This window comes from Motacilla alba, chromosome 6 (assembly GCF_015832195.1).
Source record: "Motacilla alba alba isolate MOTALB_02 chromosome 6, Motacilla_alba_V1.0_pri, whole genome shotgun sequence".
In the NCBI taxonomy this organism is placed as follows: Eukaryota; Metazoa; Chordata; class Aves; order Passeriformes; family Motacillidae; genus Motacilla; species Motacilla alba.
The window spans coordinates 11,265,558-11,337,646 of NC_052021.1; the positions used below are offsets into that span (position 1 = coordinate 11,265,558).

General features: G+C 39.1%; 1 long non-coding RNA gene across 3 annotated transcripts; it reads right to left on the bottom strand.

Annotated features, from left to right (window-relative positions):
* Nucleotides 1-10,189: 10,189 nt before the first annotated feature.
* On the bottom strand, nt 10,190-33,962 carry LOC119702506. Of its 3 annotated transcripts, none has more exons than XR_005257373.1 (6): nt 33,829-33,962; nt 33,041-33,206; nt 25,787-25,896; nt 13,698-13,771; nt 10,610-10,710; nt 10,190-10,323 (listed from the first exon to the last, which is right to left on the bottom strand). It is a non-coding gene; the product is annotated as an uncharacterized LOC119702506 (long non-coding RNA). The 3 variants fall into 3 exon arrangements; XR_005257372.1 differs by lacking the exon at nt 33,829-33,962 and adding an exon at nt 33,344-33,752; XR_005257371.1 differs by lacking the exon at nt 33,829-33,962 and having other exon boundaries at nt 33,041-33,752.
* Nucleotides 33,963-72,089: the final 38,127 nt, after the last annotated feature.

The following is a 72,089-nucleotide window of genomic DNA, read 5'->3' on the forward strand; positions in this document are numbered from 1 at the left end:
CAGGTTTTGGAAAGTTACCTGATGGAAAAGAGGTAAAATAGTGAAAATGCTTCAGTGCTATGCAGTTGATTTCTTCTTTCATCACAGGATAATATACACAGAAATCAATTTTCCACATGCACCAAACAACTGACCAAGCACTGACCTAGATATACTAGAAATAAATAAATTGTCATTTCAGAAGAAAATTCAGTCTCTCTTCTGAAATAAAATCAACCCCAAATACTGCATTTATTAAGGGTGTTTCTGTGGCAAATAGCAGCTGCTATATGCCACTATTTGGAATCACAGATTTTATTACCTTATTTCAGAATGTACGGAGTTTATTGGAAAATGTGAAGTGATGATATTCTATTTATAGCTGTGCCATGATGATGAAGTGGCATTACTGTAAGGTATAATTATGGTGAGTTACTACTGGCCTTGTTAGAAGCAAGTCTTGACTTTAGTCTCTATTACTAGCTAATCTGGGAGGCTCCTCTGACTGGAAAATTGCTGTTTTATCTTGGTCTGCCTATCTTTATTATCCCCCTCACCATTTCTGCTGTTCTCAAGAATTCTGCAAAGTGCAAACATTTATCTCCTTTTTCCTTATATTTGCATAGAATGGCATTAGATGGTTTTGCCAGTGACATTTTTAAAGAGAAATGCAAGGTAAAAAAAAAAAAAAAATTACTGAAACACCTGTCTTGAGAGAATAATGGCAGAATTAAGAACTGGGTGCAAGTGTGGAATATTTGAGAGGCATTTCCTCCATCCTCCTCAGGCTGCTGACAAGGAAACCACAAGTTCTGATGTGAAGCCACACTGAGGTATGTGAAGTCATAACTGAGGTAGAATATGCAGTTATGAAAGGCTTTTGGGAAGGGCTGATGCAGTGACTGATTTGAGAGGCAGAAGGGCAAACTTGCCTCCTCTTCTGCCACTGAAGCTGCAGTGGTGCTGCATGAGGCTACTTGTCTGTGGCCAGATATTGTGGCTGCCTCATCTTTCCCGTGGCCCCCTTCAGCTGCCTGCCAGCATGGATGAACAGATGTGCCACCATCAGTGTCCAAAGCTGAGGCAGGGGTGGCAAGTCTTGCTTGCTTGAATCAGAAAGGTTTAAATTTTTCTGCCTAATTAGCATCAGTGGAGCTGTAAAGCACAGTGCCTCAAGGTTTGCTTTGAAGGCACTATTCTTCTAGCCTTCCTTCAGGCAGAGAGATGGATTATGTGACTTTTCATAACCCTTAGTAACCCTCTCTTCTACACTTTTTTCCCCACTGGTTTAATGCCTTAATCGTACTTTCTTGCCAGCAGCTTCATTCCATGAGTACTCAATCTCTTATGACACATACATTTGCATTAGAGCTCTATTTTTTCCTCAACTTGGTAGTGGGAAATTTTCAGACCTCTGAAGTTAAATTTCTATCTTCTAGCCCTCTAGAAACATCAGATTTGTGCAGAATTTAACAGGAGCCAGAATAATGTTTTTTATGGGTCCATAAAGATGTAATTGACTGAGTAGCTTCTTTTAGTTTTAACACAAGCATTTCTAATTACCTTAATCATGAGCAGAAGTCCTTTAACTGTAGGTCATTTTGAGCATTCTTGGTAAGGATGTTGCCTGGGCATTCCCAGATAGCTAATGAATTGTTACTTACAATTTAGACTAAGAAAACATCCTGAAGTCTATAGAATTTCTCCTCTTTTGGCCTTTAATTTCCTTCTGGCTTGTATACTAGCTAAAAAAAAAAAAAAGAATTGAAATGTTTATAGAGTCTTCCCACCTTAATGTAAAATATTGAACTAGGCTATTTATCTTACAGCACCATGCTTGCCTTTTAGAAAAAGGTATGAAGGATTCATGAAAAACCTTCTGAGAAAACAACACTACTAACAGATTTAATTCACTAGCAGACCAGAGCCCATTTAATCATGGTAATCTGGAACTGAAAGAACCATAGAAGAATAATTACCTGCGGAATATTCCCCCCTCATTTTACATGCTGCCCTCATGTTAATCTGGTCTTTTACCATAGAATTGCATGAAATCAGATTTTATAAACTGCAGATCAGCAATGGTCACAAACATTCTTTCCATGCTTGGCCGGTTGAGGACTGTACTAAACATCATTTCAATGGAGAATAGCTGAACATAGTTACCAGTGAGACAAATTGTAGGAAAGCCACTTTGCTGTACCTGGATCCATTTTGAACCCCATTTCCTTTCTATTTCTGCTGTCTTTGCCTGGAGTTGCATTCTGAGCAGGGCCACAGCCTGGAACATGTTTGCAGTGCTAGAGATGCCACTTGTCCCTGGGACTGAAGTGCTCAACACTGGCTCAATCTGGCCTGCAAGGGTTAATGACCAAATTATTGTAAGAGCTGATGGCTCTCTCGAGCTGCCCATGCTCCATAAGGTAACTATATTACATCCAAGTGGGTTGATCACCTCTTTTTATTCTGAATTTCTGCCTTTTAATACATAAAATGAGTGCTCCTGGGCAGCTCTTAAACAACACCTTTAAAAAGGAGCCTTTAAAACAGGCATTAATTGTAAACATTGACTAAAATGGAAGTAGTAAGCTAAGGCTCCATCACATGACACTGAGAGCCCTGGTATCAAAGTAACTCCCAGATTGTTTGCCCCTTGCTCAGAGTTAAGGGTTTGTCATGTCCCCTGAAAACAGGACAACTTCAGAGATGGGGCAGATGTCCAACATGCTTGGGAGCCTTTATTCATTGAGTGATGAACTTTTGTGGTCTTTAACTGAAAATTTTGGGATTATTTCTGCTAAGCCACTGAAGTTCCTGTGAAAGCAAAATTCAGCCCTTATAATCCTGTCTCAACACCCTTTTTGCTGTTTTACTCATTAGCTATAGGTAATGCCCAATTCCTCACAGTTGAGCTCACAGTTGCTCTGGGTTCACTGAGTGTGTTCAAATAGAACTGCACTAAAATCCAATTTCTTAGCTCATGATTTTGTAATTAGCAGCCCAAACCCATACAGACTGGATCTCTCGAATGCAGATTCATTTTCCTGACTGTGAAAAGAGGTAGATCTGCACAGGTAAGCTGCTTTGTGTGAATGACTCCAATGTATGTCAAGAACAGAATTTTAAAATTTCAATAATAAGATGGTGAGTATTAACATACCCTCTGTAAATCAGGAACCCAGAAATATGAGTTACTTCAGATATGCTTAATGGGTGCCACCTATTCTGTTAAATTTAAGATTATTACATTAGGTATGCCATCAGAATTTCATCTATACAAATACAGATTCTGAATTTTAAAGAAAACTTTTTTGAATGCAGCTCCATCAAAAGAAGACAAAATGGAAATCAGAGCAGAGAGTGCACTCAGTTATTTACCCCATGATTTTTGTTGCTTTGAGAAGTTTCAAGCAGAAATAATTTTGGAGTTCAACCTCCCATTAGCCACTAAGCAATTAGTAGAATGATCTCAAATTCCTCCCCCATGCCACTTTATTGTATGTACATTTACCTAATTAATCTAAACAAATAATCTAATTTTTTCATGGTAAATAAACATATTGTGCAAACAAAGGAACAGCAGCAGATAACTAATTAACTGATATGTCTAATTCATGGCATAATAGAGACCAAATGTATATCATAATCAGGCTTCTGGAGTATTTGATAATACCAGCAACAATGCTTGTGAAAATTCTGCCCACACAAAAATATAATGAAAGCAAGGAAAATCAAAAATATCAAAATATTAATGAAAAAATTATATATCAAAAATATAAATCAAAAATATAAATCAAAAATATTTCTGTGGAATGCAAGAACTCTGGCTCATGCCTCTGTCAGAGTCAATTTGCATGATGCTGAACTTAGCAGCAAATACAAAATACAAATACAAACAGAAAAGATTTTTCTTTTGCAATATATTTTCCTCAAGCTCATGGTCTTCAGATCCCATCTGGATTTCCCAGCATTTTTTACCCACTCCCAGCTGTCATTTTATCATCTGTTGTTTAAAGCAGATATTTAATTATGGGCTGCCATGGAAGACATTCAACAGAGATATCCCTACCTACAGCAGAGCAGTGACAGAATTAATGATGCTTCTTTTCAGTTTCATACACCATTTTTCCCTGATCAAAATATCAGTTTTTGTGATTTCACTAATGGATAGCCCAGTACTCAGAAATATCAGAACTGAGTAATCAAAATATTATTAGGGCTTTATAAAGCTGTCTACCACAACTAGTCATTAGAGGACTTCAGCTGTATCTTCCAACTATTTCCACATATATCTAAATTGCAGTGATTTAGTCCTTAAGCCTTGATTAACAAAAGCAGGGTGTGCCAAGTAACTAACTCAGTTTCAGTAATTATGAGGCCTAAGAGAAAGGTTTTGAAAAATTACAGAGAAGCTGATTTTTCTTAACCCAGTTTAAAAGGAATAAAGATCTTAGCAGTATATGAAGCTAGAACTACTCAAGCACCAAAAAATCTGATTTTTATACTGCTTATCAGGGGAGAATATTGACCCTAAGTCATTCCCGTGGCCTCAGGGGAGACAGTGCTTTACAGGTTGCCCTCCTGTATCTGGTTACAGAAAGTCTGAACACAAGTTTCTACCCCCTAAAATCTGACAGAAATGACAAGCCTGAATTTATTTTTAACATGTTTGTTAGTATTAGGTGTAGATTAGATCTTAACCTCTTTCTATTTCTTCCTTATATTAGTCTCATGTCTGATTTAGGGTTAAAAGCATATTCTCATCAGGCATCATATTTTCAGGGAAACCTGGAGTGTTTCTAATTTTGCTTTAACATGTTCAAAGACCTTGCAAGAGTAGGTTAGCATTCTAATAAAAATGGCTCTGGGTTTCCCTCCTCTGTTATGCCATTGTAAAGTCACCAACTTTAAAGAAGCACTATGGAAACTCTAGTTTAAAGAAATATACTTTGGCCTCTAAGCAGCTACAACAGCACCACGATGACAAGGCTGAACTTTAGTACTTGAGTTTTTTAGCAGGTTAGAAGACACTGCAGTTTGGGCAGCCAGCTTTACTTTAGTCAGAAATGGTTCTCAAATAAAAATCTGCGAAGGGTGTTCATGATGGGACCAGAAATATGCCAGCAACGTATTTTTATATTTATGTATTCTTGAATAAAAGATTTAAACAGATTTATAGCACTACATAATTTAAGTAGCAATCGTTTGGATCCACTTAAGAAATTGGAGCCATGAATAAACATAAAATAAATAATTGCATAACCAAACATATCTTTTCTCCTTTAAAGCAACGATGTCTTCATTAGTACACAAACACTGGGCTGCTTGAAAGTCTGAGGAGGATTAGGGCTGGCGGTTTTCCTTCATGGACTGCACCAGGACAGGGGGATGTGAAGCTGGTGGTAGCAGTATCATTCAGCTGCTGCTTGCAGTCGGGTAGCTGGATGCAACATCAGGCACATGCATGTTTCAAAATGCCCAAGGGCAAGCTGAACATCCACACTAGGAATCATTGCATTGCGTGCACACATACAAACAGAACTTTCACCACTCTTACAGCTTTTAGTCTTTGCTCTTTCAGACAGGTCCTGTTAAATTTTAAATGCTTGAACACTTCCTCAGATTTGGACATTGTCACTTTATGTCTGTAGAAAGAGCCACTTTGTTGAATTTGCCCTCTAAATAATTTATAATTTGTACTAAAATGGGGGAACATTTTTAACACTGGTACATCCTTCTCCTGTCCTGCCATTTCCATGGTACAGAGCTATTTGTACAAGCACAGTCTTTAGGTAGGCAGTTATGTTTAAGAAAATTAATTGCTGTATTTGTAGCCTCGTGCTACACAATTTAAAACCAAGATTTTTTGCAATATTTATTCTTGGCAGTCACAATTGCATGCTTGTCCAATGCAAAATTTTATATCAGCTCTAACGGTCATTTATGTCTCAGGTTTTCTATTAATAGCACAAATACAGGAAAGGAGAAGAATTAAAAACCAGTGCTAGTGTTCAGAACAAGCTATGAGCACATACTACAATGGCTGCATAAAAATAGTTCCATAATCAATATCTAAAATAGAAATGTTGTAAGTAACAAAACTTTGGCAAATTATGTACTGCTTTATCTTTAAAAAACTTAATTGAGAGATAAAATAAGTAATTTTTAAATTTTGTAATAAAATTACAGAATGAACCCTTCCCTTAGAATCAGGCACGTGTGTGTGCACACGCACACCCATGGATGAATTAACAGGAGCTGTGATGTCTTAGCTGTGCCAGTCTACAGGAAGCAGGAACGGCACTTTCCATATGAGAAGTTATGACAAGAGAGACCAAAATTAATGTAAAGCTTAAAGTTGACACAGGAAGGAAGGAAAAAGCACCCTGCATTGATTGCTGCTTCAGGCGCTGCAGGTTGTTCTGTATGTCACCTGCCTGTTCAACAATGAGGAGCAATTATTTACAAAGGTCACAGAATCTCCTGAAAATTCTCCTCAAAGTACAATGTACTTTAATTGGTGTGGGCCTGCTACTCTCATTGAAATTAGTTCTTTTTTTACTACCCTCTTTCTGGATAAAACACAGGCTAGGCTGGGGTAGAATAGGGCCATCCCTTGCCTGTCCCCCCACCTTCCCTTCACACTCTGCTCTAAAGATGCACAAAGATTAAAAAAAAGAAAAATTATGGAGATATATATAAATGCATATAGACATTAAAGTAAGTTGCTAGAAGGCTTTGACAGAATCTCATTACCCTGGGATTTCACAAGGGCTGACCCTTAAGAACAGACTTTAACACTGCTCTTGTCAAACGTTTCCCACTGGAACTGTTTCTTTATTTTTCAGCCTCTGACAGCCTTTAAGAAACCTCAATTCTATAACTTTCCAGATAACAAACCAGGCTACAACCTGACCTCACTAAGAGTAGTAATTAGGAAGTGAGAAAGCTGAGTTTATGGTAACAGGAATGTTTTTAGGAGAAACCCAGGAGGACAAACACTAGTACCAAGAGATAATCTTGTCAGTCCAGCACCTTTCCTTAAACTCAAAGGGAAAGACACCCTTATTTCTATTTCCAGTTACCAATAGATTTCAAACAGAGATTACAGGATTGTTGCTACCTGTTCCGTAGAAAGGACACTGCTTTTCAATTCTTTATTTTCCCTTACAGCAGCGACCGGCAAAAGTGAAAAGATCACATAGGGCAACTAAAATAGTGCTTTTTCTTCCAGGCAGAGAATGAGAAAGAAAGAGAGAGATATCTGTGCAGGACAGTTTATAAGACTGAAATACCTCAGCAATGTTGGCCCTCTGAGCTATATTGAGGCCAAGACCTTTTGAGCAGGGCCCATAATCCTTGGGTCATTGACCAGCTTTACCTCCCACAGCTTATAAACACTCTCTTGATCCCCCCTCTCCAATCAAGGTCTCAGACTCAGTAAAATCCTTTCCATCAAATCTTTTCCACTGTTTCTTTTCTCTCCCCTGCATTTGCCCAAAATTCCCCCTTACCCTATACAGCCTGTACAGAGTTGGTACATTGCAGTATTTTGTTCAACCTTTTTTAAGTAATGCATATGATATTGCTGACCTAAATCAAAATTACATGTACTGCTCAGTTATTCAATGAGGTCATGCTTCCTACAGGTATTTTGGTACTCAGCAAAACATTTGTTATGATTCAGTCCATTCTACTCTCAGGCTTTTACTCACAGGATAGACAGCATTTCACTCAGTATTCCTATAATACTCTATCAGATTAATCCTTTTATCTTAAAAAAACCCCAAAAACAAACAAGCAAACAAACAAACAAACAAACAAACAAAACCAAACCAGAATGAATATTTTGATCTTAACATGTCATTTCTTTTTCCTATGGCTGCAAGTTAAGGAAAGTCCTAGCAGACTTGGATGGACCATTAACTATAAAAAGTCACCACCAGGGCTCTATTTCAAGCCAAAACTGAAAGATCAAGTGGATAAAATCATCCCCCAGGTGAAACACTTCAATACAAATGAGGAGAAGCAGGGTATTCTGCTGCTCAAACATCTGATGACTGTAACTTCCATCTGTGCCTAGCTGAATTCTGGCAGTGGGCTGGATTGCTCAGTCTATTATTGCTCAGCCAGCAGGATGACTTTGTTATGGCAGGGGATGTGGGACAGCTTCCTCCAATAAAGGCAGGTATCAGAGCAAAATTGGTAACTGAAGAAACAGAACTTGAATGAGTTTATGACCTGCTTGTCTATAGGCAGACAATGCATCAAATAGGGATTGGAGTAATGTGTTCTGTAGGATATTTAGATTTTTATTCAGCACATATCACTGCCTGGTGAATCATCTGTGGTTTCTTACCTTGACATACTGGGAAAATGAAGCCTTTTCTGTCTAATAAGAAAGAAAGGTATTTTTAATGGCATATAAAAATAGTAGAGATGAATTAAACATTACACCTTAAATAAAGTGTATTCCAGACAAGGCATACTGTACAACATTCATCCTTAGGTGGTATGTCATGAATCAGCAGCTTTAAATCCTTCCTTTGAAAATATTTGCTGGTACTTTGTTTCTTTGAGTGAAATATGCTTTTAGATGCAATTTAATGGTTGAAGATTGTACACGTCTCTTCAGTATAAGCAAGCCAGAATTTTATTATTTAACTATGTCCTTTAATTATAGGATTAATCTTCAAAGCATTGTGAAGTACATTTGCAAAGTCACAGAGAGAATAAAAAGCTTATAGAGGATAAAAACCTCACAGAGCATAAGAGGTATGGTGATAATGAAAAGATACGCATATGCTCCAGTTATGCTTACTCACTAAGATTACAAGGCATATGAATGAAGGATCTGTGATGCTTTTGTCCCTTTACACTGGCAAAGCCTACTGTGGCAGCTGTCTTACAAGGCTACTGGAACATTTTACAATCTGCTCTTTCCCAGAACTGCTTGCTGTGCCTCAGCTGCGTGGGGTCATCCTCACTGGGGGAGCTGTGATGTATCACAAACCTTCTCCAGTACAGCTCTTTTTCAATAGACTCAGGAGGCAGGAACTGATTTACTGTGTGATTTACTGTAGTGGACCCCACAATTATTTCACACTATTAAGTTAAATCTCATAATTTTCCTTTGCTTTTCAATGAGACATCCCAGATGACACTTGGTCACCCTGGACCCTCTGATTCCTCCATTATTTCAGCCATCTAGATAACAAAGACATCATCTATTACTTCATACATTGTATTTAATACAAGCCATTAGTTAAACTAAAAAACTCACAAACTGAAAACTCATAAAACTGAGGGGAAGAATATCTGAATGCCATGGCATCCAAAATTGGATATGCACATGTGCTAACATACTCTATCAAAGTACTGTGGATGACTTCAGTCTGGAAAAAATATGCTTGCTTTGATCTGTTCTCTTAATCATCCTTGATTTTTCACCAGGAACACTCTGTATAGTTTCAAAAGACAACTAAGGAATAAAAATATTCTGTTTAAAAAGAGCGGGGTAATAGTACAGTATGACATTAATCCAAAATAACTTAATTTTCTTGCTTCTATAGACAATTACCCAAAATTCTCTGGAAACTATTTCTCCCTTTATTTGTGTTCAGTGCAATGTGTGTATGTACAAACATAAATTCACGTGGTGTAGACAGAAAATCAGAGCGCTGGTGAAAGTGAGAGAGGATCTGCTATAGCTCAGAAGGAATCTCTCATCTGCTCGCCTAGAATCACCTCCATCAGTTTCATCAGAGCTCCTGAACAGCACTAGAGGGAGACATTCATGGCCTGGCAGTGGCTTTGTGGCTTCCTCCTTACCTAATATACCGTTTTTCTATACAATTTGTCTGTATGGTGTTTCTGTAGTTTCTAACTGGTTTGCAGAGATGTTCATGGGCAGAAGAAACAACAAGATAGCATTTCGTGTCTTGGAGACAAGGGTATTTAAAGTACTAGCTCCAGGTCACTGCGGAAAGGGAAGGAGAAAATTTAATCCATAAAACAAATGTAAGTTATTATATTGATGCAAAAGTCATTTACAAGTAGTCACTAAAGTTCATGTCAAAACTGAATAAATGATCAGAAAAATATGGAAAACTTAAAATATCTACAAATGTAGTATTCAAAACATCAGTTGCTGACAAATTTAATTTAATTTAAAACACCTAAACATTTTTAGTGTTTTTCTTTGACTTGCCTTTATTTTCCACTGTTTCTTCACATATACTGTCTTCAGGTATGGCCCATAGTCTTCTGTAATTTTCCCCTCTCTATCTTCCCATAGGCTTTTGCAGGATGCCATGCTTTCCTGGTATGCCTTTAATTCCTGGCCTTTAATATGAAACACAAAAATTACACATCTATCGCTTTTCCCCCTTTAAATCAAATTATCTTAAAGTTTCCCGTTGACAACCAAAAGTACAGACAGGAATACATACTAATAGGAATTAACAGGAATTAATTAACAGGAATTTCTGATATGCTAGCTTATGAGGCGTTTTTGTTTTGTTTTACCCAAAAATATCTAATTGCCCTTTGAATTTGAATATATAGCTAAATAATGTACAAAGTAACGACTACTTGATCAGATTAAGGTTTTGACAGCAAACTTTTTTACCACACTTCTCACAACGCTCTTGGATTCGCTGCACTTTTTACATGCTTCCAAAATCCAACGCGGTAATGGTCTGAAATTTCTTCTGTGTGCCTGTTAAGGTGCTGGAAGAACAGATTAACACAGATGTGATCAAAACCGATCAATGTCGTCAAAACACTTAGCAGACATCCTAAAGTACGAGTCTACAGTGGTGGAAGATGAGGGGGAAAGGGAAGTACAGCTGATCTGCTGGGCTGAAGCTGGAGCATCCCCAGAACGTGACCGGGCGATAATTGAGCTCTTCAGAGCGTTTATTCAGCCCTCTGGTTAGGGCGAGGTTCTGCATTTGAGCTGCGCTAAGCACCGGCTGGATTTCCTCCGTGCCTCCTGCTGCTGCCGTCAGGCAGGGCCGGGGGAAAGCGGGCTGGGAGAGAAGCTGTGCTGTTCCTTGGGGAGAAGGAGGCGCACGGAGGGCGGGCTGTCCCGGAGCGGGGCCGGCGGGGTCGCGGCCGCGAGGGGGAGCGCAGAGCAGCGGCTCGGGAGCGGCTCGGGGAGCGCAGAGCGGCGGCTCGGGAGCGGCTCGGGGAGCGCAGAGCGGCGGCTCGGGGAGCGCAGAGCGGCGGCTCCGCAGCCCCCGGTGCCGCAGCCCGCTCTGCCATCCGCCACCCCGGGCACCGCAGCCCGCTCTGCCATCCGCCACCCCGGGCACCGCAGCCCGCTCTGCCATCCGCCACCCCGGGCACCGCAATCCCCTCCCGGAGCTGGAAGCCGCGCCCTGGCGGCTCCCGCAGGCTGCTGGTGTAGGGGGCTGGGCGATGCCAGGGCCGCTCCCGGCTGGAAGAGCCGCTGTGCTGACAGCGGGAGAAACCAGCGGTACGCACCTGCCCGGGCAGCAGCAACGGGGCTGACAAGGCATTAATGTCTGTGCGACCTGCTTCTCTGCCATGAGTATGTTAAATTTAATATCATTACTACCAGGTTTGGTGACAGAGTGAGAAAAAACTGGGATTTCTCCCTTGCTTGCTAATACTTTGATTTCTCACGTCCACATCACACCGTGCTTTCTAACCTCAACAATACAGGCAATTCACGAAACAGCCACACTTGCTGTCCTGCCCTCACCGATGTTCCCTCAAACGCAGTCATACTGCTGCTGCAAGGAAATTTATTCCAGATCCACTTTGGCAGTTGAGTGTCAAAGCACGTTGCTGGGGACAGTGCAAAGCTTGTCTTCATCAGCACATCCCTGCTCTGTGGCTAGAGCACATAGCAGTCTCCAGCACTGCTGTTTTGATTAAATGTACTCCTGGTACATTTCAAATAGATTTTTACACAGAACATTGTGGTCTCTCTGAAAGACTGTTTGACATCTGAGTTGCTCATCTGAATGTGGCACACATTCTGTCATTTCCATTTCATTTTGGGAGTCAAATTTCACTAGGTTCCATACAAGTATTGCACATTGAATTTTCAACTCGAGCAGTGCAGAGTCATGAAACTGTAACTAAAGATGGTGCTCCTCATGGCAACAAAGTGCGAGGGTATCAGATGACTCAGAGCCTTTCCTTCTCTTATGCTGTCTTTATGTCATACTTAGTTGTTAATTAATTAGAAGATATGAATTGAAATGTCTTCCCTCTCCTAGCAATACTTCTGTATGAATTTTAATCATTATGCAGCACAGAGCTCCAAACTGTGCCTGACATACAGCCGAACAAGGGTTATGTTGTTACATTTCAGTCCTAATCCTTTTCTTCTTAAGTACAGACAGATGTGTTTAATCTGTTTAAATTTGCCTTAATTGTTTGAGTCTATAGAAAGCTGACTGTACTTTCTGCTTTAATTTGGGCGATTCCAAGAAATTAATATGCACTAAGCTGTTTCCCTAGATATTGCAGACTTCTGCTAGCGGCTCCAGTGACTAAGCAGATACAAAGTACATTCCCTGGTGATGTAAAGATGCCCCACGGTGTTTGCCACTGCCTGTTTTTACCTTGATATCCAGAGACAGATGAGGCTCTCTCATGGTCTCAGGATGCAAGCAGCCATCTAACTCCTCTATTCCCCTATGCCACTTGTTCCCACCGACATCAGTCCCTTCTCAAGTGTGGCATCGACCTCAAGCTGCCTGTACCTGATTTTAGCCTGGACACCACGTGAGGAAAACTGGTTGCCCTTCCTTACACAGTTGCAGTGAATAAAGTAATGACATTTGTCATGTGTCACCTGGACATTTCCCCCTTCACATGCAACACTAAGCTCAGCAAAAGGACTTTATTCTGTGTTAAAAATAAAGGTAATGAAATTAAATGAACGAAAATGCAAAATTGCCTACAAGATAGCCAGATGGGCAGCCTACTTTAATGTTCTCATTTGATCCTGCACATGAAAGAATTTTTATTTATGTCCTCTTGTATTTCCTTTAAACCAGAACTTTAACAATTATTTTTGGCCCTATTGTGTATGACAAATAACTCCCAAGATAATTCTTTTTCCATCAAAGAGTTAGTTTCTCACTGTGACTATACCCAGATTAAAATTTAAACACCAAAGTCTGATATTGTTTCTGTTACCTAATTAAGTGTGAAATATTTTAAATGGAACACTAATGGAATAACATCCTTAAGTGTTTTCTGTAAATCTTCTGGGATTCAAAGACTTCATCACAAATACATAAAGCCTACTAAAAAACTCTCATATATTAAGTGCTCAAGACAAGCCACTGTGGTGGACAAGACAAAACACAGAGGTGTCACTTCTGCCATATTTGCAAAAAAATTTTCCTTGTATTGATGTGTTTTATTCAAGTAATATTGTTCCTGGAACTGTAGCCAGTTTTGGAAGTTGACACAAATTAGAAAGCTAAAGGCTACTGAACACATAAAAAGCTCTGAGTGCATAGCTCTGCTCCTCTCACCTCATGAAATCAACTTTTCTTGTTCTCCAGTGCCAGAGAACTGTCACGTTGAAATAAACAGATGAGAAGCTACTATTTTTCACTCTCGCTGGCTACTGCGCTTGTGTACAGTATCCTGCAATTCAGTACATTTCCTTAGGCTGGAACACAGCAAAGACTTCCCAGCCTGATTGCCATGAGGCAAATCCTTACCTGGCAGTGTAGGGCAATGTCAGACTCCTCGGAAATGGAATAGAATGCACGACTTCCCCTGTCATCCTTAGTCACTAGAAAAAAAAGAACAGATTTGGGTCTTTCTAAGCAATTGATAATGTTTCCTGAACATTTATTTACATTATTTTTTGATTGTCACGAGCATTTTCTCTCCCCTTTTGACTGTCTCCCTGGTTCATGGAGTTTTGTTTTCAGGAGGAAAATGTAGAATTGAGGGAAGAGTAAAAATCTAAGTTCTATATAAAGTCCAGGTTTGGTCTTATTTTCCTGATCTGTCAAACTGTCTCTTCTGTTTTGTCAGGCATTCATGTGTATGACCCTGGTCTCAGTGCCATGAATTAAATCTTTAACAATGTTACCTAATGGAAATATCCAAGTATGTACAAAGGTGCAAATAAAGTCAGAATCTGACCTAGAGCTCATACTTTACCAGGTATTTGTATCTATCTCATTTCAGTTCCAGACTTGGGTTTTATTTCTTCCTTCCCTACAACACTCCAAATAGAATTTTTTGGAATAGAAACATCCCCAGTTTGAATGAATGGGTTTTTTTTAAGTGAGAAAAATCCATTTGGCTGTATTCCAGCTCTATAACTAAAATCTTTACTGACATTAAATTGTTTTACGTATGTATTTCCTTTCACAGGTGTCACAGAGATTGCTTTTATTCATGAAATTTATCATGCAAAGAATATATGCTTAAACTCAAACATTGCGACACAATTAAAAATTTTGTATGCAAAAAATAGTTTTGCTTACATGCATTTAGAGAAGAATATATTCCAAATTGAGGAAAAATAATAACCATCTCAAGAAGTAAAAAAAGCAAAACACATTTTTATTTTATGATCCCTCTGCCCCACCCTATATTTGGGGATATGCCTGGAAATGGGGAAAAATTGTTGCTTTTTTCTCAGATGTCTTTTAAAGGAGTGTTTCTAGTATTGGGTGATTTTTATCCATTTTACTGGGAATAGGATCAGGTCTAAATTGTATTTTGCTTCCTTGATGTCTGATGTTTATAAATATTCATCAGTCAACACCTGGGGTTGGCTATTTTCTAAAATCTGTATAACTGTTATTGCAGTTTCATCTGTGGACTGTGACGTCTCATTTGAATTCATGAGACCTGTTATAAATTTTAAATATATATGAATGATATTAAAGTCTGATGAAGAACAAGAGTCCCACCTGCTACCTGCAATTTACTACTACCTGCATAAGAGGGAAATAGGAATCATAGCAGTGAAGATGGAAACTGGATTGTTTATTAAAACTTCAGATTTGTTTTGATCATTCCTTCTAATCCCTGTTGATAAAAATCATGTTCCAAAATGGCTCCTTTCCAGATTTCTGTAGAGATCTTGGAGCTTTAAGCCACTAAAAGTTTGGCAGAGCATCTAACTGCCATTTTTTTGTTAAAGAAGAAAACTCCTTAAATTCCCTGAGAGGCGTCTGTTTTATAGGCAACTTTGCTCACGTATCAGACTCTCTTGTATGCTCTCTTATTTCTGGGATCTGCAAAACAAATTTTATTTACAATTTTCAGCTTAGTTTTGTGTCATGAGAATTACAAACCAATTTACTTGCACATTCATACCACCAAAAAGATGGAAGGTATTTGTCATGGTACCGAGCAATACATTTATTCTCACTTTTAAATACTTTTCAGAACTGCTTTTCCACCAAATTCCATCAAGAGTTATTTGTGAGCTCAGACAGAGAGGGAGATTCAGCTCTCCAAAAGTGACCACAGAGAGGTTGTGAGTATCAGGGGATTTAGAACATGATGGAGTCCTTGGCAGGATCCTGGTGTCCCCTGCCTAGGGATAATAGGACATCACAAGATACTTTTACAGTGTATTTTTAATTGCTCTTTAAGATTAGATTTGTGGTGAAGGGAGGGCGGTTCACCACTGATAGCAGCAAGGCTGGTGCTTCACAGTGTGGCATCCAGCCTAAAGAGAACTGAACAAACAGAAGCATTTTCTTTGTGTGTGTTTAACCCCAAATCTATCTGAAATCTGCTATCAGCTCTCTGTATGAGAACAAACTCATTAATGGGCTGTGACTGCAACAGTTCATAATCATCACCATGTTCCCTGGAAAAGCATGAAAACACAGGGCTCAAGTCTGGTCCTTGGCTATTATCACTGTTCTCACACAACCATTTCCCATGTTTTTAACCAAAGGAAAAAGAAGAAAGTACTGAAAGATTTATTTCCTTTTTTCTTTCTCTGATGAGTGGAGGAAGAAAACAAGCAGAAATCGGTAGTAAGATTACAGAGTAGTGCAGAAAAGCTGGGGTAACGGGGAGTCAGACACAGATAATAGAAGATAATTTTTTTTTTAATTCAGATTGAAAACAGAATATCGTAATGAGCCAAAAATGTTCCATTTTCCCCAGGTGCATCAATCTCCTTTACTAAAGATACTTCTAAACTGTCAGTGCTGGCCCCTTGTTCCAGCCTCCATCATGCACCATAATTAAAGAACTTCTGTCTCCGTATCACTGAAAAATCTGCAATCAGCTCCAGTATTTCCCTTGGCATTTAAGTGCTCCAGTGGTGTCACACACTGACTTCTACACCTGACTTTCTCCCTGCAGCCACAGGAAGGATACACCTCTCCAGAGGTGGGAAGAAGAGGCAGCAGCAAAGCTGACTTGTTACAGCTCCTGCCACTTGCACAGAAGAAAAAGTTCTGCTGTGCTAAAGGAAATCTGAGTGTTTTACAAATGGCACAACAGATGCTGTGCACTGATGAAAACAATATAGACAGCGATGCTGCAAAAACTCTCCAGGCAGAAACATCGTGTCCTGAACATCTCACATATGAATTGCCACAGCAATGATTTTGGGAATGTTTGGCCATGCCCTAAGCTAAGCTCCCGCACTGTCTGAAGTATTCCTTGGGGTTTTCATTTCCAGATGGAGAAACAATAGCTCCGAGTTCATCGTGTCATGTTCAGGATGACATCTTCCTCAGTGAAACACCCCCTGTCACCAAAAGACAGTGCCAAGCGTTGGGTGTGAGCCTAGTACATGAGGTGGAAATGGAAACCACAGCCTTCTGCTGCTGAGACAGCAGCCAAGAGTTGAGTCATCCCAAGACCTTCCCACAAATCCTTGTACACTGCTTTTTACATTAGAAAATTGATACTGATACAAATATGTGCTGTCAGGATGAGGGTGGCAAGATGGGAGTAAGGAGAACAAGCACAGAAATAAGCATTCAGATAATTCTCTGGATTATGAGTGCTGTATTCTGGATTATGAGTGCTCTTTGAGCATTCCTGGAAGTTTACAAGACCATCACAAATCTTAATTAAAACTGAATAAAAAAATAATATTCAGAATTAGAAATAAAGATCAATACTACCTGAAAGATAAATCAGGACCTTTCTTTGGCAAATAGGTTGCCAGAGGAATGACTGGCCGAGAATTCGTTCAAAGCTAATCTGTGCTAGACATACTGTTTAGCTGTATTATCTGATGCTACCTCTTCTTCTGATTCAAGGTCTGCCTCATTTGTCAGGTCCTGTCCTTTAATCTCCAAACACAATGGCAAAGTGATTGCCAGTGATTTTATGCTTTTCTGTGCCCAGGACAATGGGACTGTTCAGCTGTCTGAAAGAGCTAATATATACTTTATGATGAGAAAGGAACAGCCAGAGCCAGCAAGGAAAGGTGGGATTCTTTTCATCATTCTATAGCATCTTCAGCAGCAAATAGCATTTTTAATACCATAGCTTTAAAGTGCCTGAGGTTTTCTTAAAGTAGAAAAGTGTGGCACATTGAGACAAAAAGTTTCTCAGACATTTAATCCAGTTAAAATATTCAAGATTCATTCTGAATTGTATTAGTCCACTGTGATTCAAAATGTTAAATGCTTCATCGAACACTATCAGACAGAATGATTTCAGTAGCCATCTGTGACAATGGAAGTGAAGTAATTGCACAGTGGGCTTCTACAACAGCATATAATCTCCTGAAGTCTTAAAGAGGAACCAGTTCAACCCTTGCCTGACCTTTTGCAGGCAGCCTCTGATACGGTGATGCCTTTCAGACTCATTAGAAACTATATAATAGCTCACTATAGTTAAAGGAAAGCCTTCTTACTGCAACAAGCTTCGAAAAGAAAAGAGGACATTTGCAGAAAAAGAAATTAACTTGGAAAAAATGAAAATGAAACTATTGGCAGACAGCACTAAAGACTGAGGCACAAATCTGCAGTGCACCTGCATCCACCATCCTTCCAAGAGATACCTACTGGTCAATCATGCCTGAGAGACAGCTTTAGCAAAAAAATTAAGTAAAATTTTTAGTCTTTGTCTTTTTTTCTGATTTCAAAAGCTGTAAAATGTAAGTGGTGAAATGCACTGCCATTAAAGCCAAAAGAACACCTCCTGCTTATTTCAAATTAAGCAACCTTGCATTTTCTTGGCTGGAAAGCAAATCACTTCTGCTCTGGGAGGAGCTCACATAGTTTGCTGGTGATATTGAAGGTCATGCTCAGCCCACTCAGAGGCTGCAAGACTTCATGGACGTGGTCAGCGTTTGACCCTCGTAGCGGAATGGCCTGCACAGTCCTTGGACTGGCAATCCTGCGAAAGGCAGAAATGAAATAACTGAGTGACCCCTGCAAGGGCAGCAGGCCAGGCCAAGATCAGCATGCACAGACCATTGTTACCCCTTGTGTGAGCACAGCCACTTGTACAGCTCTGCTTCGGCCCCTGAGTGCGGCACCTCACTGCTTCACTCCAGAAAGAAAAGAGTCTGCTACCAAACCATCACCAACCTGCAGTACCTGCAGCAGAAACTCTAAAAGAGTTAAACTTTAGTAGGAAAATCTTAGAAAAATGTGGTAATGGCACACAGACACGTAGCTATAGGCTCTATTTATAATTTATGGTTTACAGATTTATAGTGTGAAACTGCAGTATTATGCAGTATGATTTACTGTGTGAAACTGCTGTTCATACTGTCAAGTATGAAAAAAGCAAGTTTCTAGGTTTTTTTTTTTATTAAACAATAAAGTTACATAAATGTGAACAGCATCTTCTAAAGTGAAACTAACATTTTCACTTTGAAAATGGGAGTATTTAATAAGAGATAAATATACTCACTGTAAGTTAATGAGCTGTTCAGTCATATTCTGCTCCTAAAATATCAGCTTGAACCCCAGCCCTACTGGGATCAAATCCCACTTCGGAAAAAATAAAATAGGGAGAAAAGATAAGCAAAGAGCATCCAGATTTAAAAAAAACCCAAAAACTTAAAAAAATAAATTGAGAGACTAAAGAATGAGGGGAAAAAAAGAGGATGGAGACACAGCATTTTACTGGAAAATACAATGTTTGCTCAAGCTGAAATCTGTTAGAGCTGATGCAAAGTCTCTTTTGTTGTACACAGCATTTGCAGTGAGCCCTGTAAAAATGTAGAGAGCGAATTTAAATGAGTATTTTAGGATCCATCTTCCCCAGTACATATCTGGAATATATGACTTTAAAATGTACTTTGCATTGGCAGGGGAACAAAAAAGAAAAAAAAGAGAAGAGAAAGAGGGAGGAAGAATAATCACAACAGAAAATAAGAAAAGAGAGTCAAGAGCTTCAGAGAGGTTTGCAAGTAATTCACAAAAACTCAGTTACACAGTAGAGATTACATCTGAGCACAAGTGTCTCTAGAATGGTTTTAAGAATTTCTAGGATCACAGTAAGATAGGTGTTCTTCCTTTTGTAGGAAGGGAAATCTGAAATCTTCAGGGAAATCTGAAGCTAAAATATTCAATTATTCAATCACAGTTACCTCACTGTTTGTGCCAAGGCAAAAGGAAGTCAACTGAGACTCCAATATGTTTGTCTTCAAAATTCTGGTAAATTACTTGAAAGTGTGCTGGCCTTCATGAGTGGCTGAACACAGTCAGCCCCAATTCACAAAAGAGAAAGTGACATTAAAAAAACTCTTACAATTAAAACTTATAATTAAAGAAATGTTTCATGTGATCACTTTTGTTGTGATCCTGCTGTTCTAAGAGCACAACTGAGAGTCCACAGAAAGGCCTTCCATATCAACAACTATTATTTCCATTTGCAAATAGCATTGAAAGCACATGGATTTTAAACCATAAATCACTATAAATCAAATACCTCATGTTCAAAGTGGGCATCATTCACTTCTCTTCCAATGAACTATCTGTTTTCCCAAGTATCTGTTTTTCCTGCTGTTCCTTCTACTGCTCTGTGATTGTAGGTATAGGTTTAATCAGACTTGATGTAGTGCCAAATTTTAGGCAAACAGATCCAATAATGCTCGATAAGAGAGTCTGGCCCTGTAAGTGCACAATGGGGGTGATCTCACATGGCTCAGTGATGGTGACATTTAGAATAGTGTCTAGAGGCTGTAAACACAGTGGTAGATATTTTTCCTCAAAAATCACAAAAGAAACAAAACTACATGGAACTCTAGAATATCTGGAAGAAAGAGAGTAAATGTTTCACGGGGAGATATCACATTTGCAAGATCATGCTGTGGACAAACTCACTTCCAGCGGCATTCACGGAAATGTTGTTCTTGGCTTAACCTTAATCTGCACAGTGTGTTCATCTTTCTGCTCAGCCTAACACCAGACACACAGCCAAGACACACCAATCATCTCACACAGCAGATGCTGAGATCACATTGTCTACAGTATTCTGAGGCTCAGATCACAAATACTGTCACCTCAGTGTGGCCCTGGATTTACAGATTCTGAGCATTTGAGCAAACACATCCCGGTTTTGGATAACTTGGAGTTCATGAAGGAAGGGGCCTTAACGAGGAGCTCTTAGCAAAGAGCAATTGCAGCTGGGGAAGAGGGGAGGGAGCCAGCCCCTCCTGCCTCCAGCAGCCCATCACACCCTGGCCACAGATCCTTTGCTGGCCTTACTGGGTGCTAATTCCTCAATTAGGGCTTCACGTTTCTCACATTAGAGCTCCTCCATGGCTGGGTGAGGAATGCAGTGCAGCCACATAGGAATTTTGATTTTCTGAGCAGCTGCCTTTTTTCTGCTTAGTCATTCCACACTGCCAGCTCTTGGTCTGCTTGCATGGGCTGTTCCCAAGGCAGGAATAAAATGAAGAGTGAGGCTCACAGCTCTTGGCATCCTGTATCTCAAGATATCTGATATCTTCCTCCCACAGGCAGACTTTCCATGGTCTAACTAGGCCAAGTTTGTTTAAACTTCAGAGGCAGGCTAAAAAGAGTAGGGAAAAGTCTCTTTATCCCAGGTATAATGTGTTTCGCAGGACATAAACAGTCTCTGCCTTCCTAAGCAACTCACGTAGTGGGTCTTAGTTTAGTCATCCCCTGACGGGAAGGCTCTCTGCACAAGCCCTTGCAGAATAACTGCCCTGGGTCCCAGCCCCAGGCTGCAAGGTGGAGCAGGAGCTGCTGCTGCTGCTGCAGGTGAGGCTCAGCATCTGGCAGGCTGTGAAAACAGCCAGGCCAGGGCCAGAAGCAGCAATGATCCCCTCCCTGCCTACTTCACTCTCCAGTCACTAATGGCAGCACTGAATAGAACACAATTTCTTTTATCCACTGAAAAATAAAACCACTGCACCTACCAATCCCTGTGTACTGCTTGTGAGAGAATGATAAAATGCAGCCATGATCTATGTTCCACAAATAAAGCTCCATGAGAACAGTTTACTTCCTCCCCTTCCAAAATCTACCGAGCAATCGGCATTTCACATGTGTTTCCAACTATTGTGCGGATCAGCGAACACACAGATCTGAAGGAGATGAATTGCAACAATATAATAAACAGTTCACAGCAATGGATACAAACATCAGCTTTGTAGCTCTCCTGTGAATTGAATGGATTCCTGTAAGCTTTTATTTAACAAACAAGTAGCATGAGTGGAGTGAGAAACTATACAAGCCTTAAATGATTTAACATACTCTGAAATACTTACACTACTCCAAATGCTTCCTTTTCCCAACTGCTTTTCCTTCGTGAGCAGATTTCAATCGGCTGGATTACCTGGTTTAGCTGCGATTCTATTTCAAGCTGTTGTCAGCAAGAAAAGCAGAAAACGCCCAGGATGACATTATTGCACCAAAGAGGTGCCGAGACTGTAATGCCCTCTCCTTGTAATGGCCCATTAGTGCCGAAACATTACCCACTTCTGATGGCAATCAGCCCGTACCTGCTAATTGCAGCACATACGAGTGTCATGTGGGCTTTTGCTACTTGATTTGGTTAGATACCTACGTAGGGCCACGAAGGGATCCTTAGAGGAAAACAGCAAAGGAGGAAATAAGACAGTTTGTAAATATTATCATTCTTTTCTGTTATAGCTCATTGGCATCACACAATTCTTGTATGTGAGATGTATATCAGAGGTGTCAAATGGGAGAGGAACAAAATTAAAAGCAAAGAATGGCTTAATGCATTAAAAAAGGAGGAAAAAATGACAGGAATGAGAAATAGCTTTAGTTTCATTGTATCATGTCAATTGTGCAAGCTTTCTTCCCTTCCCAGGGTATCATTCATAGCTGGAAAAGTCTTTGGTGAATAGTCCTATATTTACATCACAGAGAACCCGTAAGACACAGCAACCCTGCCTCAATTTCACACGTTTCCTGAATCATCAGATGAAAAGAACAAAACACTAAAAAATGTGTGAATCCTACCACCATAAGAAAATATCACAGGACCTCTGGCACTAGAATTATTGCAGCTGCAACACTTGCTGCTGTCTGTTTACATTTGCAACAGAAAAGGACAGTAAAAAGGAAGTTTTATATGGTTTAGGTGCTGTTTAGATTTAGGCATGAAGGCTTTTCAGCTGTCATCTCTTTAGAAATGGCATGTCCTAAGGACTGACACATTTCATTGGAATACAAGGCAGGCCAAGGCTACTTATGCTTCCAAGGTGCCACAATACCATGCTGAAAGTAAAGCCATGCAGAAACACTAACATTAAATACAGCTTACTGCAAATGCAGGAAATATTTTTGGGTTTTATTATCATCTATACCTCTGAGGTACCAGAAATCTACTGCTAGGAAAAGAGAAAAAACTTGCTGATATATCACAGCATTAGAATTGTGTTAGTTTGTGGAATGTGTTTGGTAACCATGGGTACTAAACAATTTCAGAAGGATTTCACATAATCTAGCAACTATAAATAGACTTGGAAACAAAGTAGGAGCTTAATGCAATATCCACAGGTTGGGAGGCAAAATATTCTTTGTAACATAATTTATTTCTATGTGTTCCAACGAGCATTTTTAAGGCATTTCTGGCAATACCATAATTTCTTTTTTTGTGCATATCTTCCTTTCTCGCTTATCCTGCCCATCACTTGTGGTTTGATCAAGCCCAGCCTGGGTGATAATGAATCAGGGAGTAATAATAAAGCCTCAAACAATTTATTTAATTTTTAGAGGAATGTATGCAGAGTAATGTGTATTAGCCAATGCTAAGGAAATTTAACCAGGTGAAAGATACATGGCATAGGGTATTTGTTCCATAAGGGTTTTAACTCTTTTCACACTTCTCTAAAATATAACTGAATTTCTCATGAAGACAAACTGACAAACATAGTAGGCAGTTCACTACCCAAATTTTGGATGAGTCAATATGAAGACAACTCAGTTAATCAAATAATTAAACTCATTATCTAAAGCATTTTACAACAAAGCTAACAATAAATTAGTCTTTGCATTGCAGCTCCTGAAGAGAGCTTCGAAATCTATGGTAATACAGAGAACTCTGTTTAACAGAATAGTGGCTGCTATAATTATACTTCTATTCATATTTTAGCATTCTCCTTCATCACCTTCACCTCTCCTTTCTGTGTGTGTGCTTTGAGAAGAAAAAGCACTCGTAGATTTTTGGGGAGATTTTTCTAGTGTCAACAGGAAAAAGTAAGGCAGCATCTTGTTTCAGGGTTACTCTGACACCCCATAATGAAAGAGCTTCTGCCTCAAGCTGAATCTGTTTCAGCTTTGTGAACATTTTTGATGAGCTGCTTACTCACATCTTTATTCAGCTTTCTTTCATTGCAGTATAGCAAAGGCTGTACACATCTATATTTTCTATGAAGAAACTCCCATGCAATCATAGATGCCTCAGACTTAATTTTAACATGGGCTTCCAGCCCAGCCAAGCCAACCTAATGGGGTCTGTGGCATGATATTCAGGCTCAGCTGAGACTCCAAGTACTAATGCAGTGGGACTTCAACCACAAGCCACAGCTCAAGTTCTCATAATTCATCAGCTGTTAATCAAATCACTCGGGGCTCCAAGGCTGTGGCTAGGCTGGGTGAAATAGCTGGCAGCAACACTTGCAGTGAAGACAAAGGCTTGGAACACACAGAGCCAAATCCAAGCAAATGCTCCAGCAGTTCTTCCCTGTCAAGCTAATTCATGTGTGCTCAGATTTTAATGAGAAATTCTTGATGAATTTAACACAAATGGCTGTTTTCTAAAGGCTAACTAGCACATGGATTTATACTTGTAAAGCTGGAGCTAATTATAGATTTTTTTCATGTTTTTTGGCTAAACTTGTATTTAAAGTGGAAAAATATGCACAATACAACATGAAGGCAAAGAAGTGTTTTTCTCATCTTAGCAAGAAGTTTCAGTTATTAAATTTCTTACATTAAAATAAAAGTCACCAGCAATCTTTTCTAGCACTGGCTGGCCACCGTCTTCCGCATAGCATTTTAATTGTCTAAAGAGGATTTTCATAACTTACCTGTTAGTATTTTAAAAGTTTATCTTTTCTAGGGTTTACTTGGACTGTGCACACAGAGCCAGCCCAGTGGATGCCCCAGGGGTTCCAGGATGCACACTGGAGCTCTCCAACCTCGGCATGGCAGCAGCCAGCCCAGCTGGCAGGGCTGCAGGGACCTGCCAACCTGTCCCAAGAAATCCACTCCTGCTGGGCAAGCCTCTGCTGAGGGACAGTGGGACTTTGCAAGGAGAGACACAGAGTGAAACCTGAGATGCAGGAGAAGGCCAGGAACACCACTGCCATCCCACTCCAGAGGTGAGCAGGTCATTTCCCAGCAGCCTTAGTGCTTCCCCAGATGTGCCTGGCAATGCATTTTGGACCACTAGCCAGAAATTACTTTTTCATGCAACAACATCTTTGTGACCATGAAAAGAAAACTTATGAGAAAAAAAGGCGTTTAAACAAAACTTGGCATTTCCTTATTTTATTCCAAAGTTGTACTTGGCTTTGTATTCATTAGTAAGCATCCTCATCAAGGGTCAAGCTTGTTTTTCAAGGTATTATTGTAGTCTAGTTGCAGGACTCAAGTCCAGGGCATAGAGGGCTAAAAAGAATTTTTCCTAATTTTTCTGTCCCTCCACCACCCTGATACTGCCCAAAGGAATTATTGCAAAGGATAGGAGAAAGAGTATTCTCTCATTGTAGATCTTGCCACTGACAGCCTCTTGGGCTTGACAGGCTATGCCACTACTCCACACTTCAGAAAACCATTCCTTATACATCAACAAAAGTGCAGATTTTAAGGCTGACTTCAAAGTGTGAATTACTATGAAATCCAAGCATTGTTTAAAAGGAAACACATAAATAGCACAGCTTCCAGTACAGTATCATGAAAATCTGCATTTCACAGAGCTAAGCTAACAAACTGCAGAACGGAAGGAAAGAGATTACTCTCTCAGTTCTTCCTTGGAAAGCCATTTGACCAGGTACATACAAGACAGTGACTATGGGGAAACTTAGGGTTCTCTATTAAAACTTGGGTTTCTATTAAAATTCAAACTCAGAGTTTTGTCTTCCACGTTATCATCCTTGGGGTCCGTTTTTTCTTTTCCAAAGGACAAGCAAAAATTTCACCACTGCTCTACTGAATTCCTATTGCAAGGATGAATAACTCACAAGGCTGAATTTGCCTACTGTTACTGTGGTTACCAAAGTTTCCTTCCCACTGAATCTGAATCTCAGTTCTGTTCCAGGCTGCATATTTCAAGCTTCTGTTGCTGATACATGTTTTTTTTTCTTTTCTATCTGCTGTAATGCAAACAACAAAGTTGTGTTTACCTTTAAAGCAGTCTTTGACTTCCATCCTCTGTGCAGTGTCCCAGGCTGCTCCTGCTTCTCACCAGTTATTCATTTTGGGTGTTTCCATTGATTCCATCCAACTCCAAACCCTACAGAAAAAAAAAAACCAACAAAAACAACCCAACATTTCTTGCAGTGGAAGTAAGTTAGTTACACCAAGCAGAGGACATGGAACAAGTTACAACCGCACATCTCCAAGGATGTCAACTGTGCACCCTTGCAGGAAAGACACAGCAGAGAAGTCTGATCTACTGAGCACATTAATTGTGCAAAACTTGTAGGGCTCGTGCTTTAAAGGAGCACCAGATATTCTAAGTGCAGATAATGAACTCTGAAAAGGGCACACTTTTTCTTCCTCCTTCTAAAAATCCTTTTGGTGGACACCAACAGCAGCAGCAGGATGACACTGCTCCTCTGCACTGTTTTGGTAACAAAACTGGACATTGTTCCATAGAATTCAAATTGGCAGCTTTAATCCGGGGGGGGAATGTGTGGTTGGACCAAGGTACAAAAGTTATTGATGCAAAACCATATCATAAGGTCATTCCTAGATTCCATTTCTCCACAGATGATAGCAAAACCAGTAGAGCAAGATTTTGATGATATCAAATAGCATCTTTGATACTGTATATGCTTTACAATTCTTCGCTATTGAACAATGCACTGCCAGTCCCACTGGGAAACACGCACAAATTTTCATCTAATATACAAGTGCAACAGCTTGAAGACATACAATGTTTGAACAGCAGTTCCTTGCCTGCATTCCCCCTTGTAGTTTTTTCTCTGTAGGGCATATACACTATCTGATGCACTTTCTTTGGTTCCTTTAAGATTAGCAACAATGGTCTGGAGCCTTTAAAGCAAAGAAAACTCTTGAATCTTGTCAGGGTTTAATCAAAAGTCATCTTACTTAATTTTAAAATACTGGTTTTTAATTTTCCTTTTAAATTTAAGGTTTTAAGCCCACAGGATTTTGTTTAAATATTTTGAATAAATTAATTCAAAGGGAAATTGCTTGACCTTGGGTTTTTTAATTTGGCAGAGATGAAATAATTTTAACTGTCTTAATGTAAAACCTAGATAGATTAACTTTAGTACAATATGCAGAGCTCAGCAAAATGCATTTCTGACGTTGGAAACACAGATAAACCCTCTCCCCCACCCACAAAAAACACAAACCAAAACAAAACAACCCCAAAAAGAAGCCCCCCAAAAAGGAATGTATTTTCACCACAAAATTAGAGGTCATTAAGCACAGAACAGAACAGAAGCAAGCCAAAGAACTGCTGTTTCCAGCACAGCTGCTACAATAGAGAATGAACCTAGCTGATAAACTCCCAGGAAACTATAATGGATGAATTAGAGCCTTCAAGGTTGACATTATATATAAATTAATGAGGTCTATATATTGTGATGAAAGATTGGCCTCTGTTTGCCTTCTGGTGACTGACAGTGCTGACTGTTTCCAGAAGCCATCGAGAAACAGCACATCTGTGGTTTTAGGAGCATATCACAGGACATCCTGGAGCTTCAGGGTCCCTGCCAGGACATCAAAGGAAGCCATTCTCAAGCAGAGAGGAATGTGAGACCCCTTCAGTGACAGTGCTGCTGCCCATGTGCCCACTGACAATCAGATCTATTTATTACATCACAGCGCAGGCCCCCCAAACCACTGGGGCTTCTGCAAAGCTTGGCCTGGTGAATTCCTGTGAGCCTGTCCTTTCACATGATGCACTGTCAGATTTTTGGTGTAAAGCTGGAACAACATTGTCATTTCCCTCAAATGAATAACTGATACTCCAGATACCAAAGTGATGGGCAAAAGACACAAGGGCTGGTCCCAGGCAGTGAAAGCAGCTGAGTGGGACAACTACAAAGAGCTACTGAATAGCAATGGTCCAAACACAAAAGGGTGTTTGAGGATGTCTAAACTGCAGAGGCAATGAAACACAAGATGAAGGGAGGTCTGATTTGGAAAATTGTGCTGCTGTCATTATGCTGCAAGGTAAGTCCGTGAGATGCTCCTTCCACCTACCTCCCAGCCCTCTGGAATATATAAACCTCTATAAATTTTAAAAAATATGTGGAGGAATTAGCAAGAGTCAATAGTTATACAATGAACAGAACAGACCAAGCCCACTTTCCCAAATTTTCCTAATTATGCCTTGATTAGGTGTTCACTGTATTCAAAGATCAACTCTCTACTGAAAACTAATGATTTTTTATGTCATATCTGCCACTGTGTGTTATTTCACTGCTGATAAACCAATGCATTTAAGGTGGCATTAACAGAAGATTTATTTTTAATTTCTGTTTCAAAGAAAAATATGCAATTTTAATTCCATTTATTTTTGCAGTGCCTTTTTAGCTCAGCTCTGACAGAAAGGAAATCAGACATTTCGAAAAATGAGCTAGGTTGATTGAATATTGATAAGCCAATTTTTAATTTATCAAGGTTATCTAGAGGAGCTAACATGACGCTGCATACTAACAAGAAATATCAACACACTAAGTGGTGTGCACAGTGAAATATTTCTTTGGGGAAAGAGCTCTGGAAGGACTGGGATTATTAAAATTAGAACCATACAATGGGGATAGGAAGGGACTTCCTAGGAGGAAATTAAAAGCAGGTGACAAATGTGACAAAGAGGCTGAGATGAATAGATGGCGATTTTTGTATTTTGCACTGGCTACAACACAAAACCCACAACAAATCAGTCGGGATAAGAGAGACATCCTCTGAGATGACATCCTCTGAGCTAAAATAATGCTAATGTTTAACTCCTCCAAAATTTCACAGCAAGCCAGGTAATTGTTACAGACCTTACAATACACACTCCACATTGTCAAAAACCTGCAAGGCTTGGCAGCCCCCTACCAAAGCCAATGCCCAACCAGCTGAGAAGAAGCAAGTGAGCATTATTTCTTAGTCTAGAGATGCAAAAATGAGCAAAGTGTACTGCAACAAGAATAGTGCCAGAAGAATATGTAAGATTTTGGAAAAAGTGCACTGATTACTCTCTTGACTTATAATACCAATTTAATAAAATTACATTTTATAGCAGTACTGGACCAATAGCAGATGTTTGCACTTGTTTATTGGAGATAAATAATTAGAATCCTTCATTTCATAGATTTATCAATAATTTAAAACCTATGTGAGACTCAAGTGAACATCAGTGTGGGCAGGAAGTGCTAGAAATAAAGCTTTTTACAGGGTTTCTCTCTCTCATGAAGCTAAAAGCACTGAAGCCTTACTTAAGAGCTTTGTGTTTTATCTTCTGCTCGCTCCCTGTGTCAGCAGCAAGCAGTGGAACTGTGGCACCTGCCCCTGCCTGACCCCAGCCAGGACAGTCCCAGCCAAGGTGTCTCCACCATGGCTGCTGGGAGCACGGAGTGGGAATTCTCTACCACAGCTGCATTAAGATCTGATTTCACAGATGACTTCCCTTACTGCTGTCCTGCACAAAAGAGTGTCTGATGTAAACTGCCTTTGTTAATACTCATTTTTACATCTTTTCCAGCCCTGCAAGACCTTACTTTCCACAATCTTTCATCTGTAGCCATAAAAACACATGGCAGTTGGATATAGATAGCATCTTCCAGACATGGACCTTACAATTTACTGTTTTCAAAAATTCCTATGAAACTCTCAGTTTTATAGTTTCCAGCAGATTAATGCTGTAGCTGAGTTATGCTTCAGAGACAGGTGCAAAAAATGTGGTTCTTAAAATTTTCCCCCACATGGGAACATTATTAGGCAGACTCAAGAGAATCTCTGGACCTCCCAGTTCCAGTCATGTGCTGTTCATATTTTCCCTATTCCTTGTGCTCCTGTCAGAGCTACTTCCCTGTCTGATGTAAATGCTTCATTCACTGTTTGTTTGATTCTTCAGTGATCTAAAATAACGTCTCCATCCTTTGTTCACCTGGTTTGTCTCTCATTAGGGATATCCCATTCGCCTTCCAGGAGCAAATTCTTTTACATCTTGTCTGTCCATTTGTCTTTGGCAAGTTTGGAATTGAGTTCTTTCATCCACAACTTCACAACTGGTCACAATTCAGCATAAGTGACACTTACCTACTCATATTTGTCCTCCTTTTAGGAGGACTTATCACCACCATAATTTGTAATATCTGCTCTTTTACTCCCCTCTCCCTCACATTTAGGGGACCCATCCAGTAGGACACAGTCTGATATCAGAGCAGGCCATTGAAAAGCTAATTGTTGATTCTGTCTTAGCACCTAGTCACTATTTCCAAAACAAGTGACAATAGAGTTATAAATCTGCTACTATTTTTAAAAACCTACCTTTATATTTGCATACAGAAAAATTGCATTTCTTATTTTTTCTGAAAACACTGATATTTCAGAGGGTTACAAAGAAATAATCTGGTGTGTTTACCACAGAAAGCCTGAGTCCACCCCAACATTCCAAATCAAATATTTGGAATCAAATTCTCACATTCCAGCAAAGAATTATCAAACAGGTTATTAATGTAGAGGGTCTAAAGCTACAAATTTGAGACAGATTATAATTTGTTGCACTCCATGGATTATGAATATACCCAAAATCATGATAAAGGAAAAATACACAATTGTACTTTAATAACAGGAAAAAAGGTCAAGAAGTTGTTTAAAATTTTTTCTAGATTCTGTAAACTATTTTATACTGGCATTATTTTGTGCTTGCATAGGATATATGTTTTTAACTTTTCAGCTGTGAGACTTCACTGATATAAGTTTGCATTAGAGAGAATGCAATGAGCATAATGAAGCTGGAGCTGACAGAGAAATAATCTGCATTTGATCTCTTCTGAATGACCCATAGCTCTGCTGTGGTTCAATTCCTCTTATCTCTTAGACCATATTAATTGGAAACAGAAATCTGAAATATTAAATTGATAACGGACAGCTTTTAATTTCCTTCAGACATTATCATCCTGCATCAATGTGCACAGCTCTGAGGATCTGAGAATCTCTGTGTGAATTAATGATGCATCTCCATATCTGCATGATAAAGATGGACGGCTCTGACAACATTTACATCTGATACTATTAGAGCCTCTCCAATGATAACCATTAACAAGTCCATTAATGAGAGCATATTTCCCTGAGGCCCTATGGCCATTCGACATTGTAATCTAAATCTATACTCTCCAGAAACTCTATTAGAAAGCAATGAAGTAAGTCCCTGAACTATACAAAGGTTATCAGCCACATTATCTCATTGAGCAAAAAAGATGAGGGAGACTTCCTTCAGTCCTGGCTGTAGAGAAGATTAAAATGTACAATAGTGTTTTCTCTTAACAAGTAACTATATTGCAAATACACTGGCTGAAAGCCACATTCCAGTGGCTTCAAGCAACTCATACTCAAACCCTTAACTTTCAGAAGATTGTATTCAACTGGAATAACACAGTCCAGAAATGCATCGTACTGATAAATATAATAATCTAATAATGATGTTAAAACCCCACTCCTGTTGGCTTGAAGTCTGTATCCCAACTTACACAGAATTGATTGAAATAAGAGCTACTGCAATATGCAATTCCTTAGTCGCCAGTAGATAAAACTGTCGTTCAAGAAACAGAAGAATTACTTTCATTTCAAAATTATTCTATTATAAAAATATACTCATCAATCTATTTTTCTGTGAAACTGCTTTCACCTCAGGCCTAACAGTGATAATTATTCACCATACAAAAGGCATCTGAGGTGGCAGCTTCAGAACAGCAAATATTGCTGACAAAAACAGACAGTTGTTCTCAAGTCCTAATTCTTATGACAAGAATTAAATGACAGGGCACCATTGCTCCTATCTCTTTCTGATCTAATCCAGGAGTAAGCACAATTTCAGGCTTCTGGGCCGTGTACTAGGTATCCTTCATCTGTGTTAAATCAAAAGTTTGCTGGAATCAACAAAAAAGGAAGTCCTAATGTAAATGTGCTTTTGAGGAGGAGTATTCTATTTCTTAAACTGCCATAAGCCCACAGTTAACTATTCATTATTATCATTTAAAGGTTCTTCATGAAGGCAAAATTTCCCAGAATGTCAGCATTATGTAAAGCAAAATAAATTTTATCCAAAATAAAAAGGAGAAGTATGGATCAATGTATTGAAGCCATGGGAGACACTGATGAGGCACATCCCTACAGGCTTCAAGTTCATTATTAAACTGGCCTCATTTTACCCCAAATCTGCCCTGGCCATGATGGATTTTGGTTTTGCAGAAAAGCATGCATTTGTCTTAAGGCACTACAGAAGCTGAAAGACAACTCTCTATAAATTACTTGATTATATTGCAATGCAAATACAAACACCCCAAGAGTTAGCACTGATCAGTCAATGTTTTTAGGATTGTGTCTTTTTTGGTCCCAGCAGTAAAAATCTATTGATATTCAGAAGCTATTTATGTTGTTCACTTTATGTAGCATGAGAAAATCTGACAGCAGACTGTTAGCACAGGTATTGAATACTAATATCTCTTCATATTTGTGTCATACTCATAACAAGCTCTGTGCTTTCTTAGCAAATTGAGATGGGAAATAAAATGTAAGATTCTTTGATTCTTTTTTCTGTGTAGCCCCAGTTAGAAACAGAGGAGTGAACTAGGTGAACCTTCAGTTTAACACCATATATGAATTTCTATCTTTGTAAATAGTATCTAATTTAGAAGATCTTTAAACCACTTCTGTTTCCTCTTAAGTCTCTCTCAGATGACCTGGGAGATTACACACAATACCTGTGTCTCTACTTAGTTTTCTTAGCCATGTTAAAATTTCAAGACTTCTTAGAGGGTGAAATGTACTTTAAAAATCCACTCATTAAATACTGCTCTAGGCTGGGAAAAAACCCTCATTTTGTCAACAGTCATGTTAAGACTATCTTAACTTCTGAGCTATTATTCCTTTTTTAGAATTTAACATTTAGGAACAGAACTTGAAATTTCACATAATATGTTATAATTTACTCAGCAATCATCAAGGTCACTCCTAAGCAACTGCTCAAGAAATATTATATACAGAAATGCAAAACAAGTCCTGTGTTATAAAATACAATGAAGCATTTTAAAACCCAAATCCCTTCCCTCCCTCCAAAGGAACAAATTATTTTTTCCTGGAAACCAGCATGCTGCTAGATTCAGACTCTGTCTGCCAAATCTGAGTCTGAGTGAATGTTTCACAGTGAAGACATAATACCTTGGAAAGAGAAAACACACATAACGAACCTGACAAGAACAGCAGTGCACACAGGGCTCAGCCATGGGAACAAGTACTGTGCCAGAATTAATCACATCCAGAAAAGTACAACTCCTTCATGTTCATCTTTAGTGCTTGCCAATGGTGCTGACAACTTCTAACATGAAGCAGGATATTAAGAGCTCTTCTCAAAGCCTGCAAGAAGATTAAAGGATGGTGATAAGTTTCTTTTGACTCAGCTCAAGCAATAAATGGCGACAAATTTTCGGAAACACGCTGAAAACCCTGTATCAGCACCCTAAGGTACTTGGTCCATATTTGTGATGGCTCACATGAAAGCCTGAGTTCCAGGTTCTCAGTGAAGTATCTATTTCCTGCTATATTCAACCACCCGCAGAGTTCTGACAGTGCCGGCTCATCCTTTATTGCACTGGCTGAGCGAAACGTCAGGCAGAGCTCTGCACCAGCACTTCTGCAAACCCAGCTGAACTCAAAGTCTTAAGAAAAGCATTTTAAAAACACAGCAAAAACAACCCAGAAAAAAAACCCAACTTACTCCATTTTTACTATGCATAGCACATAATTTTTCTCATAGACTGAGTGGTATTTGCTTCTTTTGTAAAATCAACTTTTTTTTTAGTGGCTTAGAGGAGCCTCTGCAAACTGTCTGAAGCAAGTTTTTCCTATTTATAAACATCAGTTTAGGATCTTCAGATCTAAAAAGGTTTATTGAATAATCATTGCAAGACCATTTCTCTAGTATTTTACGGGTACAAAGAATCACTGCCTTCCAGTTCTGTTTCAAGACAGGCATTACCTATTGTCTGTTTTCAGGATCCAGTACATTCCGCTCAGCAGTCTACTAATGCATGACTTGTACTACTGAACCATCTCCTTGAGACTTGGCATCTTCTTAACAAGACAGTCCTTGGCAGGAACTTGGCCTTCATAGTCATAAAATAACACAGAGGTTTTTAATTACCTCTGGACAGTTAACCTTCATTGATTGTTCCATGACTCCATCACGTCAGTGTTTCTGGAAATCACTCATCACAGACAACCTCTCCAAACAGTCTGACTCTGCAAGACAGGTAAAAAGCCCTTTTTAGTGACTTAGCAATAATAATGAGAATTATACAAAGTGCTGAAAGAAAAAAGAAGAAAAGAAAACAACATAAAATTATATAAAGGTTTGAAGGAAGGAAATAGGAGAGAACAGAGAAAGTTAAAGGGAAAGACTAAACCAGGTAGAAAGCAGCAGAATGGGAAGAAAGCTCAACAGCAAATGGAGGAATAACTGTTTCTCTTGGTTCTCCATAAGCAGAACAGTAGCCTGCCAAATGCCTAAAACCAGGTATATACACAAAGAAGTGCTGTACAATATCCTGTTCTCTAGTCTTTAGGGTCACCTCAGCAGTCAGGATCAGACTTTTCAGACTGTAACTGGAGAGGAAACTAGTTTCCATAGACAATTATTCACTTAAGTACATAGATTTGACCAGAAAAGAAAAAAACCCGAACCCAAAATACTTAGATGCAAGTCTCTAGATTGGTCTTTCTGGAGCTTCATGCACACTTTGTGCAAATCACTTGGCAATCTATTTTGGCTAGAGGAGTTAGCTGGTTTTGGCAGCTCACAGTCCCAAAAAATCTTTCAGTAACTTTTGTTGACTTCCTCGTATGTGGTTATAAATGAACCTTTTCTCCTCTTCTGAAGTCCCATCAGTATGGGGGGCACACAGAGCTTCAGACAGGATTATATTTATCGAGGCTGTTGCTGCAAATACTACTTTTACAGTCTCAAATGTCATCTCAAAATCTAAACACCTGCAAGTCTCTGATATGGTTACATCAATTGCAATTCATTCAGACAGTGATAAACTGTCAAATCTGTTTGGTTTGTGCTGTTTTCCCCTTATCTTCTGCTTTTTCAGAATCTGTGACAGCTTTATGGGAATGCAATATTCCTTGGGAAATCTAAGATCTGCGCAGCCTTTTCAGTGGAAGACAGTATTCCCGAGTTCTGTAAGGAGTGAAAAAGAGCTGTAAATGGACTGAGCAATTTTATTCTTCCCAATTTCCTTCCTTCAATGTAAATAACAGGTAACAGGAGACGTGCAGGACTCCCTGCAGATCCCCACATGGTTTTGCTTTTGACACACACTTGCTGCTTTGTGCTGGGGAAATGAAAGTTGCATCATCTTGAGTGCCTGATGAAATCACTGGGCAAGAACGATTTTCTCTTTAGTGCTGGGCTTATTGTGCTATCTTCCATCTCAGTGGTGGTCTGAAGCCACAGTTTCTGATAACCTCCTGGCCACCAGGGTGCAGATAAACTTTTAAATCTCGGAGTTGCTGCTATGTTTAAGCAAGTATTCCTGTAAAAATATTTGTCTTCACAATTCTTTTCGCAGTAATTTTCCAGGGAATTTCAGACACTAATGAGTGGCACCTTTCCAAGTCTGACAGAGAGAGATGTCAGACAGCAGAAACCCCTCTTGCAGATTGAGAGGTATGAAAACTTGTAGCAATCATTACTTCTGAACCAAGAACAAAGCTGAGGTTTACTTTTGTCCAAAATTCAACCTTCATGAAACTCTAGAACTAAATGAAGTACAAAAGCCTATGTCTCCTGAGATTGTCCTGCAACTCTGAAATCTGTAATGCAAGAGAGCTTCAGAAATAGATTAGAGTACTAATCTGGATGTCAGAATTGCACTCCAAATACAAAGTAAATTATTTCCCCACCGGCAGATGGCCAAATTTTCCATTCTCTTCCCATTTTTAATTATTCAACTGATGCAAGAACTGACTCTCAAGCAGAACATAAATGTAGTCCCTACAGAAAAAAAATATTTTCTAAAACCAGTTCTACATTTTTTTGATGGAATTGGATTTCAGAGGATTTCTAAGAACTACTTTTTAAAAATGAGTTGAAGGGTTTTTATTCAACATATGTCTAGAATTACTTGAAAATTAATCTTTACCCTAGCAACCAACTGCATCCCAAAAATAGCTTCCTAGATAGGTAGCTTCTAATATTTCAAAAGAACAGCTACAATGTGGCATAATTGCAAGGGATAGTTTGATAGTATACAGAATATAATTACATGGTGTTTCATATCTGAGTCACCCTAGGAATAGAAATGGAAGGAAGCAATAAAAATTACTCAATCACAAGCTTAAAATATTCTAGCCAATAAATTTAAACAGCCAACAACACACTTAACATATATGTGGCACAGGCAGCTCCCAGTAAATTATGAAGCACCTGGCAAATACTGTTAATTCCCTTGCACCTAAGTTAATTGCAGATTCCAGTGAGCAATCAGATATGATTAAATTACATTTTTGGAAACTACCACATGGCTCAGGCTGAAGGAAGACAGCTTAAAATAGACCTTTGAAAGGTAACACTAATTAGGCAAAGTCTTAATTCTACTCCTCTCAGCTTCAAAATTGCAGGGACAAATTCTCCTTTCAGAACACTGTGTGAAAAGCAGCTGTAATCACCAGGGCTGTACAGGTATATTGTCACAGGATTTTAACCTCCCATGGAAAATTTCTTTTGACCTCATTTATTCTCCAGGAAAAAGTATTCCATAAACAAGAAATCAAGATTTTTTTTCTTTTTAAACTAGGTTTTCCCAGTGCCTTAGAGTGCCAATATCAATTAATTCAAAAAGCACTAACAGAGTTAGGGAATATTGGAATATCCTGAAAGAAAGAGGTCTAAGAAAACAGCTAAGCAAGCAGCATTACTTGAGAAGAGATAAAAGTGGAGAATATGAAGATGGGAGGTCAGGAATCATTTGGGAAGCTGTATTCAATAACTCAAAATGCATGATGCTCTTTACAACTCATATAATAAATTACCTCATCTCTCTCTCCCTCTCTCTCTGACATCTCCTCTAACCCAGGCCCATTTTCCATTTTGATTGAAGTAACCTGTTCCTCACTGAATTTCTTAACACCCACCACATTCTTATGTAGCTCCATGGTAGAGCTGGAATACATTGAACTTTTCATTGTACCGAAACACGCCTCCCTTGGTCACCTCAGACCTCCCTTCTCTCTCCCATTTCCATTTCTAATCCCATTAGAGACTCCAGTAAACTACTAAGCTCAAAAAAGGTCAGTTTTCACCACCAGAACCTAATCCACAGCAAAGCCTATCCTGAACTGGAAGGACCTCTTCCTTCTCCTGCCATAAAAAACCTCAAGCTTCTGTACATGCAGCACCAGGAAACTGACTGGAAAAGGATCACAGAACAGAAAAAGTGGTTTTTATGTCACTGAAAATCACAGAAGACAGCTTTGCAGACCCAAGCTAGATGGCATAACCACGATGTAATTATGGCTATTAATAACAACAACCACATTTCACCCTGATTGGTGCTGTAGGTCACTGCATCCTACCTAAAGACTAATGGCATGCACCTGAGGCAGGGAGAAATCTCAGTTCACACTCAGAGCCTATATAATGCCGTGGGGTCTTTCAGGCTTTTGTAATTGTCAGGAAATTAAAACATATATTTTAAGCCTTCAAAAAAGTTACAAACCCATGTTATGATTAGCAGTACTGTGTACATGGTGAATACTGAAGAGTTCTAGAAAAATCCAGGTGTGTTTGTATTTTTAATAATATACTGGTAATACCTTTCCCATTTTTCTCCTTCAAAGGAATAAAAGAGTTTTACCACACCAATACTTTGAGTAAGAATTCATATGGTTGAACATAAAGAGCTGGGAAACATTAAAAGAAAACCGAAAATCTCTGGTTTTATGATTTGTTCTAAGAGCTCAGGCACTTGGAAAGCAGCAGCAACCAGCTCATTTACTTCATATTGTATTTTCCCTCTTGCAGCATATCATTTGTTCATCAAATTTGTATTACTGAGCCCCAGAGTGGAATATTTCAGATGAAGGCAGAAAGGACGAAGTGTGGGTGGATAGACACCAAGTGCTTGTACATGCCAGACTGCCTGATCAGTAAAAAGGAATTACTCATAAATGGGACTACTGAGACAAATATTAGGCACAACTGTGCTTCCAAGTCCTGTAAAAAGAGAGACAGCTTCCACTCCATTCCAGGTAGAACTAACCTAAGTAGCACATTAATTTTTTTCTGATTTCCATGACTCATCTAGCACTAGTAGAGGGCCTGATCTTGCAAGATATATCTTTAGCAGCTGTGAACTTCATCCTGACAGGTCACATGAAAAAGCACTGATACTCCTACATTAAGCAAGATCAGTTACTTAATGTAATTGGTTTGCTGGAGGGGAATCTAGAGGAACTCCCACAAGTCCCTCATGAAAATTTATCCATCAGACCCAGGGAAGAATGGATGGTGTCCTTGACTTTGGGTAAATCAATTTCCTTTGGACACTCCTGAATCTTTTCAGTACAAAGAATTTGTAAGTCCCATGGGCAAAAAGTATGTGTGAAGACCTTACTATTTGGGTTTTTTTAATGGGCTGATATAATCAAATGCCAGTATTTAGAAGCCAGTTGCCAGGAAAGAAAGACCCAGAATCCCACAGGAAAATATTTCACCCTACACCTGCCTTATCTGCTAGAGGTTTAAGTTCTGATTAGATCAAATTTTGATACTAATGAGGAGTTTCACTACTCAGAAATGTATGTATTACTACAAATACATATTGGTAGTGTCAATATACACTGATATATGCTAGTTGCCCCTCTTTAAAGGATATATAAATACAGATGCACAAGAAATGATTACACACGTGCAAAGGTACAAATAAATAGAAGTAAATAGAGGGTCTCCTACAGTGACATCATCTCTCACTCTGAACCATTCTCACTTAACTCTCTGGCTAAACTCTGTGGAAGTATTTGGAGCTTTGAAAGACGTCCTGATCAGAACAGCAACAGCAGTAGGTGTGCAATGGCATGAAAACCAACACCAAAGAGAAATTGATTAACTTAAAATTACATGTCCAAGTCAGTGAATTGCCTTTAATGAACAAACCAGAGCAAACCAGCACAGTTACAACATTGTCTCCAATGAAGACATGTCACAGGACACACAACTGCAATAGCAGCTTTGCAGATTCCAGAGGTACAAAAGAAACAGATTTTTCAAAACACACATCCGTGTATATACAAATTATTCATCTTGTCATTCTACACCATGAGCTTAGTATTTGCTCTGCTGCAACTTCCTACATTTTCTGTAATAATCTTACGTCACTCTGAGTAAAACTTCTCCAGAAAGTGTGCTTTGGAATGGGAAGGGCTCACTCTTCTTAAGCAAGAGTTTCTTCAAGGGACTAAAGAGACTGGAAAGTTTTACAGCTGAACTATCAGTACAAATCTAGGTGACACTGACTAATGGAATTTGGTTACAGGACATTACGGAACCTGTGAGTTAGGTAAATCACACAGACACCTACAGACTGGAAGTATTTGTACCTGAAACCAGTGTGTTTGCATTGCCAGAAAGGCCAATAATTGGATAGGAATGAGAAACAGCTATTCTCATACTACAGTCTTTCCTCCAACTTCATTTACAAAGAACGCAGGCACAACAAAGAGGAGAAACTTGAAAGGTTGGCTTCTATTTTAAACCAGGTTGTGCAACAAAGCCTGTAGAATTGCTATTCCAGTGACTTTCCTGAACACTGAATCCTTGCTTTGAAAGTTAAGATCAGTATCTGTAGCTTGTAGCTTTTTTTGCAATTTGTATTCAATAGAGCCACCAAAAACCACTCCCTTGAACAATACTTGGTCTTAAAAAAGAGGATAATTCATTTGACACTGAGCTATTCTTCAACAATTTTTCAGTCAATCACGGGGTTAGTCCACCTTATTTATAGGACACTATACATGAATGGTAAATTAGGTTATACTAATTAGAAAAAAATCTATTTAAAACTAATGTCTAAAAATAAAATGTAACAAAGTTGGACTTTATTCATACATGTATTTTATTATATCTACATGTATTGTTTATATATCTAGTAGATATACATACATGTATATCTAGTCAAATAAACCTCGTCTCAGCAATTATTTTATTAACGTTGGCTTAGTACCATTTATTATGGACAAATTAGCAAATATCACAAAACTGAAAGTAATAATTTCATTAAAATCATGGCAAAGAGAATTCTAAACTCGCCTTGTGTGGTTTCATTTAGAAGCACTTTATCCCTATAAAACAGGGGAACATTATCAGTAAAGCTCTTTGCTTAGGTAAATACAATTAGTTTCCTTGAAGGCCACTCAGGAACACCCCTGATTACAGGTACATTGGGTTACAGAAAGGCTTTTAAGTAAACAGGAGTGTAGGAAAGGACTGGCTGGTGTCCCATAGCAGAAAGGTGTTTTAACCCATGGAACAGAACTACAGAGCACATTTCAGTCCCTTGATAATGTGTGACACTGAAAAATTACTTGTCTTAGCAAAATCAAGTTTCTTACCTCTTAGAGAAAAAAAGTAACAAAATTACTTCATCTCTACTCCACCAATCTGAAAAACTAGACTTCTGGAGAGAGTTCTAGATTTTTTTTTTTTTAATTCACTTAAAACAACCCCGCTCCAAGGCACCCCCTTAGAAAACTGCAACCAGCAGCTTCTTTGTCAGAGCATGGCAAGAGACAAATAAAAACATTAATCAGTATCAGACATTGATTTATTTATGTGGCATCATACAAAAAAGGAATGGATCCCCTAATATACACAGGTGCTGCTTTCTGAATTCCTCCTTATTTGTACTACCAAAGAACAGATAAAACCAGCTGTTTGAATCTCTGCCATGGCACAGGGAACTAGGTTTAGATCTGTGTTTTCTTTCTAAAAGATGTGCATCTAAAGATGTGCCCTTGAGTTAAAACATTTGCTAGCTAGAGAGTACAATGACATGACAACCCACACCAAAATTGTGCGCTTTTTTAAACTCAAAAAATTACTTTAAGAGCAATTGAAACTTCTATGATGAAGGACATTGCAAAAGGCAGAAATTCCTGAAGGGCTGGTTTAAACCCCAAAATATTTATCTTTCCTAGAATTTAAGCAAAACAAAAGATTTCTTTCCATATCCCACCGTCCAGAATTTGCTTCCTCCATTCGACAGCCCCAAACTTGGGACAAAAAGTTTCACGTCAATGTGGTTAGCAGACGAGCTGGCAGATGCACTGGGAGCCTGTGAAGCACACACTCTGCCAGGTTTGACATCAGGAAGGTGTGAATCCCTGCAGCCCCCAAGGCAGCCACAGGCTCTGACCCAGACACAGAGGTCTGGCGGTGCCAGGCACAGCTGGGCCATGCAGGGCTGACACCAGTCCCAGGAAGGGCAGGCACCCAGGCACCTGATGGTGGCCTGGGCTTTTAGCCTGGCCATCTGGCAGGTTTCCCAGGTGAAAGCAGTCTGCTGTCTCCACCAGCTCAGCTGCTATCTATGAATATTTTAACTCTCATAAAAAATACATTACCTCTACCCTGCACTCCTGACTTTGTGGGAAGAATTGGACAAGCTATCCGATTTCTGTAAAGAATTGCAGGAAACACGGATTTAGGACCAACCTGTTTGGGTCATTTAGTAGATATTTTCTGTGTATACTTGGTTATTCAGAGAAACAATAATGATAAACTATGTCTTCCTGTAAATTTTGTGTGATGGCACCATTTTCTAGTGCCTTGACATCTCTTCCTTCTGGAGAAGGGGTATCAAGACTCTGATTCATCTCCAATTCCTACTCCAGACCCAACTATTTCAGTTTTCCACAATACATTGGAAAATGGAAACCAGTTTAATATTTTTCACTGTCCACATCATCATCATCATCATCAATTTCATTCACTCTAGTGCATCTCCTGCATTATCACTGGTTCCCAAGGCTGGCTCCTGGATTTAAAAAAACCCTTTAGTTGCTCTGCTCAGCCACCTTGTACAGTTACTTCTTCACCTAGTGCCTTTATTCCTGCCCCTTGGTTCAAAGGTTTTTGGGCTCTTTGCCTAGCAAACTTCTATATATATAACTGCCATTTTCATGCAATCCATACATCCTGAATTATCAGAAAGGAAAAATTTGAGGTACACTGTAGTATATTTATGGCAGCTGCACTGTGTATTAAGTCACTTATAATGGGGTTCTTCAGAGATGAAAGCTAAATGCATAAATTAACATAAGAATTTAGTAGTGAACAGTATCAAAAAGATATCGTATGCTGTATTAAAAAGATGACACACATACTCTAAATTTAATGCATTAATTTCAAAATGCTGGTGATTGTCTAAGACTTATTGCACAGCTCAACAGCTGGAACATGCTGTTAACATGGGAAATTCCATTAAGAAAATAAATCAGAATCTTCAGTAATAGATATGTATGATGCCACTTTTTTCCATTCCTTCACTTTTACATTACCATCTACCCAATTGCTTCACCTCACAAGACAGACAGCAGGTCAGATATTGTACAAGTGACAGCAATCTAATTTCACAAGTGTCTGCTATTTCCTTAAGACTTTTAATTTCTCTTTTAGTCTTCTGGGCAGATAATTAAAACAGCTTCATGCAAAAAAAGATGGCAGTCACCATGCACACCCAAAGATAAATCACCTTTTTTCTATCCTAACACGTTATAAAGCCACGACTAGTATGGAAATATACCAAAGCCATGGCATAGAAACAATTGGCTGGCTGAAACCTACCCAGTTCTTCAGCTCATTTTTTATCCAGGAGTACACTCTACATTGTTAAGCCATCCTAGTCCTTGCTTTAGATTTTCAATGCTTGTTCTTCAACAGCCTCACATGGAATGAGTTCCAAAAAATCACACTGGTCTGGACTTTTCATTAACTTTGGTTCACAACCCCTACTTTCTAGCACTGATAAATTCAATTTATACTGCAGTGTCTTTTTTCAGTCCAACCTGTGTAATAGCTGTATTTTTTTTTACACAACCAGTTTGTCTTTTTTGTTCTACGTCTGGAAGAGCAGATGTTTTTTCTAAAAAATTTCTTGTCAAAATCATCAAACAAGGAATCATTTTAATTTGACAATTTCTGCTTTGCAAACCAAACAGTGAAAAGAACTGTTATAACTGGTTGTATCTAAATTGTTTAAAAAACACAAAAGTGGGGAAACTCTAATAAAACCTGCAACATAACAAGTGGAAAAGGAATGTGCCAAAGAAGCACTTGCTTGAGTTGACTCACTAATTACAGGAAAAGATTTTTGTCTTTCCCCTCCCCACACCCCTTCAAACACATTGCTGTCCTTCCCAGCTTTGTTCTCTCCTTAAATGGTTTCCTCCTTCATTGTGGCCATTATGGACTGCCAGGGGGAGTTGTTTCATTTCTTCACTGAGGTCAGCAGGCTACAGAGGAAAATGAAGAGGACCAAGAGGACACCTCTCTTCAAAATGGTGAGGAATAATTTCTCTCTGCCAGCAAGTCAAGGAAATGAAGCAGGTAGATTTAGGATGTACTTCCAGCAACGTCCCTGTGCTAACATCAAACCATAAGGTAGGACCACTGAGGGAGCTGTGATCACCAAATTATGGGAGTGGAGAAGAAAGGGACAAGAATTTAATGGGCAATACAGAAAATGGTTTCCCAGGAAGAAGAAGAACCATTCATAGCATGTTGACCTCTCCTCCTTCAGCCCACAGAAGATGTTTACCCAGTTAAATGCCAACAGCCCAGGACTCACTTCCTTCGTGATTCAGTGAAGCACTGATGTCAATAGCTGAACTCCAAGTGAGAGAGAAATGTGTGCTCCTTAACAAGCCTGACTTGTTACAGCTGACCTACTGCAAGGTCCCAGAGTGCTGTGCCCATTGGTCTGCAGACAACACGTTCAAAACACCTCTGCTGCCAGCAGAGCGCTCACAAATTTCCATCCAGTAATTTCAAAAGCAAAACATTTATTCCTGGAAGCCAGCTGACAACATCTAATGTTCTGACGTCCAGAAAGCATGCAGCAAAAATTACCCCAAAACCAAGGTATAACCAGAAAGATGTAGCTAGAAAACTGATGCCTCCACTGCAGGGACAGAATGACCCTTGTCCCTCTTGGAACTGCCTGTGCTGTCCCTCTGCTCTCGGATGGCAAAGGGACAACTACGTGTCTGCTTGTTCAAAATTGCAGTTCCTGTGGCAACCATTGCTCCCTCTTGTATCACAGAAAAATCATAAAAAATGTGGTAAGTAGGAAAGGCAAGCAGGTTAAAAAGGTCACAGTGTTTTCAACAAAACAGCTTCATACTGTAGCATAAATACGTATACTAGAGTGTAAATAACACAATGAATAATGGAAGATTTACTGCAGGGCAGCAGCAAGGAAAAGGTTTTTAGACACTTAGGCATGACTAAGATACCTCATGATTTATTCATGCTTTTTGCCCCAGTGTCAAATGGGCAGGTATCCACATCCCCAGATTTTTAACAACTGTTACTCAAATGCCTCCTCCTGGGCAGAATTAGGAAAACAGCCAAAAACTAGATGAGCAGGAGGAAAAAAAGCTACATTTCTACTGCCAGAGGGGATCCACAGAAGCACAAGGGTGATCTGGGTACTCGGGCGAGCCGAGCAGGTGCTGCTCTGCACACCAGCTGACAGCCCCCACCTCCAGGCCCTCTGCCTGGCACCTCCACAAACACCGGTCTCCTGCCCAGGAATAATGATCACTGGACCATGGGGCCTCTCCAGCATGCTGAAGCCATTTTTCATGGCAGCCATTCCCAATAAGGGCAGCTAGGACTGCCTCGGGCTCCCAGCCTTGGTGAGTTGGCAGCCCTGGATCCTTCAAAGAAAAGTTTTTGAGAAATACTGATAAGGAATGCCAAGAGAAGTTTGATGGACATCTACCACATTAGCCTTTTGTTGTGTGCATTGAGTATTGGAAAAAGGAGGAAATAAAAGTTCCAAAGACTTTTTCTATGCAAATCTCATTTTTTTTATAACTTTAAATGAGTTTTAAATAAGCCTGTTATCAACAGGCATATTATACATGAATTAATGCAGAGCATTAGAATTAAATGCAAAATGTGTTTGAAAAGATTAAACAGGGCAGCACTATTGGCTGTCACTTGTTTCACTGAAGTACTGCACTCCTTCTACAGTACCATCAAAGCTCATCTCCTCAATACCTTTTATTTGCTTTACTTCCCTATAATACATTTACATAAAGAATAAAATGTCATAACTTCACACATTGTGAATGGGAGCTGCATAATGAAGCAGGGAGAGTACCTTTTGCACTTCATAAAGGAGAGCTCAAAAAAGATTTCTCTGGAGAGGGAAGTTTATTGTTGCATAAATTCATCAAATATAGTGAAAACAGTATCACATCTCATAGGAAGTGGGCAGTTCTGGAACATTTGGTGGGCTCTGAGCCAGATTTTATCTTGTTCGCTCCAATGAAATCCACAGCAAATCGATTTAACTAGTTTTGTGTCACCTTACTCACAATTAAAATTTTGTTCAGAGGTGCAGGTTCCTCATCAAAATATATTGATTTCTTTCCCCTGAGATGTGACATACCAAAGCTGACACTAGATACAGCTGTCAAGTCCAGTACAACGCTTAGGTATGTCACCAAACTGGCATCCAATTCAAAGTCCTTCTCAAATGAAGATCCTCTGTTCCTCTTCTTAACAATGTACTGATATACCAGAATGATGTGCAACACATTCGGTACACAGAATTTGAAAACTTAATTACCAACAGTTTTAAATAACACTGTAGAGCAGCACTCATATCTTCATTTGTAATTTTACAAGACAGTGAAAATGACAGTGCCACCACTATCAATTCAAGACTAGCTTCCCAAAGTAAACTGGCCAACCCTCAGGTACCAGTCAGTATCTTGGTTTGACACCACAAATGAAATACAATGCTACAAGAGGTCATAACCTTGTTTATGGATCAGTAATTCAGTTATTCATTGAACAAAAAAAAAGTATATCCACCTGAATTTTTCAACTTCCTTCCTGTAGGACAAGGATGTCTATTCTGGAAAGATGGGAAGCAAAATGCTCCTGTACAGTCTCAGCCACAAGGAGATAAATAAAGACTGGTAAGTTTTATTTCACAACAGCGTAAGTCCTTAAAAACTGCCTCTAGCTGTAGAAAAGCAACTTGATAACAGAATCTTTTTGGCTTTTTACAGAGCATCAGTGACAGATGTCTTCAAAGATTAAAAGGGTTGAATTTTGTCACTACTTAGTGTGCACCATTTCTGTGCACAGCACTGCCCTCTGCATCAGAAGGGATCTTGAGAAAAGCCTCCTTGCTTTGAAGAGTTGTGTGTAGTAGATGAATTACACACTAATTAACATGGTGACAGATGAGACACATGTGAGGTTTGTTTGGCTTTTTCCACTTGTTCCTAAAAGCCACAATTAGCCACATGTCAAAACAGAGCAGTACTAGACTGCACACGGCAATCGATGTACCGATATCAGCTCTCACCTATGTTTCTACATCTGACATTTCAGGCATAGCTGTTTGGATTCCTTCTTTTTCCCCATGGAGAGATCAAAATAGTAAACCATTTTCAGTTTGGATTAGTAGCTATTGACTTACAAGATTATAGCCATACTTTCTATATATGCTAGAGGATCATTTGCATTCATATGCTTTGAGGACGAAATACTCTTTTTCTACCTGTGAAACTATTCATTTCCTGAGCTGAGCTGCAGACAGGAAAAATTTCCAAGAACCTGCAGCCTTTCTTTTTTTTGCTTCTTCTTCCTTTGGATGGCCAAGCTGTCTGTGTTGACTGCCTTGTCAGACAATGAGCAATGGCTGTAGTTCTGAAGAGAACAATTATTTTGAACCAAGTTCACGAAGTCAGCAGCCTAGGCTGACAATACAGAAAAATGAAGTGAATACTCTCACAAATGTGGTGGGCTTCAAAACCTTCTCCATACACAAGATACAGTGTGGGCTGGCAAATATACATACACCTACTTCATATGTCAACTTTTGCGTTTTAATTGATTTGTGGCCACAGCTCTGTAGACTCATTTGGTAAAAGAAACTAAAAACAAATTTATGTTTAGACAAAATTCTGTTATGCAAACCCTAAGTACAATTTTGTTTCTGTCATAGCATAGAGGTAATAAATGTCAGAAGACTAAAGATTCTGTGGAACAGAACTGTCTTCAGGCCAATATACTTGTCTATGCCACCAAATTTAAGAGGAGGAGATGAGATTAAAATAGTTCTAACCTTGATTATCCAAACTGCACGAAAATGAGTTGGTATGACTGGTGTCTTAAACACTTCATTAAAAATATCTTCCCAAGCAAACACATTTGTAATTTTCAAGGCCACATTCTCAGAAGCTTTGCTCATTTTCTTCTACTCTTGCTCCTTTGATTTCTGGCTAGCTACAAAATAGACATTTTGTACCTACCACAATGCCAAGGTTCAATTCACTAATGAGAATTGAGCTTTAATGCATTACCCTTTGTGCTCCATTGCTGGGATTTAAATCCCAGCTGGATGTTCATATTCATGATGAGATTGCAATTTCTGGATCTCTGCTGCCCTAACATGAGAACTTCACTTTTAGCAATAAGCAAAAAGGTTGCAAATTCACTCTATGAGCATCTGAGATAGTGAGGCTGCAAAGGAATTGAAATTGCTTGTCGTCTCTATAATCAAGAGCTCTGCATTCACTTCTTAAAGATGTATTTCAAGAATGAACACAGCATTTCTCAGGGCTTTTATAATTAATAGAGCTATTCAGGTGAAGAACGTTTCTATATACAACTCATTGTATGTAATACTTTGTATGAGTATTGCCTTCTGATGAAATTTCTACCAAAGATGCTCTGAAAGTCTTGGTAAATCCTACAGATTTAAATCTCATAGATTTTCCATTACATTTTCCATAAGGAGAGCTGATATGCTACAGTTACCCTTGCTGATGGCTTTTAAGTTACTAATGTATCAAAGCTTAGTTGTGCCTTAATTTTCAGACCTCTTAATGTTAATTGTAACTATAAATTATAATTGGTAAACATTGAAATTTGGATGATTTGTTAGATTCTCAGGCTAAAAAACTGAGTTCAGAGCTCTGTGTCTAAATTATATCAGTGCTATGCCCTTTCTTCTTGAAAAAGCTAAAGCCGCCTAAAATTAATTATTATGTGAACAAACTTCTCAAATACCAAGTATTTGTAATCATCTGGCATAAACTAAAGTCTGTCAAGAATCTGCCTTAATTATGCATCCAGCAGTCACTGGTAAGTAGCTTTTAATCAGAGATCTGATTGCCATTTTTTTTGTACCTGGTCCCTAATGAGTTACCCTGTTATATGTCATTCCCCTACCCAGTTAATACATCAAATTTACATTTTCATTTTGAGGCTATAACACACTTTATACCAAGTATCTTTATGCCTCATTTTACAGAGAGAATCACAGACTGGATATGTTCCCATGTGATGAAAAATTGTGACATTTGTGTTTCATTATAATATCCTTGCCAGAAAAGCAGATCTGGGAGCAGAAGTAGCCCAGCTATAAAAACACAGAGTAAATTCAGAGAGGGCAGCAGCAATTACTATGCATAACACAAGAGCCAGTATCTTGTCAGAGCCATGGATGTAGGTGATAAATTACATTAGCAAAGGGTTGAAAAATTGCCTTTTTAAAATACAGTAGTAGCTAAAAAGGGAACTGATCCCAACTAGATTAGATTCAAACACAACACTCTTCCTCAAATTAATGATTATGGCACAACACAACATTACGCTGACCATGTGGACCTTACTAGAAATTAAAATTTTCTCTCTTCTTGCTCTTTAAAATAAACAGCTACAAAATATATTTGATTTTCTCTGCCTAATATTTAATATTTGCCTGAGTGACAAACTCTTCGATATACAAGGGAGCTGAAAGGTTGCGTCAGAGCTTGTTTCATCTTCCTCTTGCAAAAACTGCAGTTACAGCACCCCATTTCCCCCTTCTTTTCTCGTCCACACTCAAGATGCCACTGGAGCCTGCTGCGTTTGATAGGTTGGTTTTCCTTCTTGTAGGAGAACCACCTGCCCTTCTGTCCTGACTTTTTTGGTTTCTTTCTTTTTTTTTTTTTTTGCAGAACTGTGATTTGCACTTGGGCTGGTTACCAGGGTGACTCAGCAGAACAGTTCTGCAGAATGTCCCTAGGTCTATTACATGAACTGATGTAATTTCCCATATATCCTCCTCAGCAGAATCACCTGGCAGCTCCAGGATGGGAAAACGCTGCTCAGTCATCCTTGCTGAGTCCCTTCCAGAGACAGATGGGTCCAAGACAGAGTCCCAAAGTGCCTGGTGGGAAACACTGTAGAACTGCAGCGTGTGACCAGTCTGAGCTCAAACATTACTTCAGCAAGTGCATCATTTTCTGACCAAAGAAAATCTGCAACTGATTTCTAAAAAGCTGCTTGCAGCCTTTCAGGAATAGTTGTTCACTACCACTATCATTCTATAAATAATAGGAAAAGGATAACATTGATTATTTTAAAAATTATTTTTACCACTGCAGGCTTAGTGCAAAGCCTGAATTTTCTTGGCAAATACAGAGTATTAGCATTACAGGGAAACATTACTGTTAAATTATCAAAGAGAAAAATTCTCTCAAATTCTGCTAAGCCATCAAATTCCCTCCACTAGGTATCTAAACAAACAAAGGGCTAAAAAATATCATGTTCACATATGTCCACATGGCTGCAGAGCCTCCTTTCCTCCTCTGCCATCCACAGCTAACATAAATCTGCCTGATGATGTGAAATTTCATTATCATTTAATTTGCTGAAAATAAGCAAATCAAAATAACAGTCAAACGATTTCCTTTATGATGTGTGTGGGGGGGGGTAGGAAGGTTCCTTTTGACACTGAACTACACATTAGAATAGGCTTCTAAAATACTGTACTTTTTTCCTGGTCTTTTGGAGTTCTGTTTCTGTCTTCTGCACACAGACTCAACTTTCAACCCTCAAAGCCTTAGCAAAGCAATTAAATAATATAGCATATTAAAGGGACATTCCCCAGCTTAAAATACTTACACAGTGCAAAATGTCCTGAAAATATCAATGGTCATAACTTCTTTTCTTCTTAATTTTCATTAGGAAAGTCAACTATTCCTAAAGAAAACTCTCCCAAGTACCGCTGTCTGAAATGGTGGGTGTAGAGCATTGTGACCCCAATACAGTGAACAAAGTTCACAGAGACAGTTGTGATAAATTATCTGGATTATAGCAGACATAGGAAGCAATGAATCATTCAGTATCTTGGATCTTAGTTTCTCTGTAGTCCTCTTTGCTACACACTTGTGAGATCCCAGTCCAGGGAATAATGTGGACAGTCCTAATGCTCCAATAAAACCTTTTTTTTCAGTAACCATCACTTCCTCTTCCTGCTGCTTAGTCAATTATACTGAAAAACTGTATGAAAACAGAGAGCATTGACTATCTTGACAACATGTGGTTTAGCTACAGAATGGTTAGACCAGCAAAACCCAAAATATTTTACAGCCACACTAAAACATGCAAACTAGTTTTAGAGAGAACAATCTTAATTACCTACGAAACCAAACAAATAATTCAGTGCATAAATGGCACAGAGAGTAAACAAATCAGACTCCAATGTAAGATGAAGTGTATTCCAACAAAAAACCATAGTGCAGAAAATAAATAAGGCCACTCAAATCACTCTGACACCCCCTCCCTACCACATGGGGTTAAGGAGACCCATAAAAGAGCTGCACTGGTTCTTTAAACTCTGGCCATCCTCAAAAATATCAGGGAGCTGAGACAGAGTTTGGCAAAAAAGGGCATATTTGGGACTTGCAGGCCCCCATGAGTGCAGAGCAAGACAAGCAGTTCTGGGGAACAAAACAGCTGCTGCCAATTCTCCAGCGAGCTGATGGCCCGCTTGTGGCTGGGGTGTACCTTTAGTTCAGCTTCTTCCCAAAGAAATACCGGCTTTGGGTTTGTGACTTGTCTGTGACATGACTTAAAGAATGGGGAGGGAAATTCACCATCAAATCCTCATTATTCATCTCAACTACTAATGCTGACACACCCATAGCGGCATAAAGAGGAAAATCCTTTGCAGTTATGGTGGAATCAAACAGCAAGTTCTCCTGCCATGGAGCTTCCTTGTCCCATTACAGTTTGGCAATAAATGTGCCCAAATCTGGCAATAAATTCTACCCAAAGACATAGTTTTCTCACAGGACAGGAGACACCTGCCTGATTTCCTCTCACAGTGGACAGCTACTTAGAATTGGCTACCAAGTACAAAGAATTAAAATATAACAAGTATGTGAAAGAAAACCAATCCCTCCTAATGAAAACTGGAACAATAACAAGGAGGCTATGCACAAATATTACAGATATTTTGGCTGTGAACAGATACATGCAAAGAGAGGAAAAAGACAAATCTTCCAATGCAGATAACTTTGCATTTCCTTAATATTTTTGAGTTTGTGAGGGGGGTAAACTCTGAAGGCCTCCAATTTTGTCATGAATATTTCACACATTTCTAAGACTAACAACACTTACATACATCAGAGGGCTGCTATGAAACTTAATGTTTGCAAATCACTGTGAGACATGGATGAAAGGTGCTACAAAACAGCAATATCTTCTTGGTAAAACTTTCAAGCACAGATTTTCAGCTGGTGTTAATTGTCTGCTCCACTCTAAAGTCACTGAAGCTATCTAATTTATAAGCACCTGCTTCTCAAATCAAATGAGCTTTGTAAGAGGACAAATACCATTCTGATTAGAAAGATACCTGCAGAATAAAAGACCAGTTTATCAATATTAATGTAGTACTGACTCTGAATTTTATGATACACTTTACTTCTGAGAGATGACTTTCTTCAGCTGAGGTCAAGGTCTTCATGTTTGTTTTTTTATCAAGTGCCTGACAACCTTAAAGATGCAATACTGTAGTTACTGACAGGTTGTTTTGTTTTCCTGTATATCAGGTGTAGACACAGTGATCACCTCCTAGGACAGTGCAAGTGCCGTGAAGAAGATGGACCCTTGGTGGGTGCACAGGCACCCTGCAGTGGGACACAGACAAGGAGAGCAGATGCCCCTGGTCATGCCCACCCAGCAGCTGAGATGACAGAACAAAGCTCTGCTCTATTCTCTGTGGCTGCGTTGATGAAGAATTTCTGATGCTCAGAAGCCTACCAAAAAAATCGCCCTCCAATTCCTCAGCTCGTGAGTCACTCCTGCAGGTGCAAGCGGTTTCCAGGGTGACACATTCACAGGCTCCAGGCTCAGAATCCTGTGTGATTTCTTACCACTTCTTGTGACAAGCTGCTGCACCAGAAGCCAGGATTCCTTCTGTGAGAGCTCAAGCAATTAACCCAGGAGACATGCACTGAGAGAGCTTGGAATGGGAGCAAAGTATCAAAAACCATGTTGGTTCCCTGCCTGTGTGTTTAATACCATCTGTCAGCATTGGCTATTATGGCTGCTTTCTGAGGCCAGAGTGCTTTCAAAGAGTTGCAATTCTCTGAATGACAGGGAGCATTTCTTGCTAAGCTAATATGAGGATTTCGTAATGGCCAGCTTTGCAGCGCCTCACAAGTATTTATTGAAAACTGTTTTCATGTTCGGCCTCCCGCCCTCACCTGCCCCTCCACAAGCCAACAAAAACACAAGCTTTCTTTCAAGTAGTTACTTTTCAAGCTTAAAAATCAAATATAACCCAAAGTGCATTTAAGACTAAAATACCAATTATTGCGCATTAAAAGATCAGAGAACAAATGTAAGAAACAAAGTTCAGTTGAACACAGCAGACCAGCTTGCCATATTCATTCCTAAAGCTCTTTGAAGACCCTGTGCATCTCTCCTTGGGGACTATATTTGAAATTCTGTCACAGATATTCTGTGATAGCTATCACTACACCTGCAACCCTAATTTTTTTCCCAATTCACTTAGAACTGCAGATTCAAAACATCATTAATACTGCTATTTAAAAAAATTGTATCTGAAATTTTACTACATCTAAATGCTTCTAAACTGACAGAATTTAGCAACATTCATGCACTTCAAAAGATTAAAATTATGAAAAAAAAAATAATCACATTTAGACACATCTGTCCTTAAGGGATCCCCAAGCACTTAGGGAAAGTATGATTTAACCATTGTGCCTCTCTGCAGTTACATTATTCTTATTTTATCAAAGGGGAAAATGTGTAAGAAGAAAAAGGGCATTCCCTAAGGTCACTCAACTAGTCAGCTGCAGTACAGAGAGTTTAATTTAAATCTGAATTCTAGTCAACAGTTCTGCTCCCTGAAATAACTAAACTCTCCAAGTTACACAGCACTGTGTGTTCCTACACCGCCTTGTACTCTTCACTTCTGTGCCATTTGGGAAAATACCATATATACATTTTGACTCATTGCAGCAATGTTCTCAGCTTCAAAGAATTTTGAGCATAATTAAGAGGTTTTCTTATAATGGAGGTGGATTGCAATAAAATGCAATGCAGCTCAGAGCCAAGGGACAGAATTCTGATACCATTCAGTGGAGATTCTGCAGGTTAAGAGACACACACAAAATCATGACCATGAATGCAACTAATTGAAAGAACAGTGCATTTACATTTGTCTCAAAAGACCATTACACTAGAGGGACCGTCCTTGTGTGGAAGCCATGTTATCCCCCGATTCTTTTTCCCTTAAGACACAAATGATAAAACCCCCACTCATTTAATAGATTAAAAGATGCACAAGATGTAAAACACATTTTCAATAATCTCAATTATCACCAAAATAAATGCCTCCCCACTCTCTAATTTACTAGCAGAAAACATGCTGTAAAAGCCTAGGACAAAAAAAAAAAAAAAAGGCCAGGATAAGATAGCTGCATGTTAATTTAGACTTTGACAAGTCTTAGCACAGATTGCTTGAATGATTCCTTCTGCTGAACAGGGACATATGCTGGCCAAGAGTCAGAGTGCCAAAATACAGCCCTAAGAAGAGCAGACAGACATTCTTGCTCTGCCTCACTCAAACCGGCAGTCTGTTGCTTTTCCTTGGAGTCTTAAGTTCCTGTTTGCAATCCTGGTTTCCTACAAGAAGTGAAAAATCAGTGCTGTTGTTGTGACACACTGGGCTGAGGGGAATGGGAAGGCTTCAGAGAACCCATTCTACTCTGCCATATGAACAGCTAGAAAGGTTTAGACACCCCTAGCACCACAAATAACATCCCACTGGGAGAGGGGAAACCAGCAAACCTTACTGAATGAATTCCAGATCAGCATGACTGCTTGAATTCCCCTTTTACCACAAAAAGATTCAAGTCAAGACAGTAAGATGGACATGGCAGCACCTTTCAGGAAATCTGGGCAGATTTCCTAAAACGCTGCTTTTTAAATTTTTTATTTTTAAGCTTGGAACAAATCTTTGCCAAATTTTGAGCATCCTGGGGCCAGCCTGCAACCTGGGATTGGAAACACACAGCACTGTAGAATCAAGTAAACTTCTACTAGGAAAGGTTTATCTGAGGAAGTAAAAGCATCATCAGAATGCAAATTTTATTTTCTGTACAGCTCCCATACAGTTGATCCATTTTATAAAAAGCCACAATAACAAGGTCAGAGTTTTAGGCAAACAGATGTCAACTTCTTTTGACTTAAAAATTTCTCTGCATGTTCCAGTAATGCTGGACTCCTGCATGATAATCTTTCAGCCTACAGACAGTAAGCTTTACATTTTCATTTTGGCTTCATTACCCTCTTAAAAACAGTCTGCAGATCTGGAAGCAAACTGCATGTTAAGATCAAAAAATGCCACCAAGGAAATATAACAAACCCTTGTCTCCTGAGAAGGTAATAAAGCAACTCAAAGCAAAAATATGAAGAGAAGGATTTGGTCTCAGAATTGAAAACAGGACTCATTTGGGGTACTTTCTAGTGTGACTCAACAGGGCAGAGATTTTATCTCGTGCACACAAAATTTTCCAAAACATTAATCAATAAAGAACTTCATAAATGGGTGCCAGTGTCCTAGACAGGGCAGCATTGATGAATCCTGTACACAATACCTCTGACAGACACGACATAAGCAACCCCCACAACAGAGCAGAAGTTAAATCTCTAATAACAAATCAGTTCAGATAACATCTCTACTATGGCCTTGATTTTGCAAAATCACCTGGTGCACACACCTAACTTTAAATCCTGAAATTAATAAATTAAATTAACATATTAAAACCAATGAGATCCTGACTAGCTGATGCACAATTTTTTTCAAATTCTGGTTTTGTTAAAAAACAAATCACTGTTGAAATTATGAAACATTTGCCTCCAACATCTGCCATTACTGATAACTTTTGAAGGGCTTGTTTAACATCCTTGTTGCCAGTGTAGCATGACCTCCTTGTTTGTTCTATGTTCAGATGGCTGTTTACTGGAACTAAAAGATCAAAGTTAGAACTGAATATTCTAAAAGCTTCAAGGAAAGCTGGGGTTCCTCCACAGATTCTGAAGCTTTATTCCTTTTCAAATTAAAAGGGAATAAAGACTGTCCTTTTCAAACAGCATGACCTCCCACTACTTGTTGACTTTACACATCCTGTTTTCTAAATCTATATGATGGCAGTAGTGTGCCGGGCACTCTTTACACAAATGAGAGAAAAAAAGGACCTTTGTTACTCTAAATGCATCTTTCAGGTTTGATTTTCCTTGTTGCTGTAGCAGTCATTTGAGTGATTTTTATACGTGCAGAGACCAAAGCAGGGGCTTTCCAGGTGTCCTTTAGGCACTGTGGGGACAACCCTCCTACACCAAGTTCTCCTGTTTGTACACCACAACACTGCAGTTCATGGCACTGTCGACTCATACAGTCAAGTTCAATTTGATGCTCACCCTAAACTACATCTTCCCCTCCATTAATTCTTCATTTCCATCTCCTAATCAGCACTCTCTGAGTTTATATTTATACATTTGATTAACTGCTCCCAAAGGGATCACTATGGCATTTACTCTTTTTCAGCCTCACTCTTCTGATTTGCCTACTGCTCTCTACTTTTTCTTTGTCTGCCTCAAAATTAAATACGCCTCCCATTATTTGTGCCATCACAAATTTTTCAGCAGATTTCCCTGGAAAACTGCATGACACTGGAATAGGAACCATCGAGCTGGAGTTAGAATTTTGCTCATCACAAACTTTCATGTTTGAAGGTTTTTATTCCAGGTTTTCATTTTTGCTCTCAACCAAAGAGAATTCCTCTGTCAGAGGAAGCCAGACATCAATATTTGGCTAACTTCCTTTATGTGCAAAAAGATTTGCACAGTCTCTTCCTTCTTCCCAGAGAAGAGGAAGCTTCTTTTTCCATTATGAAACCACAACTTATGAGAAATGATTCCCCATGAATAATACAGAACTATTAAAGACATCAAATGGCCACTTAGGAGGGCAGCATTTTTCCCAGAAGGATCACTTTTCATAAGAGAAAACTGTTTACTTCCATGCTACTGAAAGTGTTTGTTTCTGTATACATTGTCCTAAATTTTCAACAATTCAGGATACACTGCAAATGTAAATGAGCTTATACAGGGATGTTTGGTTTGTCAGTGATATGTACCCCAATTAGACATTGCTTTTCATCTTTCAATAGCAAAGCCACCAGAATTTTCAATTAAAATTGATCCATCTCCTTCTGTCTATCTGCTGCTATTGCTTTTTTCCTCCTGCCTATCGACAGGAAATGGATACAGTTACAGTTAATTGTAATATCTTGCCCCATTAGACAGATTACAGAGCATGCCAATTAGTCAGTTTTACTACTCTCCTGTGGGTTACCTCCTTCTATCATCCACAGCTAGCTGTACCTGAATTTCTCACGGCAGAAGTTTGAAATTCAGTAGCAAGCTGTATAGAACAGATCTGTTTCTGACAGCATGTACTCTTCCCAGAATCAAGATCAAAGATGTTTTGATGCCTAAAATGTGCCTTGGAATGTTCTCAACATAGCAATTCCAGCTAAGAGAATATGCAAACCGTGTAAAACCCTACTGCCTGGCTCTGCCTGAGAAGGAAAGCAGAATTTTGAGATTATATGTCCATTTGATGTATAATGTCTCAAAGAAGGAGCAATAGTAATCACAGAGGTGAAGCATATCCTACCACCTTCCGCCCAGTGCTCCCCCTTCCTACCTAAAGAGGACATGAACTTCCTCATCAAGCCTTAATGGTGCAGAAATTTCCCCAACTCCAGCAGTCCAGAGCACATTGAATTTATTGCGTTCAGGACTATAAACCCATGTTTTACTACTGAAATTAATTGCGCCTGACACTTCCATCACATTAACACACATTAGGCACCATGACCTTTGGATGATCAAGGAAGACCTAATTTAATAATTTAGAAACAGCATGCTGTCTGAGCAGGCCCCAAAGGGGAAAGAAAAGTGCTATGAAAAATGATCCTCTTTCACTAGTGTGGATATTTGCTTACTAAACCCCCCAGATGAACTTTGGCTGCTGCTTCACCATTTTCTCTATGGGTCACACACAGCGCTCTACATTCTCACAGTGCTGTATGCTCCTTCAGATGCTGGTCACGTAATCCTCCATCAAATATCCTCTGAATTCTTAGAGGAACAATGCACTTTTGCCTGCAAGACTGCAAACTCACACCAGAAGTTTTTTAAACAGCAGCTGGAATAGCAAACAGGCTAACAACTGCAATTAAACACAGGCAGCTATAATTCACTTCAGGCTTACAATACAAATTTGGCATCTTTAAAGAAACAATTTTGTCATAAACAGCTAAATCACACATGGTCATCAATTACAGATGATTTATTCTAATCAGTGTAACTCAATCTTCATGTGAAGGCAGATTTAATCCAGTATGAATTGACAGAAAGCATGAAGGAGTAAGAGATGAGCAGACAAGACAGACAATGTGTCCAATCCCATTCAATTTCAAAATCTTGAGGCCCCAGAAAAGCATTTCCCTACAGCAAATTCTCATTTTCCACAAGGCACAGGGAGATAAAGGGTCAGAACCTAAACTCATGGAGTTTACACACAACATTTGAAGCAAAATGCTCTGCAGTATTAGAGCTTGAGTAGCAAAAACAGACTGCCAGTGCCTTGCAAGGGAAATTGGCAATCTACCTGCCTTCGTTTCTACCTGCCACATTTTTTTTAACAATTTCATTATTATTTCTTTGTTATACTGGCTTTTAAAAATCCTATATTCGTTATTTTAGATGTAGTATGACAATTACAGTATGGTAAACTCTTAACAGGTTTTTTACTGAAGATTTAACAAGCATCTAATAGAGTGCAGAATTTAATCTGTATGACTAGGAAAAGAAAACACCCACAAAATAATTTGCTGCAATAAAATTGAATACTCCAAAACATGTGTCAGATTAAACAGAAAATGAGGTCTTATTTATAGATCTGAGATCTGAGGCCACACAACTGTCATCAGATTGCATTTGCAAAATAGTTCTTCCTTGTTTCTTAATTCTGTTTAGCTTTTCTTTTTCATATCTGGACAATACTTTTTAAAAATCTCACCACAGCACAAATGTTAAGTGTCACTTGTACTCAGCTAGTCAGCCCTTGGGGTTTGAGGAACTGCAGCCCTTACCTGTGGCCCAAGAGGGAAGAGCTCCTCTTGCCAAAAAGGCAGCTGGGTTACACTGCTCCTGCCCTGCCTGCTGAGAGCAGAATTTTAAACAGTGGAAATTGGTGCCTCAGCTCCTCCTACCACGAGTGATTTTCACAGCTGCTAATTGCCAAACAGACGCCAAAAAGGAATCTTAGATCTGGAAGTGTGAGAGTAGTTTTCCTTTGTCTGAAATCAGTTCCTAACTCTTTTGCCGTGAGGATTTTAAATGTGAAATTAGTAAAGTCCTGAGCAAAATAATTTTCATGGTATATAACAAAGAGCTCTTTTAGTGATTTATATGAAAACTAGTACAGGGGACCAACATTAAAAACACAGTCTATTTTCTACCTTGGCAGTGAAGTCAACAGTTGTGGGCTGCAATAAGGAAAACATGCTTCAAAAAATCTAACTAAAAAGGTAAGATTGCACCTCCTCAGCTTTGTCTCCTATCAATCCCCTTCATCTGGGTTGGGACAAGAGGATGAAAATGCACAAACAGGTAAAACACAAGGCTAATTTAGCTTCTGACTACCTTCATGGAGTTAATGAACGGCAAACATCTTGATAAATATATATAGCCTGTGAACAGTAACTTGTTGATGGAAGATATAATTTACCATATAAAATGAACAGCAACCACAGACAGATTAATTTTCTTTCTTTTTGAAAGAAAAAAGTTTCATTCTCAGGTACTAACAGCCATGTATTTACTTTCTGCCACAGCTGCAACAGCAAGGCTCCTCTGAGCAATTAGCAAAGTGACAAGAAACCACTTATATTCCCTTTACAAGGAGTGGATGGCATTTATACTTATGTCATTTTCACACCTTTGAGCAGAGTATCCCAGTTGTCCAATTTTCTTGCCTCTCCACACTATTTACAATCGTGTCATGCTTCTCCCTCCTCAATGCAAGCAATTTTGGTTTTGACACAGATTTACAGCTCTCAGCATTTAGAATACTTTCATGAACAATTTCTGTGCTGGTTAGACTCAAATTCCATGCAATTTCCTTTTAAACAAGTCATCTTTGCTCATGGTGTTTGCTAAAACAGACTTGCTAAGAAATCTTCATTCCTAAGCAGTAGTGTGCGACACTGTGAGGTGACCCAGGACACTCTGCCTGTCATTCTGAGCCCACCACAGGCCTGGAGAAGGCACAACAATGCACCCACAGAGGGTTTATTTGTTACACATCATCGTGGACATGTCATGTGCATGCTCCACTCATTTCCCTTCCCTAATTCTGCCTTTTCCCAGCTGGGTAGGCACTATTTGACTTTTTTTGCGCACACTCATCTTTGCAGAAAGAAAACAACTCTAAATTAAGATTTCTACCCTATGAAATTCTGTCTATTTTCTCTCATGCTGTGTCCACTACCCCCCTGTTGTGAGACCCTCCAATTTACAAAGGCTGTTGGGGAAGAAGCATGGATGTGCAGCATCCCCCCTCTGCACAGCATTTCTCATTTCTGTCCATATTAACTACTCCTGTTTGACACACCAGAGGACAAGGGAAAGAGCTGCTGCATTTGGAAAGTGAGTTCATTCTACAGCTGCAGACACTGCAGCAATTGATTTTTGTGCATCCACGTCCTTGCACAGTGAAACATGATGTTGTGGAATGATAAAAATACAGACAAAATAGCATTTTATCGCTGTTATAAAAGTTTAGTAAAGGAGTTCATTTAGAAACCCATTCTTTTGTCCTTTTCCCTTGCTGTTCTGCTGGGAATTATATCATCAATTCAAACAAACAGTTTTTCTGTGATATAAATTTCTGCTTGGAATGCAAACATTTATCAAAGTGAATCATAATGTTTCTCTGTGATACAAACTTTTACAGTAGGGATCTCTGTCAGTGCCTCTGCTCAGTTTTTCTCTAAGAGATAACTAACGGGAAAGTTGACAAAAGCCTCATCTTCTTTATTCATCCCTCTAGAAGTGCTTCTATTAATTTTTGCATCTAAGAACTCATCTTTACTGATCAAAAATTCATAATTAAATCAGCTGTATTGAATTATGAGCTGTATCCTAACCCGCCTCATGATGAATTTAAAAAAGCACATTAACATGCTAAATCTGAAGTCAAAGGGGATGCTCCCTTTCCAGATTATTAACCTGATTGTTTTCAATGTAACAATACAACATTTACATCCTTTCAGAAACATGTAGCAAAATCCCAAAAGCACCTGATGTGGTTTAACATGCAGCACTTGCTATTCTATCACTGGTGTTGAATAGTGAAAGCACAGCAGCTGTCCCAGTGTCTGCTTCAATGTTTGCTTCTCTTTTGGGTTTGGATCTTCCCTATGTGGGGCCTTTGCTTTATCAGAGGGGAAATAATAAGACAGGGTGCACAGTTTGAACCTGTGCAAAGTGCCCTTTGCTGCACAAGAACTCCCCGCCCCAGGATACCATGGGATTAAAAATGTGTTGCTAAAATTACAGGGCTTGCCAAGACCAACACAAATTTTTCATATATTTCAGTGAAAAGCTTGTCTTAGGCAGAAATTATCAATATATAGGCATTACTGTTGGAGAAAAAAGAGGAAGTAAATTATAGCCTAAAACTACAAGACCTGCCTCTGGTCTCTTGAAGGGAAAATTTAATCTGTAATTTAGACAAACCACTGAACAGAACAGAATCCTTCCTTGAAATTATTTTCACATGCTTTAGTGCCTCGCCTGCTTTTGATGTGATAACTCAGCTGAAAAGTGCTGACTATCAATCTAGAAAGCAATGAAAGAAACCTTGATTCTGCATATGTTATAGAGAACAATTTGGAGAGGAGAGCAAAACTGAGTGGGACATTTGGGACCATTTAGTATATTTGCAATAGCAGACAAAAATATCTCAAGGAAATTCTTCATATAAACTCATGCAACATGAATTCTGGCTACATTCACCAAACACTAATTAACTGGGCTCTAAAAATGCTGATATCAAGCACTTGGGGGAGGATTCAGGGAGAGGGAGAAAAGAGTAGGGGAAACAGAGAGAAAGGGCAAGAAACTTTGGAAGAAAAACTGTTTCCATAAATTCATCATTTTGGACTATTCCTTAAGATTTAATACAGCTAAAAATAGACCAGAAAGCAATTCTGTCCTGCAGTACTACACAGCTCTTAGAACACAAAGCCATCCTGTCTTGAAAAGATGCCAGCCAGCATAAATCCCTGAAAAGTGCTGCCCTGAGCAGCACTATGCCTTTCATCCATTCCTCTCTTCAACACTCTTGTCTGCCAGGAGAACTGGCAAGGCAGCTTCTGCAAGACATTGCACCTTGACTACATCAAGTGTTTTCAGGAATTCCTTACCAGTGGTATATACAAATTTGAATTTATTTCACATGGCAATCTTGCGATATGGGTAATAATGAGAGATCTACACAGAGCATTGAGACTTGACACTGGAGATTTGGAAACAAAATAAATGCTGTTTCATTTCCCAGCCTCACTCTTTCAGACTTTACTTTTCAAAAGGCACAAATTTATACACAGCTGTCTTGGAACAAAGAAATGTTGCAAATTTTCATTTCATTCGTTGCAAAAATAGAGAAAATTTAAAAAGTGGCATTCATGCAAGTATTTTCATTTTCCTCCCAACTCTGAACAGAAAAGCATTATGCTTGTCCTTTTTGAGAAACAGGAATAAAGACGGGTCAGTCTGGGAAAATTTGATACTCTGAAGACATCTGGAGATACAAAATCTTCTCTGACTCAGAAGTGTTGGTCCATTTATGATACCGCAGAATATTTTGAGAAAAAATTTCTTCATGTGAACTCTCATACCATTTGGACAGTTTCATTTCTGCCACAGAATCTGTCTGTCCAGTAAAACTAATTAAAAGTCTAAAATTAAAAATACCAAAGGCCTTAGTAGTTTTAAAATCCCTGACATGAATTTATACTGAACCAAACAAAGCATATAAGCTTTTCAAAATTTGGCTAGTTACTACTGTTATGGAGGACTTGCAAAACAAATATGTAGGAAGAATTCTAAAAGTTTATTCCATGTTCCACACCACCAAGAAAACGAGAACACCACCAGAATAACTATAATCTTGAAAAGCCTGAAAAGGCTGAAAAAGTTAATAAATACCCCATTTATAAATAACTACCAACCAAAGAGCTCACATAATGACCGTGTTTAAAAGGATGTGATTAACCTTGTTCAGTACTAAAAGTTTAGCAAAACCAGACCCCAAAGATGTTTCTGATCTGGGAAGGTTAGCAGTGTTTATTAAGTGTGCTTTATTTTGGTATTGGCATAAAATGCATTGTTGGACTCAACGTTGTTTTAAGGGGAATTCAGCTCATGGCACAGAGTCCAGGCTTAAAGTATTACTCATTGTCATGGAAAGGTCTTTTATGAGATAAACAGCTGCTCGATTTTTTTTTTTTTTCTTTCTGGAATACACACCCTCTGGTTTCCTTTGCTTTCCATTTCACAAACGTGGCTTTGCTTTGGTGTTACATAGAATGAGAATTTCCCAGTTTGCTTCCTAATGTGGTCAAGAGCATCAGCAGCCCAAGTGACAGAGAAGACAGCTCACATACCCTCTACCACGCTCTCAAAACTAAGCAAGGAAAAAAAAAACAACCTCCAAGTTGTGTGGGACATAACTTTGTTTTTAAGACACCATGACCTGCTCCTGACGCTTTAATGGAAAATTGTGGCAATCTGCTTTGGCTAGAATCTGCTATTCAGATTTTACCTGACAATCTGTGAAACCAGAGGTGCAAGCAGTGTGCCCAGGAGAAGACCCTGCCCTCATCAGACCCACAGCAGGGTGCAGGTACCCGTGTCAGCCTGCCTGTGAGCAGCAAGCCCGTGCTTTCCTAAGAGGATCAAGTTGACTTCTGGGCTCGTTTGGCAAACCCTGAGAAAGCCTTGCTGTGTTTTGCAGAACTGTATCTTTTCGTGCTCCACGTTAAGAAAAACCATCTAGAAAGTGGCTCTAACCACAGAGCTTGAAAAATGTTTAGAAGCTGCCAGTTCGTAGCATGAATTCCCTGCCACCCAAAGAGCAGTGCCCAGCTCTCTGCTGCTGAGTGCCACAGCAGCCTGCCCCAAGCACAGCGAGAGAGGGAGGCTGATCCTCATGGGGCTGCAGGAGCGGCGTGGGCACAGACCAGACTGCACACACGAGTTTGTGCCCACGAGAAAACACGAGCCAAAGCACATGTAGCTGTGGCTTTTCAGTCAGAAAATTATCAGTTTATTTGCTATGAAGAAACCTGAAGGAGCAAAGAACAGCAAAGCTCAGTTTTGAAACAGGATAAAGGAATGTCAAGACATAAATTAAAATCTGTATTACTGTCAATTACCCACCAAGAGAAAAATCCCTGAGGCTTCCCTTTGGAGTTAATGTAACTATTAAAATATTCATTGTTCTTTTCATATACAGCATGTTTTCTTTTGTACTTTTCTTCAAGAGAGTCACTGAGATAATTACTTAATTACATAAGCAAGAACTTTAAATTCATAAGGGCTCTATGCTTGCAATGCTAATGTGAGAGATAATCTCTATTCTTTTGTCATAATATGTTACTATTTACTTACAAGCGGCTATTTCTTAATCAATTAATTAATTGTATTTTAATCTGTCACATCATTGGCTAACACTGGTTAATAAAATTCCCCATCACAGATCAACTAGTCACAGAGCTCAAATGAGGAATCGCAGTAACAAAACTTAATCCATCTGTATATTCAGCAAAGCTAGAAATGTTATTAATGTAATCATAAGCAGAAAGTAAAATGTCTAGAAAGGACTGCATTATAGTCACTCACTTGAAGAAATTCCATTTATTCAAACAGACTCAAAAAAAGGGCTGTAATCTTCGATGGGAAAAAAATTTACATTTTCACCAGTAAAGCAGTTTGCAAAAAAAATATTAAATTTTAGCATTGCTAAAATTTTGAACATTTACCAGATAAAGGACTTTTCCTAATACTTATTCATGTAAGACCGATCCAATTAAATTTTTAAATAAAATCCAATTGCTGCAATGTGATTGATTGGGACTATGAAGTGCTTCAAAAGATGCACAGCAGGACAGCAGAAAATGTGCACTATCTTTACTGCAACATTTAGCACAATAAAAACAAGTCTGCTTTCCCCTCCACGTCTATCCCAAGTAATGGTTGTCTCAGTCCAAACACCACACCACAAACACCTCTGTCTCCCAGTGAGGTTCATCAGTATGCACCAGCTTATTGCCCTATAAATCCAGCAAGCACAGAATGCATCACCCAGCTGCAGTACATTGCAAGCCCAGTAATTGAATGTCTACTTAGAGGAGATTTGCTTTGTCCTGATATATCCTGGTAACGGGACAGAGAAGAGTCAAATAAGGCAGGTTAGAACAGAATGATCTTTGAATTTTCAGTAATAAGGTCCCTGGGTTTTACATGCACTCTCCAGAAGCTGTCTGTAGTTCACTGGCAGACGATGTGGCTGGATGGCAAAGATGGTACAATTACCAGCTGCAAATCATCTCACCTGAAAAGAGGGCTCTCTTCAGTTTGTGAGTAATCACCAGCAGACTTTTACAACCCTGCAGAGTGATGGTGGCTACCAACACAACCAGGTCACACCCGATGGGCTCTCCCATCTCACACCCCCTCTGACACGCTGTTCTGAGCATGAACATTACTTCTGTATTGCACTTTGATTGCTACAGCACCAAGCCAATCCAACCAGCACCAGGTTGCTGTTCCTGCTCTTGAAATACTAACTGATGAGATGCAGACATTTCACTGACTTCAGTAACACTGTTAGGTATCCTATGTTTTATATATCTTGCTTGAGTAAAGCTGTACAGCCAAGATAAAAGTAGCTGCAAGGCAATATCAGCTTCATTTAAAGGTGGGAGTGGCGATAAGGAAAATCATGTTCCAAGGGAAAACTAGACAATGCCCAGAGCAAAGCTAACAGGTGCTAAGAAGGAACGACAAGAAAACCCTAAAGTTTCATAATTATAGGTTATTTTCAAGATTTCTAATGATACCTGTGTGAGATGTTTTTCATCATATTCTCTGATTTAAAAAATGCCTTTTTTAAGGCTGATCATCCCCTTTATCCTGAGGTAAAGGAAACACTTGGAGAAAAGAGAGGGGGAAGGGGGAAAAGCAAACCCTGAAGTGTTGCAACACTGACAAATATTCCACTAACAAAAAAATAATAAACACTTAATTTGTTGTCAACAAAAAGAGCTCTATCTTCCCAAACCTCACTTTCTTCTTTTTTTTTTTGGGTGAGGTATTTATGAGGCAATAAGAAAAAAGTGCAAACCAGACAGGCATGGAATGACATAGGAGCATCTAGATAAATGGAGTAGGTTGAGAAGAGGAGATTTAGTGGTGGAACTCTCTGGCAGCAAACGACTGCCAAAAAAAAAAAAAAAAAATAGAAGCAAACCAATCATGGGAAAATGTATAAATGAACGTATTTGCAAAATCAGGGCTTGATCCCTATCCATGAGAACCCAGGCAGTACTGGAATGCTGCCCTGTATAGAGGTTTTCTTCAAAATGTGTTGTGTAAAAACAGCCCTTTTCACTTCTTCCGCCCTTATTTCCAGAGGTGGCAGTGTACACAGCATTTCCCAGTGACACTACTGACCTGGCAGCAATGTCATGGAAGTAAAGGCAAGGTCACCAAATTACTTCCCTGTACAGAGAAGAAGTGAAGAAAGATAAAATATAGATTTGGACCGGCTTAAAAAATTGGCAAGTGAGGATGAATGCATCAGGCAATAACAGAATATGTTCTCTGCTCCATTAAAGCACACCAATCCACAGATGATTATTTCAAGCTGAAATATTCAAATAGCAGTTGGAAGCCATGGTAATATCTTGATTTTAGTATCAGCTACTGATTAAATTTCAGCAATATTGCACTATTTAGAAAGACTGCAAGATCTAACAATCAAAAGAGACAATGCTTCAATTCTTCTCACCCTAGCAGTCCAAGGGCAACTGATTTTATCATGGGAGGGAGGAATGTGACTATATGCCCTGGGGGAATGGTCCAAGATAGAACAGAATATTTCTTTCAGAATCACATGAGCTAAAGAGGAACAGAAGATAGGATATTTTAGCTTAAACAGATAACTACCAATTAGTGAACTGAATTTAATGCAGCTTAAAGTGCTGTTAGAGTTCCAAAGATAAAGCCACCACAGACTGATGCAGCTTTGTACGTATTCTGTATTTCTGATCTCCCCAGGATAGAAGTCAGACACAAGCATACATATATGTTGATTTTTCTTATTCAAACACTGGCTCAATATTGGAGCAGAATGCCAAATTGGATTGTAATTTCTTTCAGTATCAATAGCAGCTTCTGAAAACCAAATTATTGTTCTAAGTTTTAACTCTCCAGCAGAGCTGCCCTAAGTGTGTACCTTGCTGCTGCAATGGTATATTCTGCTGGCAGCAAACTGCCACAGCATTACCAAGCATGTAATTTGAAGCCATTACAGTTCATCAAGCATTGTATTGAAACATTATTAACACCTGAACGGGCAAATCGTTATCGCCTAGGCCTCTCTAGTTCATCTGACTCAAGGTCTGCTTATGCAGAGCTGGCAGTCATACATTTCATTTTAATGACCATTAGGGTGCATAATAATAGTAGATTGAGGGGACAAGCACACCAGCTGAACTCACAGGTATTCAGGAGGATTCTCCTCTTTCCAAGATTCATCTTTTCTCTCACAATGCTTGCACCTAATTATAAGAAAAACATTCTATCATCTTCCATCAGGCCATAGAGAAAATTCTTCTTTGAATGCTTATGGCAAACCTTAAAAATGCTGTTCTCCTTTTACGAGTAAGGCTTCTGCTGTGTGGACTATTTTAAAACACTACACTCTTGAAAATAAGTTTGCTTCTTGTTACAATATTCCAGATTTAGTGAACCACCAGGCCTCATCCTTTTATACCATAACTGCTTGTAACTGCTCAGGAGACATAAAGCAGTGAAAACTGGTACATAAAGTGTTCTATTTGTATGTGATTGGATGTTATTTAATTACTAGACATATAAGAGAAATGTGATTAAATTAGAATATTCTTTAGGGTAGGACTATCATATCATAGGGGAGATTATGTTTTACATCACAGTAAATCAGGATGTATTCTGTCATTTTGAATTAAAATTGATAGTCTTTTTTATTAACTCAAATCTCTCTCATACCTCCAAGAGTTATTGCTGGTGTATCAATCTAGAAGTTTTATTAAAGGTGAAAGTGTGTGACTATTATAAATCTGGTTTTTTATTTCCAAAACATAATTAACTCGTTCCTCTGCTAAAAAATTTATCAGAGAACTGCATGTAGAGAAAAGAGATTATACTGATGAAAAACAGATTCTTCTTTTGTATCATATCAATGTACAAAGCAGTTTTGTTTTAATATGTTTCAGTCAGCAACAAACTCCTCTCTAAATTTTTACAAAGTTCCTTCAAAATTTTTTAGTATTTTAAGGGCTGGGGGGAGAGGGAAGCCCTACAGATGAGGCACAACTTCTTCCTTGCAAAATTGTGAAAGGAAAGGTAAACCACCATTATTCCAGGTCTGCTTCACTATTCCAATTCTTTTCTGTCTCCTAAGTGATCGCAGTCCTGGTCTACTGATCAGGAAGGGGTTTATTGCACAATTATTTGCTTTGGCCTACGTCCTAGGGCACCACATCTCCATTATCACATTAATGTATGTTGAGATTTCATTGCAGAAGAGATAATGCAAAAAACATAGAGCAATCTAGATGGTTAATGACTTCTCCTTAATATGCAGGCTGTGTGTCTCTAGTGACAAACACTGATAATTCACTTAGGAGAAATGTGACAAGATGTAGGGTGATCTAAGTCCAATACAACAACACAAATTGTCCTGCCTGTTAATCATCCAGCATCTTAATGCCTTAGCCATTTTCACACTGGTGTTTCAGTAGCTCAGTGAGATTGGCTGCAGGCAACCAACATTTGCAGTCATCCCAAATATCCTTCCCACTGCTACAAATCTGCCTAAACACCTTCAACAAGAGATGTGCCTCCTCTTATTAAAATATTTCAGTATTTCATTGATCTGATGTTTTAGATCATGAGGAACAAAACCATGACAGACCAGGATATCACTAGAGCAAACTCCACAACAGATTTTTCTGCCCAGTGTTTTAAGGAAAATGCTCACAGCAAAACTAGCTTTCAACACCACTGACCATCTTTCGTTCTGAAGTGTAAACTGAACAGACTTTTAAAAAATGAACACAGATCATCACTAATATCAAAAGACCCTCCACAGTATAATTACAACAGCTAGAGGTGTAAAACCAGCCTGCCACTCTAAATTCAGACCAGACTCCCTCCCTTTTCACAGGCACTTCATTTAGTACAAAAAAATAACCAGGCACATCTATTTTAAAAAAACAGTTTGAGTCTCTGCAAGAAGCAAAGAAAATGCAGAACTTTCTGAAAACTTAGTTTTTTAAAACATTCTTTTCTTTTCTATGACACATGAAATGAAAGCAATCACATTCACCAAACACCTTTTAAATTCTTGCCCTTGAACCTACAAAGACTCAGTACCGTGAAGATTCTTCCGCATCCAAACTAAAATTCTGGCAGTACAGGGAATGTTTAGGGTCTGTGGACCTTCTGTAGTGAGATGATGAAGCTACTGCCTTTGTCAGTTTGCTCGGGTGAAGTTTGGCCCAATTCCTAGTGAAGGCCATTGTGTATTGGCAGGACTTTACTCAGCAACATACATGAGACTTCCCCAAGATGTGCACAGCATCCCGCTGTAAACTGCAAAGCTTAGTCCTGCTGGATTGAGATCTTCCATCTCAAAGCTCAGCATCATAAACAAGACCATGTAGGAACACCTTGTATTTGGATATTGTTCTTTAATAAATACACGTTATTTCATTTCCAGTACCACAAACCTTATATTTTTATGAAGTAGGACGTTAAAAAAAGAGTAAAAAAAGAGACTCCTGTCCTGTCTGAGCAAAGAGGAATAACTCAAAGAGATTGGCATAGTATATTGATAGGATTATTTTCTCCTGAGACTTTTTTTAATTCATCTGGCCTACAGCATAGTGCCTTCAAAGTTTTCTACTTCTTTTTAGAACATCATCCATTCTAAAGTATATTTGCCCTGTAACCCAATATGTGCCCTCAAGCTAAGGAGTCAGAAAGTATTTAATCTAAAATATTCTTCTCAGTCATTTTTTCCTGCCAAATTGCACCATGTCTGGCTTTAGCGTGACTCACATATCCAGCACTCTGCAGTCTGGGTTGTACTGTTGCTGCTAAGACAATTACAGAGCTGCAATATTTTTGATGGGACCATGCTAATGTCAGGAAAGCAAACTTCTCTGGTGTTACACACTTGGAAACTAGTCAATGGCCTGAAGATTCCCATACCAAAAAAAAGTCTTTTTTTTTGTTTTTCCAACAAAGCAGATGAGAAATGAAAGTGTTTTTGTGTTACAGGATTGCTGTATTCAGGATGAAGAGATATTGACTGCATAACCCTTACATCTCTCTCACTCAGATTATTTGATTTGGGGCATTTCCTGCTTCAAGCATCACCTCTCAATATTTCAAAACAGTTTGCTTTTTCTCAGACTCCACTACAGTACAGAAAATTGAACAGATCTGGGAGATTAGGACACTAAAAATCCAAATAGAAAGATTTGTGTAATGTTAAATACTGATTTAAATGGCATAATTTAAACAGCCTAGTCGAAAATAGCTAAAAGGGATCAATCACCAGCTGGATAGCAAAAACTTAATAATCAGCTATTGTTATGAAACTAATGGTGGATCACAAAAGGCTTTGGCACCTATGGTTGTTTTTGTGTTCCTCCCCCATCTCATGGTGGGAAAACAACTTATCACACTAACATGACATTAATTCCTCTGTTTCAATTTAGGCTTCTCTACACCTGTCCAAACACTGGCTCTGCAGCACCTTTTGAATGGTTTTCAAATTCCCCACTGGTTTAACAGATTTGAACACCAGAAACCATAGAAACTCTTCTGGTCTGAGAAAAATGGGACAAGGTTTGAAGTTACAGGGACATGGTGGAAGAGGAACTGAAGATGACCATTGCTTTGGTCTTGTCACATGCGGCCAATACATTTACGGAGCAATTAGCAGTAATCTGGCTGCATGAGTGCAGGTTTTTGAGTTATGTGGAGAGTTCAAGGGGTTTTTTCCAAAACATTCCCTCATGTCCCCATGGAAGAAAATTTAATTCTATATTGAAGGACTAACAATATCATCTAGTGAGTTTTAAACCCTCCCATTTCCCTCAACTACCATCCTGTACATTTGCAAATAATAAAGAGATGAATAGCTCCTTAATTTGAAGAATTTAGGGTGGAGGAGATCTAATCTCTGCACATAGAAATAAGGGAGAGAGTTTGGACATGTGTTATCTGAGGACCAAAACATCTCTGAAAATTCTCAAGCTGAGGTACTGCTACCCTGATCCCACACGTAAAACCAGGGAGCCACAACTGGCTTACATAAAGATGATAAAGGCAATAACCATTAATAAATAAAAGACAATGTACAATGTAGCAATGAATCTACCAAATGTGAAAACTTGCAGGTTTTGTTTGAAAAGTAGGGATATCTATTAAATACTTGAGAGCTAAATTACAAAGTCATTATTTACAAGAAAGGCAACAGAGTCTCCTTTTCCATCCAATGCCTAAGACAAGAAACCCCCCACACTCTAGGGCATATCCTCAGCTGCAGTAAGTTAAAATAGCTAGGGGGGCACAGACTCAGATTTAACATGATGTTAATGTTCCCCATTGAGAATTTTGAATCCTCAAGACTAATCCCTCTGTACTTATTACTAAGATGCTTCCCACCAGTGCTCTCTGGAGCATGCATAGCAGGAAATATGCATCTAACATTTAATGGCTGAAGTTCTTTCAGCCCATAGGTGACTCCTGCAAAGGGAGCAGGAGTGTGCGGGGCTTTCTAGTCTTGAGGTCTTTAAAAGAGCTTTCAGCCAACTGAGAAAGCAAAACTGGTCTAAGTTAATGCCAAGAGGACCCTGATGGGACTGACACAGCATAAAGGATCCCTCCCTGACTGGGAAAGAAGAGCATCTGCACAGAGTGTCTAAACCAATACAAACATGACTTAACTTTTTGAGAGACCAAAGCACTGGGATCTGCAGACAGCGAAGTGAAGATCCTGAGAGCCACAGAGAAAGCAGAAATTCATGCACAGAAAGACATGCAAGTCTCCTCTGCCTCTGGACCAGACAAACGCCAGAGAGCCTCTCCTTCCTCTCAGGGCTTAGTGGAAAACGACACTGCTTCTAAATGAGCAACAACTCTTCCTCTTTTTAATTGCTGACATTTATTAGCATGGTTATGAGAGTTGTATTTGACCAGACGGT